Here is a 71,365-nt window from a genome sequence, read left to right as displayed (position 1 = left end):
GCAGGCATCATCCAGCTCTGCTCAGGACAGTCCTGTGAGGGCCTGGAAATTGGCAGGGGACACACTGTGCCCTGTGCTGACAAAACCCTCCAAAAATCCATCTGCCAAGCTGACAAGTCTCTGCTAAACTACACGAGCTGAGAATTTTTAAAACACATTTATAACTTGGCTATGTCTTCTGGCATCGGGGTGACCTACCCCCCTGTTTTGCCAAATTTCAAGTTCTTGCTCAAATAAACAGTTGCCTAATCTTGCCCTGGAAACCGTAGAATCATTTTTACTGAAACTGCTTTCCCCTTTCCTCCTCCCAAAAGAAAATGGAAGGGGAAAGAATCAGCCTGAGGCCGTCTTGGCAAAAGACATTTCAGCCTGGATGAGTAACATCTAACAAACTTAGCAGCAATTGAAAGCAGGAGCTTGTAACAAGAACTGTCAGGTGGGGTTAATTTCAAGCACTGCTACCAACTCTATCTGCAATGTACATCACCCAGAAAAGGAGGGAAGTGCATAAATGGTAAAAATCATTTTACGTAACCTGAAGAGCTGGATGCGTGCCTTGGAGTGCCTGTTTCTCATCCTCCTTCATCTATCGTTAGCTTCCCTTCATTGCTTCTCACAGCCCTGCTCTTCCTCCTTTGCAGCTCCTGCCATCTGGAGCAGTGCTCCTGTATTCTCCTACCAGCTCTATAATGTCAGCTTTGGGTGACATTTGTATCTGAGATCTCTTGTCTTTTGCTCTTTTCTCCCTATTCTGCCAATATTCATCTCTGGAAAGATGAGAAGGTTTGCTCAACTCAGCTGAGAACATTTGGGGTTCATTTTTAAAAAGGGTTATGAAAAAGAGGCAAATACACAAATCTGTGTAACATTTATGATACTGTACTTCATTGGGCAATTTATTTAAAGCTACTTTCAGATCATGAACCATTATTTAAGGGAGGAAAGCAAAAAATCAGTGAGGAAGACATGGATGTCTTAGAGTAGCTCAATTTTAAAGAGGCACTTTTAGTAAAATCTAGTTTCTTCCCAAAATCAGAAATATTAATAGATGCTTCATTTCCCTCCCTGCCTATTTTGTAATGTTTTTTTTTAAACTCCTGATGCTGAGAAAAATCTGCATGTGAGAAGCAAGGAAGAAATATTGACTTAAAATTTTGCACATGAATGAGCTTCAGTTAAAGGCAATTAAAAAACTTGATAGTTTATAACACCCATCTACCAACACTGTTTGAATCTCCTTTATATCACCTTCAGATATAAGCTTAAAAATAAGATAGTAGATACTAGTGGCATATTTAGGAGATTTGTTGCTCACCAATGACATGGGATAAACTACCTACGGGACAACTTGGTTAGCCAGCTCTACTTTGGATTCACAGAGGGTCAAAAGTCTGCGCAGTCAGTTTAGAAAGGATTCAGCTATTTCACAGCTGCAAATCCATGAAACAAGTTTGTTATCTAATCTGATATCTAGCATAACACAGGCTGTGGGGCTTCCCTGGACTGATGTTTACTCAGACCATAATCTTCATGAAAAAGCAATACCCAGGCACTATTTTATGGTAGCTCTAGGTACTTCTCACACTGAGCCCCTAGATATGAGCCCCCAGTTTTTGCACCTATAATGCTCTCAGGTTAACTGTGGGTGTAATTTGAGTTACCCAAATCTTGGCACCTGCTTAATGGTGTTGAATCCCTGTGATGTGGAGTTACCCAGCTGCTGAGTAACACCAATAGTTTAATCGTGGTCATTGCAGTGGACATCTCTGTTGGGCTGAGAACTGTTCCACCAGCTGCAACCAGCCTATTATATTTCAGCAGCACGCTCCTTTACATTATTTGCTGTTAACCTAGTCTACAGTCTACACTAATCAATTCAAGTACCTGGGTTTTCTGTGAGTGCAAACCTCTTTTCCCACTTGCTTAGAGCAAAGGGAGCACACTGCATTGAGGAGGCAATTGCCTTTGCACAGCTGCTGAATCCTGCTGTGAAGATGTTTGCAGACATTGTCAGAAAGGAGACCAAGACAGAAAATCAGAACTGTAGGAAATCCAGTTTTCTTTATTTATGGGTTCTATGACTTCAACCTCTATTTACATGCTCTACCCTTCTGCTGTCTTCCTTTGCTGTCTTCTGGAAAAGGTGCATGGTAGGTGGCACCATGGATTAGAGGGATGTGTCAGGGTGTGGCATGGCGTGATGTGATGCATGTGGGGTGTGGGGACCTGCTGGCTCAGTCTTGTCCTGTTTCCTTTCCATGTTTGTTTTCTGTTACCCAATTATGGGATGGTGTTTGTGAGAAACAAGCTCAGAATGAGAACGTTAATTGCTTATTGGTGCCTCCAGGGGAGGATCAGAGCGTTGGGGTGGGGGACAGGGTGAGAAGATGGTTGGTCACAAGGCAGGGAAGAGGCAGGGAAATGGTGAGTGCTGTTAAGTCAGACAGGTTGAGGTCTCTAGGCTGCACTTCCATAGAAGTTCAGATGGGAAATAAAACACATTGCTACAGCTCAGAACAGAACTGCAGTAGGTGAGAGAGCCTGAGTGTTTGAGACAGCCACATGGCAAGAGAGGTGAGACCTGACTCATATGCTCTAAGGTCTTTTTAAAGCCTTTGTACTCCTAGTATAAAAATCAAGGCACACTTTGCTTTCCCTAAGTCCTTGTCACAGCTGGGTGAGCTGGAACAATAATTTCATTGTATTCAAATGCATCTGTGCTCCATTCCTATCTTTTCCTATTTCTGTGAGGTACCAGGACAGCTGTGAGACAGCACAATCTCTCCTTTAATCAACCTTGCTCCAAGGGAGGCCTGGGAACTGCAAGGTCACAGATGCTGGCCTGTGAAACTGCTGAATGAACCTGGCAGCAGCAGCTCTGTTTACACAGAAAGCTGGTACACAAACAGCTGGGCAGTGCACAGTGAGGGAAGAAGAATGCAGGCCCTCTGCTCCAGCCAGAACCAAGATCAAGTGTGCTTTCTAAACAAGCTCTATAATAGATCTCACAGATGTTGAGAACCAGATGTTTAAGGATCTTTCTATTCCAAATGGGGGTTGGACCCTGTGTTAGGCACCCACCTCCCCTGTGGAACATTTAGGAGGACTCAAATGATCCAGATGATCCAAAATGCCAACAGGTAAAGCTAGAGTTGGGAAGCTTCTTGGAATGAACCAGCAAGAAGTTCTAGGGACACACATTTGTTAAAATACTGCCTTTCTGGGATTTCATTGCCTTGCTTTACTTAAGTCCATAGCTTAGAGGCTTCCCTTCAGCCCAGGCATCTTTGCAACTTATTATTTGTTTTAGAAGAGAGAAGGTGGTTGAGGTTGTTGTGATAGGGAATATTGCGCAGGATTTAACACCCTGATTGCCCATTCCTGCTGATTTAGAGTAGTTTCAGTGTCCTGCTGTGTTCAGGTCTCCAGCCCCGTGAGTTGTGCAGTGCCCAGGAGCAAGGGAGGAGTGGTGCTCTTGTGGCTGCACTTGTGCACCATCAGCTGAGAGGGTGAGCCAGCCCTGGCTCCTGGGCCATCGTGCTGAGCCCCCCTGGCCTGGTAGCCTGCTGCACATCTCAGGTACCCAGAGGGCCTGTTGTGAATTCCCTCCTTACTCTGAAGCACTGAGTACAACCAACTTGTCTGCATTGTAGATAACTTGCGATAATGCCACGATTTGCCAATCTTTCTATAGATGGTTCGACTATCAAGCAGCCAAGGATTATAGAGTGCTGAGGCTGAAGACCTCATGCCATGTCTGGTGTGGTACACTGGCAGATAGGTAGGAGATGGATTTTCTTCCACCAAACTACTTAACATGCAAAATACTAGTGAGAGTCCTTCTTACTTTCTTTAGGCACGTGACTAGTTGTCTTTGGCTGCATTATTTTGGATTCAAGTATTTTGATGTCATATAAAGAAAGAGCTGAGAAATCTACAGCCAGACCTGACTGAGCAGTTCACTTGACCCTCAGAGCTGTGTCAGCGGGACAAAGGAGAAGTACATGACACAGATCAGCAAGAACTACAACTTGTACACTTGTACAATCTCTGAAGGGGATTTTTTTTCCTCCTTCATTCAAAGCTGAGAGGACCTGAGGCGTCAGCTCAAATGCTTCTATTTTAAGCAGGCTGTGTGTGATAAGCAAGCAGCAAACGTGCTGTTAAATGTGGAATTTGCAGAAAGGGTGTGTGTAGTATGCCCTGGAGCTGCTGCCAGGAGAGATCTCTTGGCTACAGCAGTTCGGTCAGCTACCCCAAAGGATCCTCACCAGTCACCCAAGTGATACTCTTTCTTGGAAGCTTTGCCACTCCTTGTCTCTCGCATCAACTTGAAGATCCTCTCTTGGAAAGGAGCCATCTCTGCTTTCCACCAGCTTGCTGTGGGGGGACACAGGCCAGCGTAGGGGTCCTGCTTCCAGAGTGCCCTGTGCTTTTACTTTCTCCCTGGCTAATGTCAGCCAAAGGCAAGTGCCCCAGAAACAGACAGCATGTGCATTTGTGGAGTAGCACAAAGGGCTCTCTGGGGTGTAATGTAATCCAAAGAACAGATCCGTAACAGATAAGTCACAGGGCACAGAGCTGCCAAAGCTTCAGGCAGAAGTGTGCCAGTCAAGCGCATAGAATATAGGTGGGAGGGTGAGAACAGTTTTACTTAATTCAACAAACTATCTTATCTGGTGCCAGGGGAAAGCAGTTCTTACAGCTGCTACATGTCTTCATATGTCTTCATATATCTTCTGTGAACAGCATTAAAAGCTATGCAAGGTCAGCCACCCACAACAATTACTGTCCAAAAGTCCAGAGAACAGTCAAGGTGTAAGAAACACACTGAAACACTACATTAAGCAGTGTTTTTTTCCTGTGATTTAAAGAACCCACTCATTTACCTGCCAGGGCACTTATTTCAAGGGAGAAACAAAATTGGCAGAAAACACTGAGAAGTGTCTGAACAATATCTGAGCTGTTTCTGAAGCAACTGAAATTCTGAATTAAAAGTTATAGATTATAGTGTTTGCTTTCTATTGTGGTCATATTTATTACAGATATTATGTTTGTATTTGCAAATCTAAGGTTTTCTGGGGAGACTTTCCAGATTCTGGGATCTGCAGATGCAGTGTAACAGAAATGCCTGATTTGGTGAAGAGATGTGTGAGAACTTCCTGAGATATTTGTCAGTAAGAACAGTACGGATGAGGTTGCTAAGGGCTCCTGCTCCGAGGTGGGACTATTGCCTGCGAGGACACCCATGCATACATGAAATGAATATTTTTCCCTTATTTGTCCACCCGGTGGTGCTAAAACACCACCAGCCCCATTTTAGCATTTCCTCACTGGCGTGTCAGGGAGAAGTTCTGTGCTCTCTGCAATGTTCAAGTCACCCCTTTAAAAAACTACCTCTGCAAATCTGAGGGTCAAGAAACCAAATTAGCTCCTTGGGGCTCTGCTTTGTACCCTGTTGCTACATTTCCAATGGAATAGAGATAAGACTTGTCATCCCTAATTATATAGGATGAGATTACCAAATCCATGATCTTTTTTTCTAATGTTGATCATAATTTAATTAATTTGGGATTCTGTGTTAATTTAGAGAAAAAGTGAATGAAGCATGGTTACTACTTTTGTTTTCAAAAAGAATTGACTGAGAAGAATTGACTCTGTTAGGCAAATTAGGGGGGACTGTCATAGTAAAATATTTTCTTTATCTGTTAACCGACTGATGAAAAAAAAAAAAAAAAAAGAAGTGAAAACTCTCAAAGTTTAGTCTGTGATACCCAGTTCTCTTCAGGTTCAATTTCTTTTAAACTAACATGTAGCTGAGCTGAATCTCGGCATTCAGCAGAAAGCTCGCTCTGTAGAGTGGCATACTATGAGAAGGACTGGCTTTAGAACAGCCAGGAATGTTTTCTAGCCATGATTTTCAGATTAAACGCTCAAAAAGTGGCAAGTGGCTGAGTATGACTGAAGTGGAGGATTTTCTGAAGTTACAGTCATTGAGGAAAAACCTTTATTGCATGTGATGTGACTACAGAAGGTGGGCTTAGATTGGATATTAGGAAGAAATGCTTTCCAGTGAGTGTGGTGAGACACTGTATCAGGTTGTCCAGAAAAGTTGTGGATGATCCATCCCTGGAAGTGTTCAAAGCTGGGTTAGTGGTTGTTTGAGCAATCTGGTCTAGTGGAAGGTGTCCCTCCCCATGGCAGTGGGGCTGAAACTAAGTGATTTTTAAGATCTCATCCAGCCTTAGCCTTCCTATAATTCTACGAATTCTTGTGACAGATCTCTGTTTTGAAAAGTGCAAGAGTACCTCTAAACTCTGGTATGGTGAAAAAATTTCAGGTGTCCTCAGCACTTGGCACAAGTGCTGAGTTAAATGGTAGTTAAATCCTTGCAGATAATGCTGTACTTTGTTCTTCCTCTTTATATAAATTTTTACCTCATTAACTTCCTGTGACCAGAAGCAGCCTTGGAGGTTCATTGCCTAAGTGACCTGCTGATTTGCACGGACCTCTTAATCAAATTCTGTGTGAAGAGCCCAAGAACCATCTCCTGCTCCAGGAATGTGGCCACGTGGCAGGGACATGACCTGCCCTGGTTGTCCTTTGAACTGGATACCACACTGATGCATGTGGGTGACACTGAGTCACACAGTGTCTGTACTCTGCCCAGGCTGGATCTCTTCCAGTTCATGGGCTGCCCAGGAAACAGAAATTTACCTGAATCCTGGGTTCTCCTGTGATGCAAGTCAACAAGGTCCTGTAAGTTCTCTTTCAGGGACAGAGATGGCTGTTTGCAGCTGCCTTTGGGGGGAAGGAAGATGGGGGAAGCACGGCCCTGTGGGCTCTGCAATGGCTGGGTGCATGGTGGGGAATGTCAAGGGGGAGGTGAGACAGTCTGCCTGTGCTGCTTCCCTCTCTTCTCAACAGCCTTCCATTGAGCTGTGTGGTCTGCAGCACTTAGGATGACTGTAGCTACCCCAAGGAACCTCAGGGTTGGACTTTGCCTGCTGAATACACCTCTGTGGGAATAGCAGATGTTCACCATAGAAACGCTCCAGCAGCAGTGATGTGCATCGCTCCTCTGAGTCCTTGGCTCCAGGAACTGTAGAGATCCATATTCAATCCATGAACTCTCACATCCCTTCAGACTCAAAAACAATTCCCACAACTTTTGAGGGTGATGCTATCAAATATCCTGCCCTCTGGAAAGTTCATTTCCCAGAAACCAATCTGAAATCTCACTGAGTATTCCACTGAAGCCTCTTTGGCAATAAAATACCACTCTTACACTGCATGATAGGTCATATTCTGGAAAACACAGCCCTTGGTGGAAGCAGACAGATAATTTTGATTATCTTGACTACTTGTTTGTGAAATCTGGCCCTGTGCCACACTTTGTATGTCAAACGTTTCTATGTGCCTGAACCCGCCTGTGGACTGCTCAGCTTTCCAAAATTCTGATGTGTGAAATGCACTCCTGCACTCTTCTGCAGGACCACCTTCCCGATGAGCTGTTCATCCCTATGCCCTCTCCTCCCTCTGGCTGCCCCAGCTGCAGTCACCACCTGCATTTTATTTTACCTGCTGAACATACAGAATGAGGATGAGGTGGCACAACTGCTGCTAATGCAGCTGCCATGGCTGGTGACTACCTGGATTTCCATGTTCAGACGTGGCAGTGGGAGCAGTGGGAACAGTGCCCTTACTGGGCAGGGACAATTAGTCCAATCCAAGAGAAGGTACTTGCTGCTCAGAAAAGGCTTTTTGGGACCAGTGCATGTGGCTATCCAGCCTAGGCCTCCTGGGCTGGCATTTTATGAGCTGAGGCCTGCCAAAGGACACCCACAGATAGTGTCCTCCTAGGAATATGCTATTGCCATAGCTCATTATATGTAATTGCACCAGTAAAACAACGATCCTTTCCTGATTAGCTTCTAAAAAACCACACTCTAAAACAGAGCTTTAAAAAAGAAACCAAAAAAACTAACTCTTACTCTGGGCAGGGCAGGACTCTGATGTCCTGCCCCAAAAAGCAAGAGTTTTAGTTTTGTTTTTCTGCAGTTTTTAATCAAATTCTCTCCCTGATGGAACAAAAGTGAAAAATGGACAGAAACAAAATAAAAAAGCATCTGAAGAGCTGCTGTGTTTACTCATAATTTCCTGCTATAGAGTTTCTTGTATTTTCTGTGGTTCCTAGAAATGGCAGCAGACTACAGGTCTGGTTCATGAGAACAAATGTTGGGTTCCTGCCTTTGTTACATAAACCATGCACTAAAAAACATCTATACCTGGAACAACCATGGACTCGTTTATAATTTTCCCTTGTCCTCTGATTTTAGCTATGTTCACTTCCTAACAATGTTACAAAAATGCATGACCTTGGAACAACCTCCCTAGTACATTACCATTCTCATCTCCCTAGTAATCACCAGAAAGAAAAACACACTTTGGATGATGCATGTAATTAATTTTTTAGGATTTAATACAAAAACACATCCTAAAGGCATGTCCTTCTTTCATTCAACTATAAAGACTGACCAGGACAGATATAAATATCTATTCTATAGCACTTACACATTTTACTAGATGATTCTCTCTTGGCAATTGCATCATTGTAACCTTTGTCCCTCTCTTTCCTGACATTCAGATCTGCACCCTTTTTTGGTGTTTCCCAAAGGTTTGTTGGTCAGCAGCTCTTTTTTGTTTTTGGAAGGAGTGCATGCCTGCCTTCTCTAGCTCACTGCAGTGCCTGCCACAGCGTTACGTTACAGAAGACAAACACACATCGCTTTACAGAGACTTGTCTTTTGTTCAACTATTTATTGAACAGAAAAAATTGGTTTACAATGAATTTTTTTTTTTTGCTTATTTTGGTCTATGAAAAAGCCATAGTCTTTCTCTCTGAGGCTGGGCAAGTACACTGTAGTGTGGGAGGCCTGACAACCTGCGAACAATGCAGCTGACAACTTGTCAGCTGAAGAGTACTTGTGTACAATAACTAAAGGGACAAAACAACGTTTGACAAACAGGATATTGTATAAATGCACTCATTTTCTGTGTGCAGGAGATTAGCACTGGGTAGGGAGGAGCTGACTGGAGGGGGAAAGAAATTTGAAAGGACAGAAACAAAAGAATAGTGCTCACAATCACAAAGTACATGTATTCCAGTCTACCAAGTCTTGGCCCACAGGTCTACATGTCGGGATGCAGGATTGAGTAGCTTCGTATGTACAAGCAATGTTTCACTTTAAAACACATACATTTTTTGATTACTCCACAGGAGCCAGCAGAAGGGAAATCACTGTGGTAACACTGAAGTATGCTGCATCTTTTATAGTGATTACTGCGTATTGAGAAACGCAGCCCCAGAAGCTGTAACCTCATGAACTGCCTAGGCATGAATACTATTATTGTTTCCAAGTAAGAAGAACAGAATCACAAAAAACAGAAACTCCTACGGTCCTGGGCCAATGCCAAACTGTTGTATATACTTTCAAAGGAAGATAACCTGCTTCATTTTGGGAATGTTCTCACAGTAGCTTATTTTGTGCTTGTAACTGTGTGGCCAAGTGAAAGAGACAGTGTTCTGGAGACCTACAGAATGTGTTTGACAAAGTTCAGACACAAACCGTGTTCTTAGTTAGATATACATTGAAAACTGTATTAGGAAGAACTTTGAGACAGGATAAAAGCTAGTTTTCTTTAAAATCAAACTAAGGAAGTCATAAGGAAGTGGCAAGAGGCCAGTATCAAGCCTCAAGACACTGGTACTTTATTCAGACCCTTGCATTTGTACTTCTCAGTGTGCAGGTGGTGCTAGAAATTATGTTGTGTGCCTAAAGCTTCAACAAATTTGATATTGAGACTTCTTGTATGTCGGCCCTTAGATGGTAATTTAATCCCCACTATTCCAGGGCCTGAAGGGAGCACAGTACCTTGTGTCTCAGAACTGTTGGTCTAGTCTGTTTTAAATAAGTACTTTATTCTCAGAGCAGGATAAAATCTATCTCACATCAACTTACTACATTAATGTTTCTTAAAGTAGAGATTTAAAGTCTCAGAGGCTGGGGCTTAATTTTCCAGATGCTGCACAAGAACATTTCATAAGGTTTTTCTTTCTGTTCAAAACATGTTCTTATTGTCTTGCGTGTTAGGAATGAGGTGCTTTGTTTCTTGAATCTTGCACAACGGAAGGATGGGAGAATCTTACCTCTGCCCTTCTCACATTCTTTGATCTCAGTGATCTTTAGGACAGTGCTTTTTCAGCAGGAAAAGGTCTTCCTCTGCTGAAGTAATTCAGCAGAGAAACAAGGGAACCTTTGCTTCTCCAGGGCTACTGTACCCTCTGTCTCAGCAGCACTGTAGGGTAATGAACACAGCATCTAACTCTTGTTTTCCAGGCCAGCTGTGCTCACTGCCACTCTGAATTCCTGACCCAAGAATGTTTCAATTTGCATGCAGACTTCTTTTTCCCCCAAAAATCTTTGTTCATACGGACTGGAGTGACCTTTGGGATTATCACAGTTAGTAACATTGGACTTCAGATAATAGGCCCAGATTATTGTACTAGAGGCTGAGATGGTTTTCATTACATAAAGAGATTAGCTGATACCAGGGATGTCTGGTACTGGCTGGTACTGGGATAGATGGATTTGAGGTCAGTGCAGCCACTAAATTAATCTAAATTGATCTAAATTAAGCCCTTTTAGCATATTCTTTGTTTTCTGAGTCTGAGGTGGTCCCTCTAAGTACCCCGGGAACAGAGAAATTTTTCTATCTAGTCCTCTAAAAAAATCCAAGTGAGTACTCAGTATGACATCTCGTGTCATTTTAGCCTGATTTTGGTATCTCATTTATGCAATCTTTTTTTTTTTTTTCTTTTTTTTTATAATAATGTATCTGTCTGTCCACTCCACCACAATAACTTTTCAATTCTTTGAACAATTTAACATCAAATCTGTCAAAATTTGACAGCACACCCCAGCTTCTAGAAACCCAGTCTTCTAACCTTGTCATAAATAGCCACTTATATTCACTCAATTGGCACTTGTTCCTCATCTGAATCCCCTCCCTGTTACGTGTATCTAGTGGGTACTGGTATGTAAATTAATAACCATTTGTAGCTATTAGCCAAAAATTTCTAGCTTAACCCCTTATCAAAGATGCATCACTCTTTTTCTGTTTTCACTATGTTTTTTCTCTAATATGTTCTCATGAAAATATTACAATTTAATGTCTAAAATAAATTATTTTTTCAGTCATCCATGCTACATTAATTTATTTATTCCTGTAAGTCCTAAGAAGTGAAAGTGAAAGTATTTTCAGTACAACTATGATTCCTCTAATTTCTCTTATGTCCTTAAGAAAAACAGTACTGTGCAGCAGAATATAAAAATGGAAAGCTTCAGTTTTAGTACCAGGATTAACCCAAAAAGCCCCCACTCCTGTCATTTAACCCTGTGTCAGCTACAACTGCTTGTGCCATCGCTGTCCACAGAGAGCTGATTTATGGCTTGTTCAGTTTGCATACAGGGGCTTGGGGTTTTTTGGTTTTACTGTAAATCACAAATCAGTTCCCCATGAGCTGCACTGGGAACTCAGGCAGGCATAGAGATCAGATTTCTAATTTTGCTTACAGAATTGGGGGCTTATTTTGCATGTTGCAACAGAAGGCTTATCTCCTCTTTGTATGTGGGTTTGTGGGAGTTAGTGTGCTCCCATGTGCTTTTGTACCATTTGAAATGGTGATGTAAATACTTTGGGAAACTTCATCTTGTATTTGTAGCCTCTGAATGGATGCTTTAATTTCTGAGGTATTTGGCCTTTTAAACAGAACTCTTTGTCGAGGCAATCACCCATTTTCTAGGTAAAGTGTGATGGAATCTCATTTAGTATGATTTACAAATCACTTGTATCTTCTTGAACACAGCAGCAGTTGCAGTAGAAAACCTTCAGTATAACCTTAAGGAAATTAAACAGTGCCATATTTGATTGTCTTTCAGTTGAAGGAGTGTTGACATAAAAGAATTCCCCAAGAACATGAATAGCAACAGCTGGTTCAACTAAAATGAAAATGAAACACCTCTGGGAAAGTTCTAAGATCTGCAGAGAGATAATGGGGAATAAATGAGGGAAATCAGATCTAGAGACATTTTCTTACTCTGACAGCAGGAAGTAACTTGGAGTCAAAGCAGACAACCTGCTGTTTAGAAAAACAACTCCTTTGGAAAAAAACAGAAATGTGGGGCTCTGAATTGACACAATTTGAAGCAGTTGAATAGAAGCCTTTTTATTTCCCTGATATATAAGTGGTCCTCTTTCCACCTGATTGTGATTGATTTTAGTCAAGTCATCTCTGCTTTGGCATTCTTCACGTTCCTATCTCCTGCTGAATGCATATTTGTTATACCACCAGGAGAACAAAATGGTTTTCCTAGAAGCAAACAGTAAAACTTAGAAAAGCAAGCAGATTCTCCAATCTGAAAAGAAAATTGAACTCAACATCTACCAAGATCTTCTTGCAACTCATTTCAATTATTTTTTATCTTCCAAGTAAATATTAATGAGAGTTTCTGACTGATTTAAAAGCCTCAGCTTATTCAGTGTGGCTTTGATATGTTCTTGAGACTACCTATGGCTTATGGGAGAACTTATCTGAGCACTAAATGTGAGAAAGCCCACAACTGATTTAGGTAAACCTAAACTTTTGTACTCATGATCCTTTACGTAGGAGGATGTGAAAAAGAAAACTCTTGTCTGTGTGCAAAGGGAATGGAAACTTTGCAGACTGTGAATGTACTGACCTTCAGAAAGGGAGCAGCAGGATTTTTTTTTTCCTTGAACATTTAGAGTTATCACAATGAGTCATGAATACCCTTAATATCTAGATATTGTATTTGTCCCTTGTGTCATTTGAATTTTTTTTTTGCTTTATGCTGAAATGTAATTGAAAAAGTTTCATAGAAAAAAAGTAATCATTATTGCTGGTGTAGATGTAAGTGCCTTTGTCACCGAAACTGTGGGAAAACCAGAAACTCTACAACAGCATCTTTTCAGTATTAGAGAATCAAGGCATTACTTTATTCTGGCCAGGATGTGCAACAGAAATTATTTCATCTGCCACAAGCCCAGGTTGTGAAAATAATTCACATGGTTCTTTACCACACTTTTCACATACTTATATATAAAAGCCCCAAAGAAATTCCTGTTAATTTGTCTTAAATTACACAACTCTTAGTATTAGATCTCCTATTGGTTATTGATCCCTTTGCCTTTGATGCTAATCTGGTCCTCATTCTTTGGTTCTCTTATTGATCTGTTCCCAGACCAGGTATCCCCGGCTACACCAATGAGTAATGTTCCTTAATGTTCTGTTATCTCCTGTGCATCTTCTGGCCACTCCAAATCTGTGGATGTTAAGATCATCAGGCATCTCCCGGTGAAGAGAGGTTTTGAAGAGAAATTTCAATTCCTCTACCCCTGGGCAAAGGTAAACAAACCTGTGACTAAATTAAAAAAAAATAATAAAAAAAATTTTAAAGTTACTGTTTTCAGTCAAAACGAAGTGAGCAGTTGAACCCACACAGATTATCATAACATAGTTTATCTGCTCTCATGTTTGCAGGATGTCAGAACTACTCTGCTCTTGGGACTTGGCTTCATTTGTAAATTGAATAGATAATGCAACTTCATCTACAGCTGGTATTTTTTGCCTCAAGTTTGCTTTTCCAAAGTTTTCCTTAATATTTTATTTTTCTTATTTCTCTCATCATTATCTTTCCCTTATATCCTGAAGGAGTTGAGGAATTATTTCTAAAGCTTTCTGTGGAACCCTAATAAATCATGTTAGGTCAGTTTATATGATGAAACCTACTCCTTACTGCTGGAATGGGGGTTGATGCTTGCAGTGAAGCCAACACTACCGAGCTCAGAATAAGCAGGTCATGTTCCATGGAGGCATTCAATACCTTTGGAAAGCTGAAAAATGTGGGCCCTACCCAGTGGTAACAGGTTTTATTTTTTTAATACAGGCTTTACAGGGCAGTTTAGATTTGTGGGAGAGTGGATACAGGAGTCAGTAGCAATGGAAAGGCAAATAATAATGTGTGTTTTCTCCATCTCTCCTCTTCATAGATGCTTAGAGGTGTTTTACAGAGGCACCATTAAAGCCAGATTCTTTAATATTGTGGAAGATGGCAAACCGGAGAATGCATCAGAGAAGGATGACAGCATGGGGAGACTGACATCAAGCAGGGCTTTCAGAGAAGGCTTCTGGACTCGCAGTAGCATCAAGTAGTTCAAGGGCTGGCTGTACTACTTGGTGTGATAATGCACTCATGCTGCCAGGTCACTGTCTTCCACCTCCAGAAATTTGCTCTCTCACATTTGCTATTTCAGTCAATACTACCATGAGGTTTATTTTCATAAACCCTGGTAATGTGGCAGCAGCACTTTGACCTCTGTGGTTTCCTTTGGTTGAGGACAGCCTTCATCTGAACGCTGTCCTCTTCCCCCCTCTGCAGAGTCTGCAAAGCAGAGGGCCTTGTTTCACCCACCCACTCACTGGATTTTAGGTCAAGACTGATCTTGGAAGGTTGCTGTAGTTGGTGAAAGGACTGGAATAAGGAATAGTCCTAGTGATATGCCACAGCCTGAGAACCAAAGCCAAAGCATGCATTTAGCTTGGGTAGGGTTTAAGGACCTAGGTTTGCTGCCCTCTTACTCTGCCTCCGGAGAGTTACCCTGGCCCCAGGCTGAAGCCAGACAAAGAACGCTAATGATAATGCACTGTTCCTCAGGAATTTCAGTCCTGAGAAGAACCCTTTAGTTACATTCTTACTTAATGTCCTTTGGCTAAAGGACAATCCATCATTGCAGCTAAGTGGGGAAAGTTCCCTCTTCCCTCTTTCTCTGAAAAGTGAAGAAATTACTGGGAATGGGGGCTGCTACTATACTGAATGAGGCGAAGCAAGCAGAAAGTGCCTGACAGCTCAGGGCAGCTACACCTCTTTTTCTCCTATCACAGGCATTTTAGCCTGCTTTTTATTTTCTCCCCCTCCCTTCCTCCATTGCGACATGAGGCCGCCAAGCACAAAGGGAGAACCTGAAACTGCTTGCTTTGAGGCCTGGGAGGGGAGGAAATAGCAGTTTATATAGCCAGATTAGCAGGAGGCCAAGGGTACGGAGGGCAAGGGCAGATAGTAGCTGGATGTGGAGTAGCATAAGGGAGAGAGGGAGGGAGGAGAGTTAAGGAGGAGGACTGGGTTAACTAGTTTTGGGAGAATGTACAGTAAAACGTCAAGAACCTGTTATAACAGATATATTAACTTCATATATATAACTTCAGATCTATAACTTCATCTGGGGAGTCCTGCTTGAAGTCCCGAAACTGGAGATAACTAGTCAAGGTAAATCTTTAAGCGCTTGCAATTAAAGCCACACATAAATACAGAGCTCAGTTCCTTGCGTGACACTGAACAGTTCCCTATGTCAAACAAAACCACACCTCAGCACTCTTCACAATAAGGTATTTGGACAGCTGGATCCATTTTTTAACCTTCTCTCCCCTGTGTCAGCAGCTTCCTCAAAATAATGTATCAGGGATCTGACAACCATTTTAAACTTTAAAAGGAAGTTTTTAACTTTCTTTTCTGCAACTGCTGCAATGCAAATGTTTCTCTATCATATGACGTTAAGTAATGTTAGAGTAGAAGCTGTGCTGTACTAGATGCTGCTGCCGCAGTTCAAATTTAATAGCATTGTTATATATAACAAATGTCATCACATATGGCAGGAAATTTTAAAGTTTTAGAAAATATATGAATGAGTCTCTTGCAAGAAACTCATCTTACTGGAACTCTGATACAGAAAATTACCCACTAGTGTCATAATGCTGTTACACTTCCTTATTTTTACTCTTCAGTTCTGGGTTGTGTAAACACCCTTCTACCAATTTGTCATCACAAAACGGGGCTTTTTAAAATCTCTTGTCTGCTATTTGTTCATAGGAAATGCCAGACCGTGACTCTGCTGGGACATTTTGAGCTTTTGGCCTCAAAATGTCCCAGCATTCTGGTAGGTGCTGTGGAAGATTTTCAGATTTCGACATGCAGAGATACCGTCTTAAACCCCTCCAGTGGAAATTTATGGTCTTATTTTTTCTTCCTCTTGGTCTTCCCCAGCGCTTTCAAGCGACCAAAGTCCTTCACCGGTCACGTTGTGCCCCCTCCTGCAGGCAGCAGAGCCGCCTAAATTAGGAAATGCGGCCGAGCAACTGTGTTTTACGCTGTGTCAGGGAGCAAGGGTGAAACCGCGGGGTTTGCGGCGAGCGCGGTGCCGGCACCGACGGGCCCGCCTGCCCAGCGCGGGGTCCGCGGGCCCGGGCCGCCCCTCCGCCCGCTCCCCTTCCCGGCTGCTCAGCAGCCCCGAGCCCGCGGGCTGGAAATCCCCGCCCGGGAGGCACTCTCGGGTTTCCCCCACCCGAGGAAGTGGACAGAGGAAAGTACCCAATGTCCCGCTGACGGCAGGGCTGCCCTCCCCCGCAGCGCAGCGCTCGGAGAGGCGGAGCGCCCGCCCGGCGGAGCCGATGCCCGGCGCCCGGAGCCCCTCAGGCCGCGCGAGGGCGCTCGCGGGCCCGGAAAAGGGCGGCGCTGCGCCCGCCCCGTCAGGCGCCGCCTGCGCCCGGCCCGGCCCGGGCGCGACCGGGCGAGCCGGGCCGGAGTTTCCGCGGCGGGGCGGTGCCGGTGGGGTTCTCTTCCCCCGCGCCCTGGCAGGCCTCGCATATAGGCTGGGCCTTGCTGGGGGCCGCTGCGGAGGCCCTCTCGAAGGCGGTGAGTACGGGGGGGTGCTGCGGGTAGAAGCGGCTGGGAGGGGGCGGGGGGCGCCTGTGCTCTGGCCCGGTCTGGCGGCGGGGGCTGACGGAGCTCTGCGGCCCCCGGCGCTGGAGGAGAGCGCGGCTGCCCCGCTGGAACCCTCTCGGGAGCGGGGCTGGGGCCCCCGAGGAGAGGGAGCGGAGAGCGAGGCCCGCGGGGGGAGCGGAACGTGGGGCTGGGGCTGCCGGGGCTGGGGCCGCGCTCAGGCCCATGCCGGGTCTGGTGCTCAGGATCTGGGGCCTCAGCTCAGGGGGATGTTTCTGCAGTGCTGTGTCATCATGACTGAGTTGTTCCTGGAAAAAAACCTTTTGCAAATCGATTCTCCAGACCAGACAACTAAATATATAATTTTATATTTATTCATAGGTACATATATAAAAACACTTTGAACTTTGTGTTTGTCATTACCTGAATTTTTGGGGAAGTTCAGTTTTGCCGATGTCCTTGCTTCAAATATAATTGGGTTTACCTGAATAAGCAAATACTGTACTCTTTAAGTCAGTGTTATAAAACTGTCTTCATTATCTGGGAATCTTCAAACTTAAACCAATTTAAATGGATGCAGCTTCTTTAGTACAGAATCATACCTTTTGTTATACAGCTTGTGATTAAATAGCGTGATTAATCCATCTGCCGGAAAATTCTGCTTGTGGGTTAAACAGTTTTGCATATGCATCAATAACAGGGAAATGAAGTGTGTGAAATCCACTCCGTATCACGGTGTGTGTGAAGTTGACTTCCTGAAACTTTCTAGCTGACATTGGACAAGCAAAGGAACAGACATTAGACTTAGGGCTGTGCAGCCTGGAGAAGAGAAGGTTTCATGAAGACCTCATAGCAACCTGCCAGTATCTGAAGGGGGTCTGCCGGGAAGCTAGAGAGGAACTTTGTCAGGAACTGTAGTGACAGGACAAGCAATAATGGGTACAAACTGAAAGAGAGGAAATTGATGTTAGATATTAGGAAGGAATTCTTTACTGTGAGGGTGGTGAGACACTGGAACAGCTTGCCCAGAGAGGTTGTGGACACCCCAATTGTGGCAATGTTCATGGCCAGGTTGGATGTGGTTCTGAGCAACCTGGTCTACTGGAAGGTGTCCCTACCCTTGGCAAGGGGGGGTGGGACTAGATGATTTAATTCTCTTCCAACTCTTAACATTCTATCAATGCAAAAAGCTTATGCTTTTTCAGTTTATGTAATTGCTGTTTGCATAGACATTTCATGCACCTCATCTTGTGTATTTTAAAACACTGTTTTTCTTCCTTATAGGTTTTATTCTGCCACAAAAAATTGAATGATTGAAACTACAAATACTTAAAATTTCTTCTTGAGGACAGTCAGTACCAATATGGAGGCGTAGACACCTTAGAAGGGACTTCAGTCTTACCTCTGGGAGGTAGTTCTGTGCAGAAATAAAGAAACTAAGGCATCAAATACTTTTTTTTTTTAAATCTGAGAGTTCTGTTTGATTCTGTATGCCATAAACATGGCATACAGAAAAAACTTTATTCACCAGCATAAAGCATCAGAATGTCTCAACACAAGGCAATTAATTTATGTTAAATTTGATAGCTCTGTATTTGTAACTAAGGCACCAGGTTAAAACTGAAGTGCTCTGTTAGTTTGGTGCTAACTTGTAGACAAGCCTGGGGCTATCCCAGGTTTCTTAATAAAGAGAGTTCATCCTTGTCTGAGACAGTGTATAGGATTTGTTTCTCTAATAGCTGAATATTCTATACATGTGAAGTTGAATATAAACAAACTTATTCAGTCCTAACAACTTGATACAACAATATGCAGAACTTGAGAGGGTTTTTTTGGAGTCCAGTGGTAGCAAATATACAAGATCAGTTCAGTAACGTCAGTTCAGGGTCTCTATTTTTTGTGTGCCCTTTGAACTTGATAAACCCTTCTTTTCAGCCTCCTAGTGAGTTTTACAAACTAAAATCTTTGTCTGTGTATAAGCTACATATTTATCAGCTGTCTAGGGTGAAATCGTGGCTTAAATAGCTTAACATATGTTCTGCATAAGAGCAGTGTGTTAGTTGCTGCCCAGTTTAGTTTCTTTATTGACAAAGGATTTTGATAAACCCATTTGAGGTTTTTCCTCTTTTGATCCCACCTCCCCGAGCCTGACAAATTGTTACTGCTCTCCCCGATATACAGAACAAGTAAAGCATATGATGCTTATATGAATTGATGGAAACTGCTTTTCAACATGCTTTCTTCAATTGTTAAAATGGGATGGAGAAGCTTTTTTGGTGAAAGCAGTTGCTAAACTGAGGTACGAGAACTTCCCAAATGTCTAAAGGCTGTTAAATCATGAGGTCAGTTCTATTTGTATGCACATTTGAAGTTACACTTTAAAGTATTTATTGCTTTTGTACAGGCGCGGGTTGTTCCAAATTGCCTTTAATGCACACAACTACCTCCCCGAGGAAGACTTGTCCCATTTTTCCCAAAACTGTTCATTATGAACATAGTGGAAGATAGTCCTTTCTTGGCCAGCATCATGAGGCAGAGTGCTCTGTGTGATGAACTGAAGTATGACCTGTCCTGTGAACTCTACAGAATGTCAACGTTCTCTACCTTCCCTATGAACACACCGGTGTCAGAGCGGAGCCTTGCCCGGGCTGGGTTTTATTACACGGGTGTGCAAGATAAAGTTAAGTGCTTCAGTTGTGGCTTAACGTTGGATAACTGGCAGCCAGGGGATAATGCTATGGAAAAACATAAGCAGATGTATCCTAGCTGCAGTTTTGTTCAAAGAATGCTTTCAGTTAGTAACCTTGGATTGTCGTCTCGTTCTGCCTTTTCACCCTCACTTGCAAGCAGTCTCTCACCGTCTCTACCTTCCGTAGCACTTTCTCCAAGTTTGGAACAGGTTGGATATTTCAGTGGCTCGTTTTCGAGTTTTCCTCAAGACCCAGTAACTACCAGGGCAGTTGAAGACCTTCCATTCGTGACCCCCAAGCTTCACAATCCTTCTATGAGGACAGAAGATGCTAGGCTACGCACTTTTCACTCATGGCCACTGACGTTTCTCTCACCCACTGATCTGGCAAAGGCTGGACTTTATTACTTGGGGACAGCAGACAAAGTTGCTTGTTTTACCTGTGGTGGTCAGCTGTGTAATTGGGAACCAAAAGATAATGCTATGTCAGAGCATCGGAGACACTACCCCAACTGCCCTTTTGTGGAAAACCTTATCCGAGACCAGCAGAGTTTCAATGTTTCAAATGTGACCATGCAAACCCATGAAGCACGTGTTAAAACATTCGTAAACTGGCCAACCAGAATTCCTGTTCAGCCTGAACAGCTTGCAGATGCTGGCTTTTACTATGTAGGTAAGAAACACAGACTTCTCCGGTGTCATACGTACTGCTATGTCAACATTTACTTTCAAGTAAGTTGTGACAATATTTGCTAGATAATTTGCCTTGTTTTTTTTTTTTTTAAGGTCGCAATGATGATGTGAAGTGTTTTTGCTGTGATGGTGGGTTAAGGTGCTGGGAGTCTGGAGATGATCCATGGATTGAGCATGCAAAGTGGTTTCCAAGGTAACTTGCAAAATCTTTATCGTAATTTGTTCATATTCCTAAATGTTCTAATTTTGGCAGATATGTACTGCACTTAATAGTTTTGTTCAACTTTATTTGATGTAATTCGCTCTTTCATTTGGATGTATTGCACGTATGTCTAAAAGCTCTCAAGTGTGTAGGTGGGTGTAGTTAAAACATTTCTTCATTAATCATGGCATATAATGCTTTCCCCCTCATTAAAAGCTGTGTGCATCCCCAGATCACCAACAGCAAATGAGACTGCATTGTTAATGAGCATACTTTTCTCTATAAGAGAAGCAGTCTGTAAACTGATCGTGGGGAGCAAAGGCTGCTGAGAAATGAAGTAGAAGGAATATTTAACTCATTGGTTCTGGTTTTGTGCCCATGCTGAATGTTCTTGAACTAGTTATTGTGCTTGTGAGGTTTAGTTTCCTATATGTGGAAGGGCTTGTGAAGAAGGTTTCAGTGGCACTTTAGTACATCTCTACTGGTAAAAGGACAGAAATAACTTTTTAATGTCACTTATAATTAAATGGCAGTTTCATACCTAATTGCTATCCATGCCTGTGGAAATCACCAACCTCCATTACAGAAATAGCTGCACTTAATTTCAGGAAAGCTAATCATAGTTCTCATTGTAGATCTCCAGCTAGGCTTTCATGAACAATTTATCAGCTACTGCTGGATTGTATGATGTATGTAGGGTTAAATGTCACTGTTGTTTCTTACTGTGTTAAGCCTGTCAGTAAATGTACATAAGAGATAAACCTGTGTTAGTGAAGCAGATCTGGCTTTGATAATGGTATTATATTCTGTTAAATTCTTTTGAGTAGGAGATTAGAATGGGGAGATGCAAGATAGAAACAGTTTATCACTCCACTTTGTAGTGATTCTGACACAGTATTGTTTCTCATGACATGCCATTTTGATTACAACTGGTAGCAGAATGTGAAGCTGCTAATGTAATGCAGTGTAAATACATTTATATACATAAGCCACCTGACAGCTGGATGTCATGGAAAAACTTTAAGTGTCACTGGACACTAGGCTGCACCAAGCTTCCAATTAAGAGTACTCTTTCTCTTCTGAAGGAGGAGAAATGTATTTAACTTACACTGAATGTAAACCTGTTCATTCTTTTATTTTTTTTTCCTTTGGCAAGTAGAAAGCGTGATTTAATACACTTTTATCCATGTTTCAGGTGTGAGTATCTGCTTCGTGTAAAAGGAAGAGAGTTTGTAAGTCAAATTCAGGCCAGATTCCCCCATCTCCTTGAACAGGTAAACTTTTACTGTCCTGCAACTTTGTTTTTCCCTTGTTGAACAGTACTGTGCTCTTTTTTTGAGTTCAGTCCATTCTTCTGCCTCGTTTCTATGTATGTTTCTCCTGGGTTTCTAGTATCATAAATGCTTTTCATGAGCAAATAAAGAAACTAGTGCTGAACCATGGCTAGTCTTGGACTAGTGGAGTTTAACCTCTACAGACTACTTATGGAGAGTCCCTATGAGGCAGTGAGGTTCTTTATGTTAGCAGAGGGAAATTCTGATTATACACTGAATAATGCAGATCAGTAATTATTATTTCAGAAATCAGTCATGGACAACGTGATTTATTTCTATTTGTAATTCTTACGGCAAGAGTAACCAGACTCCTCTTCATGAAAGTGGTCAGCACCAGCTTTGTGTTGATAATACAGTTGTACCTATTTGCAGACTCGTGTAACTGCAGGTGAAATATTTAATGGGTAGAAAGCTTAGCAGGATTGGTGATGAACAATATGTTAGAAAGATACATAGAGGGAAGAGCATTACTTCAATACTAACATAGTTTTCTTGTATTCTGCAGCTCTTGTCAACCTCTGATCCACCTGTAGATGAAAACCTTGATCCTCCAAGTATGTATATTAAAGCATGTTTTTAAACTTCCTCAGCATTTTGAAGTTATTGCAAACTTCATGATTGCTAAGCAAGTTAGCTTTGGATAGCCAATTCTTACATTTGTTTCCTAAAAGTTTAATCATTCTGATGTTGTGTTGACAAACTCCAAGGAAACACCTCTAAGAGATCTTGTTTTTCATTTTCCTTATTTTCATGCTAGCACCTCATATTGAAATTTTTGGGTTTGCACACTTGGTTGCTGTGTTTTTTTCATTTCAGTGTTGGGTTAAGTAAAACAAGTGTTTGGCTTGGTGGGACAGTTGCTAGAGGGTGTCATGACTGTGCAGTTACGCAGTTCCATCTCTAGGCACGGAGCTAGGTAAATGCTCTGAGCTGAGCAACAGTAGTTAAGGAGGAAGATAGGACAAGCTGATACAGTGAATTATCACTATTTCCAGACTGGACTCTAGTTATAGTGGAAAAACCCACTCACCCTCTGGAAGTTTATGCTTAGTCCCTGCTGGCTGAGGACAATGAGTCAGAATCCCATGTGTCTGGTGTTTACTGAATTAAATGCAAATTACTGATCAAAAGCTGGAATAGAGCAATTGTTTGTGCTATAAACTCTGACTTCCCTCCCCCACTCCTGGCATACCCCCAGGCCATTTTTCAAGGCTGAAATTAGAAATAACTAAGTATAAAAAAAGCTGCTAGGCACAATGGAATTCTCAGTGGTTTCTCTGGATTAACCTAGGTTTTAACAAAGGCCTGACATAGATTGATGTTTATCTTGGATTCAATCCATGGCTGAGTGACTGGCTTCCATTTTAAAACTACTTAAACAAAATTCTCTTTAAACAATTGAAACTTTACTGCTCGGTGTTCATGTGTGTAGGTAATGTTGATGTGCCTGACTTCTGGGGTTGTATGGGTATTTTTTTCTTTATATTATAAATGAGGATTTCCCTTTTTGATTAGTTATTCGTTTTGAACCTGGAGAGAGCCATTCAGAAGATGCAATCATGATGAATACGCCTGTGGTTAAAGCTGCCTTGGAGATGGGATTCAGTAGAAGGCTAATAAAGCAAACAGTGCAAAGTAAAATCTTGGCCAGTGGAGAAAACTACAAGACTGTTAATGATCTTGTGTCTGATCTACTCATGGCTGAAGATGAGAAGATTGAGGAAGAGAAAGAAAAGCAGTTGGAAGAAGTGGCATCGGGTAGGCATCAGGCATAAATAAAAGTGAAACCTGAAGCAGTTAGTAATATGTATAGTTTTTATATTTGTTTTTATGCACTAAGTGATTTAGTTTAATTGCTTTTAGGATCAGTTTCTCTAAAAGCATTGTCAGGATATCTGTATGGAACCAGCAGTCTGAGAATTGTTTCATTCCCTTTTAGGAGAATGGTTCAGAGAATAGCAGAGGCCAAGGGTTCAGAATCACCTCATCCATCCAAAGCCCTTTTTTTTTTCATTTGTGTGTCTTGATATTGCTGTTAATGAAACACTTGGTACACTCTACTAATTTTTATCCAAATTTGCCTACTCTTTAAGCTGCTTGAATCAGTAAGCCACCATATCCACCTCCTAGAGGGGGCCATAAACTTCTACAAATTCAGATTCTGTAAGATGGCCAAAGATTGCTTTTCTATCTAACTTAGCCCATGTATGCCAGCAATTTGTTATTTGATATGTCTTTAAAATTTCTTGTTGCTTCAATGCTGTGAGAGTTTTGAAGCCTGAAGAAGTCCTTCTGATTTTGAGTCTATGAATCATAATGAAACTTCTCAATTATAAATGTAATTAAGGCTGCTTCTTTCTTAGTTGCATTTCTGTCAAAAAACCATAGATGGATTCAGCATTTAGTCCTACTGGAAATTTTTTGTTCTTGTTTGTGGTAGAGTATTAAAATAGTCTCCAGCATCTGGTTGTGCTGTACTTCTGGTTTTCTTGTACATAATTGTGTTGGACACTTCTTAGAAGAGCTTTCATTTATCTGCAGCCTAGCATTGACAAAAGTTAACCTCTGGCATGTTGATGAGTTAACACTGGTGTTAGTTTTTTCTTTGCAGGAAGTTTCCTTTGTGAGCAGGCTTTGGCTCAGCAGCTGCTTGTATGTGGTTTCCTTAAGTCTGTTCATTATGTGAATACCACTAAAATTTGCTGAGGGATTTATTAATGATGTGTAATAAGCAAACGTTGCAAGTGAAGAATGTATTAATTATTGTTAAACAGAAGTGCAACTTGGAGTATTGTATTCCTAATTCTCTTACCTAATTCCTCCTTACATTGCAGATGATTTGTACTTGATCCAGAAGAATCGAATGGCTTTATTCCAACGTTTAACATGTGTACTCCCAATCCTTGGGAGTTTACTATCAGCTAAAGTGATAACAGAACTTGAGCATGATGTTATTAAACAGAAGACTCAGATACCATTGCAGGCAAGGGAACTGATAGATACAATTTTAGTGAAAGGAAATGAAGCAGCCAGCATCTTCAGGAACTGTCTACGAGATTGTGATCCTGTGCTCTACAAAGATTTATTTGGTATGTCTATCTGGTTTCCTTTTGTTTTTAAAGAATATCCTTTTATAGAAGTTTATCAGTACTCTCAGAGCAGTCTAAAGAAAAAGAAACAAACAGATGCTGTTTGAACATAGATTACTTAAATGATAAGGATTCTTTTTCTTTTATTCTAGTGGAGAAGACCATCAAGTATGTTCCCACAGAGGATGTTTCAGGTATCTTTAATTCTACCTTCTTAGCTTAGAGACTGTTGTAGAACAAGCAGCTAACACAAAAAAAATACTTTGGTTAAGAAATAGGTTTGGTGCTTTTCCATCTCTGATTCTGCTTTAGTAATATGGACTGAAAAAGTTAACCAAAAGTTAAGTGCATATGCATACTTGCAAGTAGGTCGATCAGCTTTAAGCTGTACCCTGTGCCTTGCTCATGCTTTTGCATATCACAGGATGTAGAGCTTTCTGTAGCTCAACAATTCAAGTAGCACATGCTGGACTTGATCCTGATACAAGCATTCAGGCATTTGGTAAAGACTGGAGAATGAATAGCATTAGCATTTCAGAACAGGTATCATCTCTGCTTTTCCAAGAGTGGATTCTAGATGTCCTGAGATCCAGCTTGACCAACAGCTGTGTAGATAAAAACTTGACAGACATGAGATTGAGCTTGCTCTGGTCCTGCAGTTTAATCTGTTAATAAACTGCAGGAAAGTGCACAAGCCTGGATATAGCTCACTTCCACCAGTCAGGCTGTGTTTGTTTTTGATATCCAACCAAGAAAGTATAGCATTTCCTAAAATGTAAACACTGGTTGGCCTCCAACCCTGACCTGTGCGTCATCTTACAGAAGTGGAAAGTACAGACTAGTTCCTTGCAGGCCACCTTCTGAGCTCTGAAAAATGTTCACTGCCATCTATATTTAGTCAATACAGGTAGGGAAGTACAAGGTGAAAAGTGGCATGGCTACACTTCAAATAAATACATTTTGATATATTCACATGTATTCAGGCTGACAAAAAATTACCTATTTTTTCCAGGTTTACCTATGGAAGAACAATTAAGAAGATTGCAAGAGGAAAGAACATGTAAAGTTTGCATGGACAAAGAAGTTTCTATTGTTTTTATTCCATGTGGTCACTTAGTGGTGTGCAAAGAATGTGCCCCATCTCTTAGGAAATGCCCTATTTGCAGGGGGACAATAAAGGGTACAGTCCGGACATTTCTTTCATAAAGAGGGAAATTTGAAAAATGTCTTTGTTCCTGCTGTCCTCCAACTGCTGAAGCTTAAGACAGCAGTATCTTAAGAATGGAAAACTGTGGTACAAAAGAGGATTAATCAACTACCTAATGAAGTTTTGTGATAGTAAAGTATATCCTCAGTATGATGTGTCTATGATTATGTATAGAAGGCCTTCGCTGCCAAAGATTTTCTGTTCATAAAACTAACTCAATATTAGGGTGAGGTTTTTGTGGCGTTCCTTTCTGAGTAGGGAGTTTCACTAGTGTCACTTTTATTCAAAGAAGTTTTTGGTTAAGTTCCTAAAATGGAGCTTGGCATAACTGTTCTCATGAGTTTCCTCTATGTGGATGTGAGGAAATATACTAAGATTGCTGTTATTAATAGTTAATGTTAATTAACTTCAGCTACATCAGTTTTGGCGTTCTTCTTGACTTAAAGAGAAAAGAGGCTAACTGTTGCAGGAACAGCAGGACTTTTAAAGTTTTTTCATGTCTTGATACTTGTGTAATATATATTACTAATAGTTTATATGAAGACTGAAATAAAATATTTCTACTTCTCAAAGTTGGGCTTGTTTACTCTGTCACCATTGTTGACTTTTCTCTGTAGACTGCAGTGATTAGAATGCTGTCTTTTCCTGACAAAAATTTGGGGTTGTTTGCCTGAAAAAGTACAATAAAATTTAATTCCATTTGTCTTTATTTAATTTTTGAACAGGTAAATGAACTTCTTTGCTGTTTGGTGATTTCCTCTTTATTTAAAAACAAACAGTAGCCTCCCCTCTCCAAACCCCAATAGCATCTGATACTGACTTCTGGTTTGATCTTTCAAATGACAGAAATCCTGGTCCTTGTGACCCTGAAGATGAGATAAAGAGTATCTATGCAGTCTATGCTAGAGATTAAATGTAAAAGCTACTTTTCTGTGTTTGGAACTTTGCAGGGATTGTGCAGTTAAATAATAGGATCTCCCAGGCACCTCTGATGTCTTGGATTTTGTTTTGTAAGCTGATATTTTGGAAGCTCCTATTCGTTTACTGGTTGACTCATTACCCTTTCCAGCTTTGTATCCCTAGACTTGCATGGTGGATATCTACAAAGAGAGGTGCTCATAGGTAGTTTGCAAGGATCTCATGTCATGGAGGAATACTGCCAGGTTAATGGCATCAGGTCCTGCAGGAGTCAGTTTGTCTGGCTCTCATTTAAAGTCAGTTATCTTCAGCCCGCAGTCGCCCACACTTAGAGCCTGAGTGTGGATAATAACATAGTCTTCAGTCCAGACTTGGATTCTTTACCTGTAGGTTGGCTTGCTGTAATTCTTTCAAATGCAGACTTTTGTCCAACTTTATTACATGTACATATCTTCCCTTTGTTTTTTTTACTAAAAATGTAAATGTTTCAAACCTAGCATGTAGTTTTAAATAGCTTTGATTAATGCACTTTTCAGGTTTTGAAATGCCTCTGAAAGCTCTTTTGTCTTGTGTAGCAACTTAAAAAGTTGTCAAAGGTTGTGAAAGCTTCTTAAGTAAGAAAGCTCAGGACTTGACATTTCATTAATTTGTTCCAGGCAAGAAATTAGTAATATTAGAACCAAGTGTACTTTCTACAGATGAAGATGAACCTGCATGGGGAGCTGGCGAGGTCAGGCTCACCTGAAGAGTGTGGAATTGCTAGTAGGTATGCCTTGTTTCTGAGCAGGGAAGAGGATAGGAAAAAAATATACTAGCAGGCAGACTTTTTAAACAATGCAATTAACTACATCAAAATCAGAGGAGAGGATATACAGGGCTTTAAGAAGTGTTCAGTGTCATTTGTGATGCCCGTGTGTACCTCCCTCAGGACCTGCAACATACCAGTCAGCCCATCACTGAATATTTTGAATATCCCTTCAAACAGCAGCTTCAAACAGCACTGGCTCTTTGCACTTGGTTTTCACTTCTGCTTTGAGAAGTGGAAGAACTTAATCTAGAAACTGGTGGGTAAAACTGTGACCTAGTTTTGGCAGGAAGGCTGATGTAGGTTATGACTGCTACACCCTGCTATAATGACTGGGTGCCCTGATAGATAATGCTGTGCATGTGAGCACTTATGTTCTCCTTAGGACTGTTCCAAGAAAGCTGTAGTCAGGCTTGTCGATAGCACATTGCAAACATCCCCGGCAAAGGGTTAAACCGTGGGTAACACTCTAGTGTTTCATAGGGAGAGGGTCAAGTGACTTCTGTCACTTGTGAACCAGCTGACCGTGCTCAGACTTCATTCTGCATCCACTTCCTTTGAATTTTCCAGAGCTCTGACTGGGTTGAACAATAAATAGGCCCCTACCCACAGCATCCTGTGCAGCTCTGCTGGCTGAGCAGCTCAAGTTCTTGGACATCAGTGTTTCAGCCCCATGGCTTGTCATGAGCTCAGGGCGAGTGTTTGCAAGGCTTTGAGGGTGTGGAGGATGCGAACTTCAGTATCATTGGAGTTTAGGCTTGTGGGATGCAGACAGAAGGCAGTATTCCCCACTGTTTTGTATTCCCAGCTGCTGCAAAAGCACCATTTCTTTGCTGAAGTTTACCTCATCTGCAATGGATCTAGCCTGAAGCAGTTGTGGTTTCTGATAGTGGTGTGAGATATTGCAAGATACAGAAGCTCTCCAAGTAGCTGCATGTTTTGTGAAGCCAGTGCCATGCAGCTTTATTCTAATTAGCACTGTCCTGATTTTTTTTTTTTTTGAGTAGCTTTTTTTCACTGAATGCACATCTCTCTTCTGTTTGCTTTTAAGCATTAACCACGAAGCCTAGTGTTCTTCAAATTGAAGGCATCATGTAGTTCTAGTGCCCACAAGTGATCAGACTGCCACCAATCACACTAGAGCACTGCTCTTACATGCTAAAATGAATTGCTATGCAGGAAACACCTAGGAACCCCATTAGCATGATATAAAAAAAAACTTTATATTGCTGCTTTTTGTGCCTGAGAGTTAGTGGTTGTGTAGTATCTCCATAGTATCATACTTTCAGAATTTGATTTTTTGCTATGTTCCTCACAAGACACCAGAAGAAAGGCACATGAAAATTATAAATAGTGCATTCATCTGCCTTGAATTCTGCCTTGTGGCAGTTGTAATCTAGTGAGGCTGAGATGTGCAGTGTTGTGGTTAATGCTGCAGAGGGACTGAACTTGAAATTCAGTTCTCTCCATATCCCACCTCAGGTATGTGAATTCAGGCAGGAGATGTATTCTGGACAGGGAAGGTACTCTGTTCTGCTGAATTACTTCAAGTGTAACTGTTGTCACTCTTGCTCTAGAGGTTACTGTTGCACAGTCAACTTCCCTGAGACAACTAAATCCCCAGTCCTGTATTTCTGTTTCTAATGGAACATGTGATCACAGTGTTTACTGACGCTCTAGCCCAGCTTCCTTGCTGGGGCCCTTCAAGCACAAGAGTCTGGGGTATTGCATATATCCTGTGTTTGGAGTACACCAGTATTCCCAGCTGGAGCACAAACGTTTTCTGAAAATACAGCAGCTGTGAGGACCACCAGCTGGGACTCCTTCAGTGCTGTCTAGAAAATGTGTTTACTTTCTCCACAGGCCCATCCTCATTCCCTCTGTTTCCGTATCACAGCTAAATTCTTAACCTCTTGAGTTCTCTGGGCAATTTCCAGCCTCTCATGCCCTTCCACTTCACTTTTGGTAATACTGTCACATTGTTATTTACGTATTTTTCAACAAAGCATGTTAAGAATGCTATGTAACTCTTCAGGGCAAAAATAGAGTGGCACGAGTATGTAAGAGCTCTGAATAAAGAAGAAAGTATGAAATATTTACAAAAGGATAATGTTCAAGTTACTGAATATTACCACAGCATCGTGATCTTGCTTTAACAGTATGGGGTGGGGTTTTTTTGTTTTTTTTTTTTTAAATAAAAACACAGGTATAACAGTGCAGCATTTCCAAAGTGCTTTGAAGCCACAACAAACAGATACAGATACAGAGCCCCATCAAACCAATTAAGCTGGAAGTGCTACAATTTGGTAGTGGAATACAGGCTAAAGGAGAGCTGCATAAAAAGGAAAAACATGTGGGATGAAGGCAGAATACTGCAGCGCTGAGATGTGACTGTAAGGTTGATCTTGATGTGTTTGAAGGGCAAAAGTTAACATTTATAAAAGCTAACCTAGGCTGGCCATGTTCTATGGTCAGTGACTGACTCTCCCAGCCTGTGGTATTAGATAAAAACACTTTAACATGAATATGAAGGGTAAAATGTCTGCATAGGGGCTGCATGGAAGAGCTTTAATAATGAATCGAATGCTGGTGATGGGTTTAAAACACGACCCTGCAAATGCAGCTCCTTGATGTGTCACCAGAGGGGCTCCTAAGGCAGACAGAATTTGGAACTGCATTGTTCAGCCACCAGCACTGTAAGAAACACACAGTGAGGGGATGGACTACAAACACTTGAGTCATCTTTACAAGTATTAGTAAACTTAGTTAAGGAAGGGCTGAATGACCATAGCATCAGCTTCCTTTATAAATTAGTAACAAATCCGGGCTTTCACTTTCTGTTGGAAAGCAAAGATAAGGTAAAATTTATCAATTGCACTGCCCTTTGTCTAGATTCTAAACACCTAGAAGGAGGTCTGGTTTTATGTTTGCACTGACACTTCTGAAGTCTTAAGCACATACTTGTGCTTTACTGTAGTAATGAGATCACAGAATTAATTAGAAATTATTGAACTAGGCAAAAATGAACTAGGTCTGGTATCCTAGCATTTAAAAATATACACAGTGAGTGCTTCTTATCAAATGGCTATGACTGTGAAAAGGAGTGAGGGAATTACAAAACTGGCTAATAAATTAAAAAATCAACTGAAATTAATGTCATAACTCCAAAGATTTAATTTTATTTGTCTGTACAGCAGAGGTGAGACAATCCCAGTAATTGAGTTGCACTTAACTAGCTTAATTTTTACGAAGGAATTACAGTTCTATGAAAGAATTGTTTCCATAATTCTTCAAGTCAAATCCAGGAAAATTCCACCAAACAATACAATTAAGAAAAAATACAAAAGTTACTCCAAATCACTCTCTCTCCCTGTGACCCTCAAACACAGTAAAAAATTTAAACAGCCCTGTTACCTCCTTTTCAGGTGAGTAGCTATAAAATGACTCATTAGCCATGGTTTGCTGGAGTTGGCTCTGCCTTGGAAACAGTTTTACTATTCCATATGAAAAAGGAAAAAAAACCCAAAGGGGCACTTTAACACTGCATGTCAGAATAAACAATTGCTTAAGAAAATAATCTGTTCCAGAGTAGTTACATTTTCCTTGATGAGTTCCCCAGCCCCCAACTGAGCTGTGTGCAGTTCCCACTGTGACTTTCCTCACCTGTCACCATCTCCCTTGTGCCCAGCAGGAGGGACTGGTGCCAGCAGTAACCAGGACAGTCAAACCCCACCACACCCTCTTCCATGGGGACAGGTCTACAAGTGAAGCCTGAGCAAGACTGAACAATCATTCAGTGACTTAAAGAGATGCAGTCCTGTGATTCCTGATATTTGCTCTAGTTTTCCTTACAGCAGTGTTAGTCAGCAGATTTACCTGAGTGGACCTGCAGAAGAGACATGGGAACAGCACCAACCATCCTGCACATGACCCACATGCAATGTGTGTTCAGAGATGCCCCAGTGCCATCAGCTGGGCCTTTGACCACACAAAGAGTTCTGTACATCTGTGCAGCACGATCAGGTTCTGAAAACAGCTGTAAAAATGCACTTTATAGTCTGCTAAAATGCTGTCTTATAGGTTTTCCCTTCACTATATAACTTTGAACAATAATCAAATGCTGCTAAAACACTGCAGACAGCTTTGTAATGATAAAAACCAAGAGTCAAATGATTGCTACCTTCAGTTTAAAAGCCAATTTTAGAATTTCTTTATATTTATAATGACAAAATTACTTTTCTTCATTTTTATTAAATCTTCAATTGTACAAGCTTCATTAGGACATTCGAGAAAAAATAAGCTTTTAGAGAAAAGGGTTATGGTTGGATACTTCCATTCTGTCCATGTTTCCTGCAGCTACTCTCCTTATACAGCCTATTAAGGAAAGCATCTGCAGCTCACTGGCAAGCTAATGACTGACATTTAGAGTACTTATTATCACCTTCTATACAGTTATCTAACCACACCTCCTTTGAAGCCTATTAAAAATTAACTGAGCTATTCAAAACTCAAAATTTCTAAACTAAGGTCACATCAAACTTCAAAATAAATACAATTTAATATGAAATTTTAGAAAAAACTCCCTGAACTTACTTAGAATTTCATTGATGCAATTACCAGTGCTAGTAACTAGCTATTTCAGAGAGCTGTGTGTGTACCTTAAAATGACTCAGTAGGTGGTTTTCTCTAAATCTGGTTACAAAAACTGGAAAAAGAAAATACTGTCTACAAAGTGCTGAGCTCCTCTTACAAGAGCCAATGTAAAAAATCAGGATGCTTAAAAAGCTTCTGCACATTTTGCATAACACCTAAGACAGGTTTAGAGACTGTGATCATCTTTATGAAAGAAACTCTTTCAGAAGTTACAACAGCTGTGACAGGGTGGGTTTCCAACACTGTCTTCTCTGAAGTCTTCTTTAAATGATAGCATCATGTTCATCACTGTAACAGAAACACAGTAATTAATGCTCTGCACTACAAGCAACAGTCAACACGAGAAAGAGCCACCCAGCTGCTGCTGAGAAGGTTATTTTGTGAGCAGAGGATGCCTTGCTAGGAAGGAGTAAGGACACATTGATCTGGGAGTTACAGTCCTCTCTGAGCCAAGCCTGAAGATAGCTGAACAGTTTTATTAACACTCCTCCAGCTTCCCTAACAATTTGTCTTTCATACATCATTCACGTATTCTTACATCAGCTGTTGCTCAGGCCTGTTTATCCTCTATCTCACCAGGAGTAACATCAATTAATCAAAGCCACTGTACAAGCTCAGCAGCAGGTTCTCTTCATTTTGAAGACTGTTGATGTAAATTTTACAATACCTATTTACAAACACTACTTTGGGTAAAGGTGCAGCAGGGACTGGCTTCATTCCATGACCACTAATGAGGAGTTAAGATGGAGAGAAAAAAAGGCCTGAACACCAGTATCCCAACAGGTCTTATGACCTCACCTCACTTAAAACTTCTTGGCTGTGATGGATGACACTGAAGAGGAAAACAAAAGCAACTTAGTTCTTAAATTAAATGTGGGCAAGTCCTGAAGCGTGGAGTAGAACTGAGCATAAATAGCAAGCGTGATGGTACAATTTTGATTAGAATTCACTATAAATTAACGGCAAGGGGGAAGAAAACACCTAAGAATGAATAGACAAAAAGAGTCTAAGAGAAAGAAATCTTGAAAACTGCAGAAAGTTTCAATGAAATGTTAACTATTCATGGACTAGCTAAATGACAAGGATCCTTTTAAAAAAAATAAAATTATTCTATCTAATAGATCAGAGAAAAAAAACCCAGAGGAGAGAGGCATAATACTAATGGCAAATGGCAGAAGTGGTGAATGACAAAACATCAGAGTTAAATCTCTTATTGATATTAATATAACGTACATTAAACAAATGTTCCGGAGCTCATTCTGCCCATTTGGGTTTCCTTTTCCCCCCAAGAAAGTTATAAATGGCCAAGGGACAATCCCTTGGGAACTTACATGGTTCTGTACTGAATGCCTCTTCTAGAGTGGTAAGTTTTGCAACCAATGTAGAGAATGACCAGGACTCCAAGAGTCAGTACAATGCCACCTACAAAACTGCCCACATCAAATCTGGAGGTTTTGACTATGACAGCCTCTGATTTTGATGTGGCTGAAAAGAAGAAAACAAAATGCACATTTTACAGAGCTTGCAAAATTGTGTTTTGAGGGACTACTCTACATCCTGTCCTCACCACTGATTTATCACCTGAAGACCCAATTAGACAAATTTAACCAAGATCAACTAACAAGACACAAGCCAAGCACACTGAAACCAAGCGCTCTGGTTTTAAGTGTCCTGTTCTGGTGACATAGGTCCACCTGCTTGCTGTCTCTCAACGACTGACTGCTCCTTCTCTCCATCTCCCTTTTTCCCCCTGCCTTTTATCTCCCCTGCCCCCCTCCTTCTACACATGGAGCTCCTGCCTTTCTTAGGCCAGTTCTAGTGTTTTTCAAACCCTCCATAAGCCAATTTAATTCACTAAGCTGGCCTGAAATAAACCCAAGCATAAAAGGAAGTTGCTTTCAGTCAGATGAACATACTGACTCATCCTGCAAGAGGGGACCAACAGCCACCAAGTCTGTCAGTGTAGTTATGTGGTGGGAGCAGAACACCTGGTAGCAATGAGCTGTTGGGATTGCTTTACCTTGTCTCATGGAATTCTACCCTCACAGTCCCAAGTGAGATCACCTCTGCAGCCTGACACAAACACTGACACAGCCAACATGATCTCAGATAATCCATAGCTGTTTTGCTGCTAGAACTGGTTACATCTGCTACAAACTCCCACCTAAAGACCCAGTCTGTGCCCAATTCTATTTGTACTTGCTACATGCAGAGTGTTTCTTCTGGTGACACCTTCACCTACCCAATGATGCTTCACTGATATGTAAGCATTCCTGATGTGTTTAAAAGTGCAAGCATGAAGTGATGGGAACACAGCCAAGTGCAAGGAAATACTGAATTCTGCACTCACTGTTTTTGTATTACTGGGTACAGTTAAACTGTATTTGACAACTTTTACATAAAGGGTGACTCGTGTACAGTCACGCTCTATTCTCTGTTAGGGTAACATTCATCACATTGCTAACAGAGCTCAGTCTTTTTACCAAGCCAGTAAACATATTTTGAGATACAGGTCAGCTGTGAAAAAGGAAGCATTAGAGATGAGTTCAAATAAACTGCAGAAAGGAGAGCTGAACACAGAAGTTGTATTCAAAATGTTCAAAATCAAGGGTTTCTCCCTCACATTGCTGATCTCCTTGCTGGTGGCTGCTGGATAAGACTACTTGCACTTTTTTTCTTTTCCTTAAATCTGTCAGGTCTCTCAGGTTAAAGTGAGTCCTAAGTAAGCGGAGTGCTCAGAGCAACATTATTGTATCCAGCTTAGTGATGAACTCCCACTTTAGTCTTCTTTTTCAGCATGCAAATATTTTCTTCTCTTTTTTTACACTCCTGTAAAACTAACTGTTCTGCAACCAATGTGAACATGCATCCAAGCCTTTATGAGCTTTCTGAACTGCGAACTCACCTGTTACAGAAGTGGAGGAAGTCTTAGAAGTGGTCACCCCTGTAATATTGCCTTGTGGTGATGTGACTGGTGCAGCTGTGGTGGGCGTTGCTGTCTGGCTGGCTTTGGTGGGCTGAGTTGTCATGATCACAGCTGTGGTGGTGGTGGTGTTGGGCTGACTGGTACTGGTCAGATGAATAGTACTGGTGGATACACCTGGGAAATTTTTGTGATACCACGCAGAAAAATTAATGAAAATAAACAGTTGTACCTGCATTGAGTAAGACCACGTTTATCATGCCCAAATAGAACATCAGAGTAACAACAAAAATGCCACTGCATGCCATCCAGACTTGCATACAGACTTTCCTCTGGGAAGACCTAGGCTCTGATTTCTGGGCCTCAAGGTCATGAATTCTTTAAAGGAAAGGCTATAAAGAAAACCTGGATAATACATGATGACTTTTAGGTGAGTCAGGTTTGTTTTTTTTTTTTCGTAACAACCCAATTCCACATTATCATACCTAATTTACAATATGTTAAAATGCAATAAAATTCTGGATCAGGAGTTACTTTCTATTTGAAGTGTCTACTTTTTCAGACAACAAAGCTTTTCTGATAAGAACAGGGTTTGCATGAAAACACCATCCCCCCAACTTTAGTAATGATTTGATCTTTCATTTGTTTTTGAACAAAACACCAGCATTACTAGGGTTCCATGTACATTAAAAACTTACCACAGAGAATTCTGTATTTATGTGGTAAGGACAAAACATGATTAAATTTCAACTACTGTAAATGTATGCTTAAGTAATTTATTTAGTCTTGCCAAGGTTAAAACAAAGGCTGGAATGCTTTTTCTCAAGTTTCATTGACGTAGTGTCTTTTACTTTACTTTTACCTAACACTTCCCTTTCCCTCCTCAGAAAACACTAATGAACTGCTTAGAATAAAAATACCATGATACAAAACTCAAGAATAATAGAAATTGCTTTTTATAGCAAAATCCTTAGAACTTTCATGGAAGGCAGCCAGCTAACAATGACTGTAAAACAATAATTTATTTTTCTAAGAAGGAACTAACAAGAAACATGAGTCTGTTATGCAACTAACATTTCTCTAAGCAGACAATAGGATGCAAATAGCTTTTATGTATGAAAGAATTCTAGAAAGAGCTCCTTTGCAGCTGTCTACTTCTGTACTATTTCTATAGCTTCACACAAACTGGGCTCATTTGAGACACCTCAAAAGCTTTTCAATACGGAATTTCAAATATCTAATTATGTCCATGTTTTCTTGAAATTGTCTAAAATTAGAGTAATTGAAGGATAGTTTCATTTCAGTTACAAAGTAACCTTGATACCAAATTTCTGCCTTTTTTTAAACTGCACTTAAAATGCTTCTGTAGAATAAAATTTGTGTTGTGTAAAACATGAGGAACTACATACAAAACTGTCTTTGCTAAGATTTAACTATCACAGTTTCCAGTACTGATATAAGCATCAAAAACTTCAAAAAACTCATCAATATAGCAATGTAAACATGCAGAAAGGAACTAGCCTACACAACACTTCTGAGACATTTAGCATTAGAACTACTGAAATACCAAAATACAGACTCCTTTGTAAATGCCATTTGTTTTCCTGCTCTTTAATGTTATAACTGTATTGTGCCATAAAACCAGAAAACCCTTTGAAATGAGCATTCATTGAGGTGGAACAATTGGAACACTATATTAATTTGCTTACCTTGTTATGAAAATTCAGTTCCTCTATGAAGCATGTGTAAAATACATCAGATAAAATTCAGGGCACATTTTAATACTGACAGGTAAAACTCCCCAAAGATACAATGATCCATAGATACCAAATGGTTCCTCATTGTAGAAAGCAAGCAAGGAAATGTCTACATGGAACCCATCTACAGTTACATGACATGAAACCACACCTGGTAAGTACATTCCTAACATAAGTGATACCAAAGAAGGACAAATCTCTATACAAGTGTCAAGCAGTTTTCTGTGGGTTGTTTTTGAGCCGAGATTTCAGAGTGCCAAAGGGCCTTCTGTTTCTGAGTAATACAATGGCTAACTGTTAGATGTGTCACATTTTAAAATGATGTTACACAAAGCTGGTACTTTGTCTATGGGTATTAAATTACCCTACAGAAAACCTGAGTCATGAGGAAAAAAATCCAAACATCTATGAGGAATTTCAGTACATTTGCACATTACTTTTCCCCCTCTCTCTTTTGGTAGCAATCCTTTTTTTACTTAATCAAGATCATAGCCCTTGGTGATGTAACTTTAACAGTAAAATCTGTGTAATCTCTAGACCTATCTTTCATGGTGTATTTAACATCAGTCTTTTCAAAACATCATTAGGAGGCTATCTGAGGCAGCTGGAGAATTTGGGGAGCTGACATGAATCAGGCACTAATCTGTTCTTCTCCATCTTTGGAAAATCTTACCCGTATTATTTTACAAACAGAGTGAAGATGAAAGAATATTTGCTAGCAACATCTGTCCTTTTATCTTCTATTTCCCTAATTACTTTCCCCCAGAAGACCAGCTGGGCTTCATCGAACACTACACTAAACAAACCCTGACTGCCTGTGTTAATTTTTATTATTTAAAAAGGATGCATGTCAGTAATATATTTCAGGTTTATGATGCTTTGTTTTTAAAAGAGACAAGCAAGCATTTTACATAGTTTGCTACCTGTGTTTAAGCATTAAATAGCTATGCTATAATCATCAATTTAGAAAAAAAATTATATAGCATATAGATAAGAATCTTTAGCAGCACGTGCTATTACTCAGTGTTCTAACTCAACAAGAATGAACACAAAACTCAAATTGTGTAAGCACTGTGCTAACATGCAAGATTATTATGGAATGCCCTTTCTAAAAGAAGTACTTTCTCTTGCATGGAAAATGATTGAATGAAACACTTTTGCTTCCTTCACGAAGAGCTCCCTTCCTCCCCCTCAAAAAAATGGCAGAGACTTTAAGTGAAATTAAGTATATATATATATAATATATAAAATATATGAAAATATATGAAATTAAGTATATATATATATAGTATATATACCCCCTAGGTCTTTACTATGAAGAGATTGGGACAGATAATCAAAATACGTGAACATTGTATTAAAATCTATGACACTTCTAATAGGAAAAAAAAAAAAAAAGATGAAAGGATGGGAATCAGCAAACCTTGCAAAGCAAGGCACAGCTATCTGTTAGGTTTATCCTATGCCTAACAGTAAAGGGCTCAGGCCTCTTTTTACTGTTATTATCCAAAACTAGTAAAATTCGGATCTCTCCAAGAAACCTGCAAGGGCTGGAGCAGAAGTCAGAAGGAGCACAGGATGGGTGAAACACTGTGGCTTCACACACTTAGGGGATGGCCATAAGGCAACAAGGAGATTACAGAAATCTCTGGGCTTTCCAAGTTAGACATGCTTGAACTGCTACACTGCAGGCAATGGAAGAAGACAGCGCACCACTTGCTTGCTATCAGAAGGAAGGTCTTCACAAAGGTGGGGATATTTTTTCTTCCAGTGAGCATTTTATACTTAAATGAAAAAAAAACAAGCAACTTCTGACTGCAGTAGCTCAGAGCTTATCTGGAAATTACAGAGACAGAATATAAGAGTTGTACTGGAAGTAAAATTACATAGCTGGGACTTTATGATCAGCCTAAAACTCCACAAATACACAAAGCATCTTAAGTAGACACAACATTTCTGCCCTGCTTTCACATGGCTCTTAGCACAAAGGGGCCCCAGTTTCTAGAACTAGCTTCTCTCGAACAACTGCATGACGTTAACTCTTATACAGTCCCGACTAATGCAGTGAAACCTACCCGTGCAAGTTCTTCCAGAACATGAATGTTTTAACTTCCTCATTTAACTTATTTATTTACAATTGTTTTGACAGGTTCTGAAGGAAATATGGTACTGCTAGAACAATGAAAATACATCCATGACAAATTGTTCCACTTAGTTGATACTGGTTTAAATGGCACTATTTTGTGCTATGAGCTCTCTAAGGATTATTTTCTATGTATTAGGTGCCATGAGGTTGTAGTGAGGTGAGGGTCGGTCTTTTCTGCCATGTGTCAAATGAAAGGACAAGAAGAAATGGCCTCAAGTTGTGCCACGGGATATTAGAAAAACAAATTCACTGAAAGAGTGGTTAGGCATTGGAATAAGTTGCCTAGGGAGGTGGTGGAGTCACCTTCCCTGGAAGTGTCCAAGAGAAGCCTGGATGTGGCATGTGGGGATAAGGTTTAGGGGTGATTATGGTGGTTCTACACTGATGGCTAGACAGATGATCTTGAAGTTCTCCTCCAACCCTGCTGATACTGTGATTCTATGAGTCTTATGTAAAAGGAAATGGAGTCCTACTCTTGAAACTCAAGCTCCCAGGATTTCATTATACCCTAAATCTGTTTACTGTGAAATAACATTAAATAGGTATGCACTGTTTGCATAACAACCTATTCACCTTTACTTCATGAAAATGGAAGAAGTTTACTTAAAGATGAAGAGTAAACATTAAAAAAACCCAACTTCTTGTAATTCTTCCTCACAGTTAAATTTTGATCCCTATGTTTAAATGGCATCACAAATGCAATTACTGATGAAGTATGGTAAATTTGAAAAACAGTATAGCTTCTTTTCAGTTTTAGATGTTGCTTCCTTAAAATGGTAACAGCCATAAGCAGCCTTAAAATAGTAACAGCTGTCTCAAATACCCACTTCTGATGGCCTATTCTTTAGAATTTGGTATGATCAGGGTTAAGTTTGGAACTAACTTCTAGGTTCACAGTAATGAACAGATACATACCTCCTGTAGATGCTGCTGTAGATTGTGTGGATGATGAAGTGGATGAACTGCTATTGTCTTCAAGAAAAAAACAAAACAAGAAAATTAGTATTTTTCATTTTAACATACTATAATTAAGGTACTCACAACACAATACTGTCCTCAGGGTATTTGTGCCTGGGGACTATAGTTGGGAATACAGCAGAGAATAGCTCATCCCAAAGCAGATGGTTTTTATCCCTCTGCAAAATATTTCTAGATCTCAGTGCAGCATAGTTAACACTGTATGCACAGCAGTGTCCAAATGGTCTGCATCTGATCCTTTACACATCCTCTGTTTGTCATCTTTTACTTCTATCTCCTGTTTTATTCTGTTTGCTGTAAAATAACCATACTGTCACTGACTTTCTTAACCTACTTACGCACTGGGGGGTGGGGGGAGGAGCAGTTTAGTATTTTTATTCCTCTATTTCAGTTCCATCTTCTGTCCCTTGACCTTTCCCTTCATTTTGTTGCATCTCTGTTGCAAACTGGGATGATACTGGGAATATACTGTAGTCAAGTAGGGGCAGACAGATACTCTGAAAAACATCTTCCTGCATACTTATGTTCTCTAACAAAAAGGGTCCTAAGAAAGCACCTTTTCCCAGACATAAAATGCAGCCTAGTCTTACTGGTTTTGCCTTTCTCTCCCTTGTTTCACTTCTCCTGTTCCAGTTCTCTTTCTTGTCCTCATGGTCCTCTTTCCTATTTCTAGGTTTCTCAGGCACCTTCCCAGTCACTTCTGTCCTCATTGCTGCATCCCTCTTCTGTGTTTCTCACAGATTAAGCATCCCTTCCTCCTGGCAAAGATCTGGGCTGTTTTTGGGAGTGTCACTGCCCATACCTTCTTCCCTTCATTCTGCACTGTTGTGAATGCCCATTCTATGATCATTCTTTTCTCTGAAGTAAGTAATCTTTTACAGCAACATCCCACACTGGCAGGGTTATGTGCCTTGCAGCACTGTGCTGCTTTTAGCATGGTTGAAAAACAAAGCACATAACCTCAAGAGATTAAGAGGAGAGCAACAGAGCTACTGCAATAAAGAAGCAGACCTCTACCTACTTCCTTTCAATGGATCTGCTGTTCTTACCACTGGGAAAGTCTAGTCTAAAACCCTTTGCAATTGCATTCATGTTATGAGCAAGGTCAGGTTAAGAACAAATTTACATCTTCATACCAAAAAAAATGGTAGGGGGTAAAAATAACAGAGGTAATTACTTTGCTATTTCTTTGGTATAATCACAGCCAAGTAGCCCCCTACACTGTGTACTGCACACTCAACCCTTATACTGACATAACTGGACATTAAGTTGCAGATTTAAATGCCTTTGAGAAAGGGTGTATGATAGTACAATTACAAACACATTCTTTCTTGCATATGTTGACTTTTATCCCACACAGGCCCAATACTGTAACCAGAACACATCTTCAGTTTTCCAACAGGTTTTAAGCACCTACTTCTGCAGTCCTGGGATAGCTCTGGATGTAGACTGCGTGTTCCTACAGGTAAAAAGAAGCCACATCTACTGCCTGGAATTTGGGTGTGAGTCAGTATTGCAACACAAGACTCACAAGAGTGAGTTAATGAGCAGAGTACTGTTGGCCAACAAATGAGATGACTGAAGTAGTAGAGGGCAAAAATTACTCAAATGAAAAAATGCCTTGCCTTTATCTGAATATCACTGAATTCTAATCTAGCAGACTTCTTGGCTTGCCTTTTAACTGTAAATTGATGTTGATAGGTGTTTCTAGTTCTATACACAGTATTTTCCCATTTTATTTCTCCTCTCTCTATTGCTCTGGGGTTCCCAAGGATATGGGAAAACTGAATTGTGTTTTACCATTTCCCTTAAATATCTTTATTTGTACCGGAATAGATGTGACAATCACAGTACCTCCCTTCTGCCCTACAGCTGCCCACAATTCAATAAAATAAAATAAAGGGAAAATTATTACAAGACAGTTTATAGTACAGAAAATAATACATACTGCTTTTCTTGATGTTACTGAGGAACAGCAACAGAAATACCAAAAGTATTACCTGCCAACCCATTGCTTGGAATTGGAGTCGTGCTGTTCACGTCTTCGTTTCCTACATTAAAGAACACAGGAATAATAAGATAGTTTTAGGTGGAAGAAAAAAGGTATAGCATCTGCCATTTGCTTTGGGAATTTAAATGACTACTTTACCATGGACAGGAGTCAGTCATAATGATGATATAAAAACATGTTAGCACAACAGCCTGCTCTGAGCACAATAAAAATGACACCATTTATACTACCCAACCTCCAAATGAACTGCAACTCCTTCCATCCTGTATATCATGATATACAATGAGTTATTTTGCCATTTGTATTTGCAAACTTCACCACTTTAAGACCTTGACTAAGGTTTTGTAAGCTCAAAGAAAAAGAAAAGCCCTATTTCTATGATACTCTATGATACTTTGGTCTTGATATTGCAGGATGTATATCATCATCCCTGCAATATCAAGACTAAAGGCAACACTGCAAGGTATGTTACACTGCTTAATTAGGGAGCTTAGGGAAAACAAACAAACAAAGGATGGAACACGGCGAAACTAAACTTCCCCAGAGAGAACCAAATCCTGCAAAAAAACTGTTCTACATGACAGCAAGTTCCCCCACACTAAACAATGATCTGATTGGGAAAGCTAAGCCACCACAAAACTGACATTATGTCCCTCTTCAACAGCACACAATGTTTTTTTCTGCAGAGAAATTTTTTACCCAGCAAAAAGGGCTTTGTATATAACCCGCTGAAAGAGAGGGGCAGGAAATAGAAGCGGAAGTAAAGGCAGGACTGTATTAGTTTAGTTCAGATCAGCTTGGACTGCACACCTTGAAAGATATCGAGGACTTTATCCAGCTTAAAAGATGCTTATTTTTCTTCCCTTCCTAAACAAATCCAAATCTGAATAACATGCACTGGCTCCAGAATACAAATACTCCTTAAATGGGGTTTGGCATAAACATATGCCACATTGGAATACATGGCAGTGAATGGGATGAGGGAGATAAAAGAACACCTCAAAATGATACTATTCCCAAAGTGTTCTCTAGCCTGAGACTGTCTTTGAATTTGAAGCTGCATGTATCATTGCAGTGGCAAACAGGAGACTTCAAAAGGAGGCAGAAAGGACGCCTGGGTTAAGCACAGCAAAAAGCACCACAGCTTTTATGCAGTCATGGCTCTGACAAGTAGAACCTCTCATCCCAGACCACAGGCTTCACAGCTCAACTGTCCCAAAGCAAAACAGGGAGGGGTTCTGGCCTTCTCCAGGAAACAGAAGTGCAAGGGTTAGAAATCCACACTGACCCAGGTGTAGACACACATGGGTTGGTACAGGAAGGAAGAGAGGAGAGAGCTGGCAGCCAGCTGCAGCATCCTGTGCACAAGCAGAGCTCTTGGGGCCACAGCATCAGCTGCAACATTGGGCCTACGAACCTTAAGCAGAGCAACTCTGTGCTGAGGTCTCCCTGTGACCCAGAAGAGAGGGGACGGAAAGAAAGGATCTCTTGTTCCCATTTTTCATGATTAAACAGAACCAACACAAGGATATACCCAAACTAAAACTGCATCAGAACACCACAAACCGGAAAAGGACAGGGATGAGGGATCAACATGATTTTTGTCTGACAACCCTGTTTTGCTCTGTTTAAGCTCAGGCACAGATACAGCAGAAAAACCACAGAACCGTGGCTGGCTGGGGTGTATCTGAAGGCAAGTGTGCTTCCTGTGAAAGCCCCTGTCAGAGTCCGGCATTTCAAGTGCTTTCAGGGCCTCTTGTGGTTTTGTTGCTCTAGTGCGTCAAAAGTTGTGAATTGGACAATTTGGATATGCAAACTTTCAAAAGGGCAAAATCAGTTCAGTTATTCCAGTTTTATATCTGGAATGGGGCTTTCTGAAGTAGCAGACACTGAAGACTTGTGCCTGTGTGTTAAACAAATACATACAGGGTGAGTGATAGGGATAGCTCTGAGACTTGCTAAAAATGAAAAGGACAGGATGTTAAATGGACTTGATTTTGCCAGGTCCTGCAAAAATCAACACAGTGGATAACATTCATGTTTGCAATCTGTAGTCTCCAGCTCAGACACATACCAAATTACTGTTCTCCATAGCTGAACCCTGGTAGTAGAAACCTACACAAATTAATGGCAGTAGTCATTCAACTGCCTGCATGTGACCAAGGTCAATTTGCTCACTCCAACCTTCACACAGAAGACAAACTCATTTGGAAGGACTCACACAGTTTGTCTAGTGTAGCTAAACTTTATGCTGCAGGAAATGTTGGTATATAAACTCATTTTTACTAAGCACAGCTTTACATATTCATTTTCGGGACATGTCAAAAGATATATATAAAATCCTCTCTGGCCCTTTTTCTTTTCAAGTTTAATGCATAGCAGGCGCAGAGGGGAGTTTTATGCCCAAGTCATTCTGCTGTTGTTGGTTTAAAAGCCCAAAAGTACAGAAGCACTGACAATGTGCAGTCCATTAGAAAGATCACACACTTGCTCAGTAATCTCTAAGAAATCCAGATGAGGAAGAGCTGAGGTGCTGGAATGGTTAAAGCAGAGACATTAGAGCAATATGAATCTAACCTCTTCTAAGAGAAGATGATACAGAAAATCAAAATATCATGCCTGTTTACAGGCCTGGAGGCTGCTGCTGCTGCTGGTTTTTTACTATGAGTAGTTCTGTATACAATCAAGCCCTTGGAAGATGTCACTAGCTATCTTTTCTCAACACAGCAGGAAGGGGGTGAAGGCCACTTCCTGACAGGGAAAGGGGATTCTCCTTACTCAGGTACCAGGAAGCCAGATGGATTTTACATAACAGTGGGAAAGATTTTTTATAAACCATATTATTTTGGTGATGTTTCTTCCACTGACTTGTCTGACACATAGAAATAAACTGTCCAGCAGAGTAAAAGAGCAGCATTATATTGAAATAGCCAGCCTGCACAAAAATATTAACCAGAGTGAAGACACATCTAATGCCACTTTCACTTCTTGCATATAAATATTTGATGGGGTTCACACTTCCTCCTGTAGTGTTGATTAGATAATCACAAACTTCTGCTGAAATCAACACAAATCTCAGCAGTACTTTCTGGAAGTTTCTAAGTGGACAGAGGAAAAAAAAAAAAAAGCTATTTCAACAGATACATTAAACTGAGCCTTAAAAGGGCACAATTTCTTTCATCATATGACAACTGAGCCCCAGACAACCAATTCACATACAGAGGAAGCACTACATTTGAGTTTCAGGAGTTAGATGAGATGAACCCTGCTCCAGGAGACAGCAGTGACTGTACTCTGAGTTAAATCACCACATGCACTCAGGAAGCAGCACGACAGAAGACAGATCAGTGCAATCTTATACCACATGAAATGAAAATGAAAATATTGTTATTAAATGGAGGCCGTAGGATTTTAGCAAAGCAATAAATAGGTTACCTGTAAACACCTTTTAAAGATAATTTGCCCTTGTTCTTGGAAGGGCAATTATAAAGCTGTTTACGTTCCTCATTCTCTTTTTGTAAAAATCAATTTATATTATAACTTCACCAGATTAAACAACAGCATATAAACACTGCTGGACTGAGATTCCTCAGCAGTATTTAGAGCAGGTTAATCCAAGTACCCATCGTCTTTTGGCTTCTTTATTTTGGAAAATGGTGTGGCACCGTATGAGACACTTCAGCCTTCTGAAAAGGCAATTCCAGAAGATCAGACCTGTATGTTTCTCGGTCTATTTCAGTGTCTGTCAACGCTGGTCCCCTGACTGTGGTCCTGAGCCCGGGCACAAGGCTGTGCGTTTGCTAGAACCGACCACTACAAAGAGCCCCGCTGCGAGCACCTGACAGAAACGCGACAAAGCACAGCGGCTGTCCCCTCCGCACCGCCACCGTGAGCCGGAGCTCCGAGCACAGCCCCAGAGAGCAGCATCCCGAAGGGGAAAGGAGCGGCCCTTCCCAGCCCGGCCCCGCCGGAGGCTCCCCCGTGTCCCCCGGCCGGCCCCGGGACCGCTCCGGGCCTTCCCCCGGGGCGGAGCCGAGACTGGGCCGCGCCCGCGCATCCCTGCGGGCGTACGCACCCCCAACCCAGACACTCCTCGGGGGGTTCCTGGCATTGTGGTTTCTACTCAGCAAACATCCCGAATATTAACCCCTCCTCTCCGTTTCTGATACAGCTCCCGGACACGCCGGCCGTGCGACCCCGGCTCCCCCTCGGAGCTGTCCCGCTGCCGCGCCCCGGGGCGCTTGGGGGCAGCCAGGGCGCAGCCCCGGCCCCGCTCCGGCCGCCAGCGGCGGGACGAGGCCTGGATCAGCCCAGCGGAATGCGGCGGCAGCCGCCAGGCAGAGCGGCTACGAGGGGCGGAGGGGCGCAGGGCCCCCCGTCCACCCGCCCCAGCTCGGCTGGGCCCGGCCCGGCCCGTCCCCCCGCGGGCGCTACTCACGGGAGCCGCGGGCCAGCAGCAGCAGCAGCCACAGAGCGCAGGATGCGCGGCCGAGGAGCCGCATGGCCACGGAGGAACCGGCCGAGCTCGCCGGGCGCGGTCTGCGCGCTGCCGGGCCAGGGGCGGGCCAGGGCGGGGCCGCGGGGCGGGGAGCAGGCCGGGGATGGACCCGGCGAGGTGGGATCTTCTCTCTTTTTTTTCCTCCTCCCAGCGTTTTCCGGCAGGCTGAGCGGCCAAGCGCTGCGGTGCCCGTAAGGGGAGGCTAGCACGCGGAGAGATGTGAGTGCTTCACCAGGTGCTGCAGAGGTGACACCCGAGTGGCGCTCTGGAGGTCTGTGAGCACCTGTGGGAACAGGGCCGAGCTCCAGGAGCGCCGCCTGACAACAGCGCTCACGGCTGGTGATGTCAGGCTGTTTCCCAAATACCCTTCGACATCTGCGAGAAGAGCCTCAACTGCGAGGATTTATCTTCCTTGTTAATCATATCCACCGAGCCAGCACCTGGATTCACCGCGCACGCCTTCCCGAGGTGCCGGCTGCTGGAGGCTCTAAAGTCACCAGCACTAATGCCGTGGAGGCATCCTGAAATTTCCCGATATACTTGGAAAATTGTGAAACCGACTGCAAAGGCTATAGGGAAAAGTGAGAGGGAATAACCCTTTCAGTTCTTTCAAATTTTTCCTGAGTACTCATAACATAAAAGTGGTGTTGGGAATTTGTTTTTCAAAGGGAATTTGTTAATATGTTCTTAAGAGTGAAAACAACTGGAAAAACATTTATCAGAGGAAATAACTATTTTTAATGTGGATAGTTAAGGATCAGCAGCAAAGCCCCAGGAGAATAGTTAGTGTGTACTACTACATTTATGTTCACTGCAGCACAACGGTGTTCCCATGTTAAGCCACATATCTGAGCCAGAGAGGCTGAAGTGTCCCACCTGAGAGCCCACAAACAACTTGTGAAGCTGTACTTGGGTACTGTGTGAAACCTAACTCACTTCCCTACAGGCAGACACGCATTTACTCTGTAATTCTCAGCAAGCGAGTGGTGAATTAAAATGGTGAATAAATATTTAATCGTTTTATAATTCTAGCCTAATTAGGTCCCTCAGTCTGCATTCATTGAAAATAGCTGCATGTGTTATACTTCCAGCATTCTCTTAGGCCTTTGCTCTGCAGAGCTTCCTGTGAGGTTTTCATGACTAAGGTACCCAAGGATCAGTATGCACCTTTTTACTGTGAATTTTCTGAGGTGATCCTCCAAAGCTTTTCTTTATGATGGCTATAGGACTAGTATCTTCAGCTAGCCTAATTCCAGAAAAGCTTAGAACTACTAGTAATACATATGTTACTAGGCACAAGGGCCTCTGGTTGTTACAGAGGCAAAACTTATAGTGAGGAAAACAAAGGTATTTTATTAAACTAACATTTAGAGGATATATATCTATGTATAAGATATATCTGTATCTAACATATCTAAGTCTTTCAGCTCTTGCACAAGTCAAGTGAACATTAGGCTTAACCAGACTGGAAACAATTTATTTGGGAACATCCTAATTAACATTGCTTAACTTGTGTACCTACAGGAAAAGAGTAGTTAAGATAGATGGAACAAAGAGCAGTCATGGGGTTGTGGGAGATAGACATGAATCTAACCTAGAAGTGATGAGTTAGCAGACACTGAGGCACATTGCACAATTGCACAGGCTCTTTGCTGTGTAAAGGCAGAGGTGCTGGAAGTTCTTGTGTTGATTGCTTTGGTGTGGTCTTGTTTCATTTTGGTGTTTGTTGCTCTGTGGAAGATGAATTTCTGGCAATGTATTGGAGTAGCTGGAAGTTGTTCCTACCCTGAGAAGGAAACATCCTGGGAAAATTTGGTAGGAGTAATCATGCACTTTTGTACATGGTGTAAATAATGATTTCCTATATAGATTCCCACATAAAGATAAGATGAGAGGACTCTTTTGCCCCCCAGTGTTGTATGATATCCAGTGGCAGGGAGCAGCAAGAATGGCTACTGAAGATAACCACAGGAGCACACCTGGTGCAGTTCCACAGGACCTGAGCAGGGCAGGGTGGCGGTAGTGACAGGGTCCACCAGCAGCCCCAGTCAAGGTGATGAGCCTGATCCTGGGAGACCAGTTGGGAAGGAACAGCAGGAGATGGCTTAAAAACAAGGCTATGTCTAATGTCATTCCAGGGGACATGATACAAGGCTACCACCTTTGTCAGTCTGGAGTTCCTTTAGCAAAATTGGTCCCAAAATCAGGGTAGCTGGGGACAAGCACAGCTGTGCTGCAGCTCAGGCTGGGACTGAAGGCTCGGGCAAGAGGTGAAATAGAGTTGCTGGGTGAATGAGCATAGGCATGTGCATGGAGGTCACAGGTGAGGTTGGCCAGGGCTTGTTATTACCAGTTTAGGCTTGCCAGAGCACTCAGAGCCCTGGCAGGAGCTGCCTTGAAGGCAGTTCTTTCAGAGGTGAAATCTGGCCTCTTAGAGGAATGTCCTTGATTGGTAAGAGTTGTTCTTATGTTGTTGAGGTAGATGTGTAACTGCTAGGACATTCACACAAGGATTACAAATTAAAGCCTCACAACAGAATAATCAAAAACCTGAGCACCCTAAACATAAACATCTCAGATCCATTTTATCCATCAGACGTTAAAATGGCTTTGGGAAGATGGCGAAGGTGAAACAAAATAGGTCCAGCATAGAGTTAACTCACAAGGATGATCAATGAAAAACCAGAAACACCCAGCTTGAAGAAGAAAAACTGTTTTTATTCACATGTGAAACTTGGTCCTCAGGAAAGACCTACAAAGGGAAACCTGGGAACCTGAAGTACCAATTCCAGTCGGTGTTCAAAACTGTGGACCCAGTATTTGATCAGTAAAAAGTTTTATGAGCACTGTAGTTTTCTGTACATCTCATCAGGCAGTAACCCATTGTTGTACCATGGAAATTCACTTCTATAATCTGTCATCTCTCCTAGCTGACATGCTTGATGGGCTTACTCTCTTTAAGGATCATTAATTTAGGTTACAGCCAGAGCAGTCATTCCCAGCCTGTACTTAGCTTAATGTCTGCTCTGTACAGATCCCACTTTTAAACTGGTTTTTATTCTCCATCCCAAAATGCCTTATTCCAAACATAATAGATCACACCTTGCTTCACACCCCATGTAATTTTTATATTCTTAGATGTCAGAGTTAGACTGCTAGCTTACAGCAAAGTATTTCAATCAGGAAAGGACAGGAACATGCAACATGTTTTGCTGAAATATGAGCAAGGGCAGCTTTAATCCTTGCTTCTTGGCAATGCAAAGTTAACACTTGAGCTTTGTAGAAGGAGAGATAAGAACACAGCTTGACTCAAAGTGTCAATCTCCTTAATCCATACCATTAGCAAATCTGTGTTTCTTCAATTTTTTTTTTTAAAGTAAGGAATTAAGTTCTAAATTATATTGACACAACCAGGATTAGTCATATTTTTTTAAGAATCAGTGCCCACATGAAACATCAGCACCTTACAGTGCCCATTGCTAAAACTATCCTGACTTGCCAATCTATTGGTTTGCCTTTGCATTATTGCAATTTCATCAGCTCTAAAGAGCCTGAGCCCTAATTCTGACCTTTGCCAGTCATGCATGACCTCTGCTGTTGCAAGGAGTATTTAGCACTCTTTTATATGTACTGGAGCTAAGGCTGGCTTGTGCTCACTGACTTTTTTTAATTTTTGGTTTTTTCTCTTGGGTTTGGGAAGGAGGAGGATCCTAGTGCTCCTCTTGTTTCCATTACTCATTCATCCACTACTGTTATGAACATATTGCTGTGTGAAGTTTTGTGAAAAAAGTGTTCCAGAGACACTAATCTGATCTCATTGCAAATCTACTAGAAAATTAATAGTACATCAAGGCCATTTACCAAGAAAAAAGAATTAAAATCAAAAATTAGACAGAAAATGGTTTCAAATAGGGACTAGAAGAGCCTGCAGAAGACAATTCAGTAAAAATTGTGCTTCCTTTATATTTCTGTTTCTAGTATATTCTGGAAAAACATACTTGTCCTTTTTTCCCCAGCTGAATATTGTGTTGATATTGGTGAGGATTTCTACTTTTCTACTTTTCTACTTTTCTTGAGCAAACACACAGGTTGAGGAAGCAGTAGATATAATAAGAAAACTTAGCAGTTATTATTATTATAAAAACTAATAACGAACTAATATTAAATGATGATGTTATTTAAAAAGAAGTGGGACAAGCAGCTTTTGCTGATCTTGTCAGAGTCCAGAGGAGCTGAATAATACAAATGGGTGCACTGCACTGATAGGATAGCCAGGTAAGCTCTTTGCTTTGGGACGGGTGCTCTTTGTTGAATATGATGAAGTCTTCCTGCTACTGCTTCTGGCCTCTATTTGCACTGATCCACATAACAAAAATCCTGAACCCAGTCTAATTAGGTCTGGTGCAATTGTTAAGCTTACTATGAGCTGTAGTATGTGTCTTCTCACAGGTTGGCATGCCCTTGCAGCTAAAAAGGCAAAAAGCTATTTCAGAGTGTGGTTTGGAAACATGACTAATATTTATCTGACAGATCTTTTTGCAACAGTCCTTCTAGGTTTGATCTATTTTCTCAACACCTTGAGTGACATGTAGGTGTCACACTTGGCTTTGAAGAACATGACTTTTATTCACTTATTTTCTGTGCATTGACATTTCTGGGAGAGGTGTGCCTTGAACACATTCACAGTGTGAGTCTGTGAGTCTCCTCCAGGCAGTATTCTCTTCCTATGCATTAGTTGCATTGTATTATCTGATTAGCAGTCACTTTTATTCAAATATTTCTGTTATTATTTTTATTCAAATAAAAATCACAGAAAGATGACAAATAAGATTCAACTAAGCTGGAATTAAAAGGGTTCTGTGCCAGCTGTCATGATATAATCTACTGCATAGACCCTTGAATCATAAAAAATTGTCTTACATGCTATGTCAAAACTTAGATTGTACCATGACTTTGGGAAGTTGCCAATATATTTTTATAAGATATTGGTATTGTCTTGTTGTCATTGACTTAGATTTATGAGTTTCTCAAAATTGGAAGAGGGTTAAAATATATATAATTAAATATTGGAGGAAAACTGTTCAACTGTTTAATAAAGTCTGCCCTGGATTTCATGCACTATATGGTAATATTACAATTAATAAATCCAGAATAGCAGGCTGTATTAATTCAGAGCCTAGCAGTATGTGGCTGCATTGGAAGGAAGGCAGCATTGAGCATTCTATTTCAACTAAAAGGCTGCCAAATTTTATTCCTTTTTTTTCCCTAATTTTTTGATTTTATTGTTATTGAGTATCCTGAAATAAGATGGAATTTCTAACAGATTTCATATATTTTCTTATTTGTTCTTATTTATGTTGAGGAAAAACAGTTGAGAAAATGAATCAGTCCTGAGGTATGAAACACAGACCAAACTCTTTCTGAAAGCAAGGAATACTCTTTGTGATTTAGCAGCAAAAAAATCTTTAAATTATGTCTGTCACAGAGTTCCATGCTTTTAGTATTGATGGTCTTAAAATGCTTTCATTTAACTGATCCTTTTTCCAGATAGTATTTATGACTGATGTCTTTTAAGCAAAGACTGCAGATATGTCTGCTGTTGCTATGAAAATGCATGTGAACTAGGTCACTGCTGCAATATACTGGAATGTGAGTCTTCATTTTGTAGATGTTTTAGATTCCAGAGGATTCCACTTCTGTTTCTGCTCAAAAAATCTACCTTAATAGTAAAATGAAATATTTATACTGGAGTTAGTACAATCAGGTGGTCATTTTGTTTGGCAGATAATTCACCTTTAGGGGAATTAACAGCTTGTGAACTGCAAACTCGTCTGGGGTTTTGATGCCCTGAGCACCATGACATTGGTACACATGGACCAATACTGTAACAATGACACAAAGTAGCTGGAAAGCACATTCTCCTGAACCAGTGAGGGTGAAACATCAGACTTTGGTCCTGAACTGAAAAAATGTGCTGCAGGACTCAAGAGGGAAAAGCCAGCATCACAAGAAACTGTTTGCCATCAGTAACACTTGTTACTTTGAGGCAGTGGTATTTTCCAAATATCTGAACTTCTCACTGTGATTGCCTGTACATCCATCTTCTCTTAATCTCACTTTTTCATTTAAGTATTTTGCTGACACAAATTCCTGGGAATCCTCTGAGGTTAAATGACAACAGTCCTTTTTGGCACCTAATGGGGGGCTCTAAGGGTTTGAGATAACGACAGACAGACTTCATTGGAATGTGCAAGATTGAATTCATAGCTGTTCTTGCTATTTATCTATTCATTGACAGGCCCCTGTGCTTGCTTGCCTGACTGTATACGAGAGCCCAGTGCTCATTCATGGCTGTATTTGACTTTTGCTGCTTGCTCTAGTGTTGTGCTGCTTATCATCTGACTCTACTGTGCTGGGAACAGTTTGACAACAGCAAGGGAAACACATCTGGGCTGGCAGATGGCCTGAGCATCGCTGCTGTCTGTATTGGTGTGCTGGACAGGCTGGAACTCCAGTGGGAACTCGAACTGAAGGGACTGTGACCTGTGGATGAATCCACTCAAGAGCAGGATACCTCAAAACACCTGTGGCCATGGCCAAATCCCCAGCAGAACATACCTCACAAAGTGTCTATGGTGGTGGTTATGGAAGGGATTGTGGCCTACCTGATGCAGGTACACTTCTAAACATCTGTGGCTGCGGATGATGCACATCAGCTTGCAAATGCACAGTTTATATCATCTGATACTGAATTTGAAGTAATTACAAAAATGTTACTTTTTCCTGTGCTTTATAGATGTAGCCTAGAAATGACTTACCAACAGGGAACAATGTAACTTTCACAGTTTGTACCTCTAGCACAAATTACCAGATGATGTTTCTTCTTCAACTCTTTAAATTACTGCTTGAAATAAAAAATGCCTTCAGGCACTTAAGGCTTGATTTATGAAACTTCTGTTTATTTTTATGCAGGTTCTTTGCATCGTTTGATTGGCAAAAACAAACTTTGATCTCATGAGTGATAAATGGGATAGACTGAAGATGTGAACAAACTGTGCTATTCTCAGAATGGATGAGTGGATTGCACTGCAATATATTTTATTCAAAGAGATACAGTGCCAACATTTTGCATGTGAAGTACAGAAGCTACAGGTGCCTGGAGGAATGCCAGTCAGATTGACAAAAATACTCTAGACATGGGATCCTTTTATCAACAATGTGTTTGGTCTGATCAGGCATTTCCAGGGCATTCACACTGAAATTCTTGCTCGGTGATTTCTGATTGTTAAATAAACTAGTACCAAGGTACTACTTCTAGAATATAATTAATTTGTGGGAAAGGGGTGAATATAATTTTTCACTGCTTCCTCTTCTGTAATAACAAGGAGGCCAAACAAACAGAGCTGTGGGCCCATCGCTTTAGCTACCATATAAACATGATGAAAGCACAGCTAACAACTGAAAGATTTACAACAATAATTAGAGACAAGAGATAGCAGGGTAATAAAAATTTCAGGATGACAGCATGCAAAGGTTAGGATTAGTGTTTTAAGTGATAGGTATGCTGGATTCCTAAACACCCTTTTTGTTGGAACCCAGTGTTAAATTAGAATATGAAGATGGACAGTGTAATGAGGGATGGAATTTGCATGGGCTTTTCTAAAGGTTATATGAGAGAACATGGAAAAATGATTGAGCTGACCTGGCAAGCAGCTTAGATCTGCATAGCTGGCAGACGTGTTCAAATAGGTAGTCTCATTCCTCACTTTACATACAGGCATTGTGTACAGAGCATCTCATATCCACATTTCTGTGCCGTAGACATCATACTGTGGGAGCAAGTAGCTCAGTGGAAAGTGCTGACCATTAGTTATCCATCCTCTTGATGATGATTTGCAATGTGTATGAACTCTGAGCTGTAGGAACTATGGAAATAGCCTGACAGTGATATGATACAAACATTCTGCTTCATAACCATAGCAAACATGAGTAAGATAAGTGATTTTTTCCTTGATTGTATTTCTTATGATCATAAAGTATTCTACTCACTGCTAAATTAAAATCATATATTTTTGCATCAGGACTAGATGACCACCTAATAGTTTGGAAAATTATGTCAAGGAGAAGTCTTAGTGTTTTAGTTTTATTTGCAAAGTTAAGGCACACTTAAAAGAATATTGTGCCAATACTAGACCAGTGCCAGTATTTTGTCTTCTGCTCAAAACATTACATAACTTTTCACTCCCAGGAGGTAAAAGCTTAAATCTTTTTATGCAAAGAATCAATCCTCATTCCTATTTCTGGCAATGAAGGTAGGAATGAAGAAAATAACATAACCAGAGGGAAAAGTTAAAACAATTCTTCAGCTCATTATGATTCTTTCCCATCTCTTCTACTGCTCTTTCCATCCATATTTGGAACCTCCAGAAATTATTAAAATAATTTTGAAGCAAAAATGTCTCTACTAAGACAAAATCTACTAAATTACCAACAACAGCACCATTATTATATACTTTTCCACTTCAAAGCAATGTCAGCCCATACTGCATATTCCCCCAAATATTCAAAAACAGAGGAGAATTGGAAGCATTAAAGTAACAACTAGGAAGTCTCTTAGTGTATTTTCCAATGTTTTTCCCTTTCATCTTTAACTGCTGTGAGTTGTTATAACCATCATGAGAATGAAAGGCTCTGCTAGGCATAAATACTATGATCATAATGAGAGTGATTCCCTCCAAGGAAAGATGAGACAGTACTGATTCAGGCTGTTCCTGATCCTATGTCCAATCCCAAATGACAAGAACCTTGTTTTTGATCTTTCTCAAGTCTCATTTTTGTAATGAAAAAACTGTTTTTATATTGGGGAGCCATTCACTTCAGAGTACTGTTTGAACTTGGAGTGAACTAATTGCCAAAAATAATATGCAATCAGGATCCTTGACACTGTCCTGTAATTGAAAATAAAAAGATATTTAACATTAGAGATTAAATTTTACCTTCAGAATTTTTGCACAAACAGCTATTAATGGAGTGGTATTCCCATGCTCTTGGCATTCCTGTGAGAATGCTTACTCATACTGTATTTTGTAGCTCATGCCTGAACTGTGTCGATTGGTGTTGAATGCAAACTGGTTTTTTGGCACCACCTTACTTTGCTCCCTGATATCTCTGCTTTGAGGCTGGAATTCATCTAGAGAAAGCCCACAGTAGTACCACAGATCCCTTTCAGCCTCATTAGGCCTTTAGAACAGGATGGTGTGCCTTGGCGGTGCGACAGAGATTCTGAAAAGAGCTTGAAATCTTGGTAGATAAGGAGATTGACACGATCTTCTAATGTGAGACAGTCACTAAAATGTTAGATGGAATTCTTAACCAGCACTAGAAAAGGTGCTTCCTTTTCTTTATAGTATGTCTTGCAGTGTTAGCACAACTGGGTAAATTTAGATGGTATTCAGCAAATTATTTGATATTCAGCAAAACAATGAGCCACTGTTTGCCACCATACCCTCATGTGTAGTAGCTGTTAGACTACATAAATATATCTAAACCTTCCAAATTTCATTCATGAATTCGGGTCATCACTGTCACTGAATACCTTGTGTTAATGAATTCCACAACTGAATTGCTTGCTATGTAAAAATGTACATCCTTCTTCATTTAAAATCTTACACAAAATTTAATTGGGGGTATGTTGCTTTTTGAGATGCAAGAAATGCTGACTCTCACTGCATACAGTACAGCAGCTCTGTCAGATCATTTCATGTGGCCAAGTAGACAACTTCTAAAGTTTTCTGTTTTCCTCATATATATAGACTTCCATATTTTTCTGGTATATACCTGAGCAGACTGCTGCTTCTCTCTATGATTTTTGTGTTACTGTCTACAAACTTTATTATTTTTTAGGTCTGACAGAAAACAGTAACAATTTTCACCCCCTAATAATTTTCCTCAGCCTTCTCCAACAAACAGTGATTAACTGTAGCTCTCTGGCTTGTGGTGGCTCCTGCTGTAAAAATAGCCGAAACAGATAATATTTTCTCTAGTCTTTTGCTAACATTTTTACTCTAATAGATGAACCCAAAATGATTGCATTGACCTCAGTGGAGCTACTTCATGCTGGCATTACTGAAACTGAAAACACCATAATGGTGCCATTAAGAGCATCCTGTTTGAGGCAGGTTTCGTTGAAGAAAATATAATGTTGCAAAACAAAAAAGAAAAAGGCATCTTCAAATGCTTTAAATTTAAATATTAAGGATTTGGGATTTATTTTGAAGTTAACACTGTGAAGGAAAAGTCAAGAGGACATTACTGGGATAGGGCATACTTACACTATTGCAGCAGGACTTTTGCATCACATATCTGTGAACTTTTTATGTGTGACAGCTTCAATATGCATTACTAAGGCTGCTGATAGCATTAATTTTATTTTCTGACATCTTATTCCTTCTGACATCTTATTCCCTTGTTAATACCAGGTATAGCAGCTATTGATTTTGCCCTCTCAGAATATCACTCTGTGTTGCTGGAGTGGGTTCAGGGTACCTAAATGACTGGGTACGTCCCCATCATAGTAGAGGAGTAGAGCTTATCCTTTACATGTGCATGGTCAAAGAACCCATCAGAAACGTTAACACATTTGAGAATTCATTTGCTGCTTGTTGTACTATCTGGAACAGCAAAGGTGCATTTAAATATACTTTTATTTAAAAGAATAGTAGTAAAAGCAAATAAAAATTCAAGTCCTCAACAAACCAAAATATGTTGTGGTTACCAATTCCTTCTTTGATATGGAAAAGGAGGGACAAGATGCTATTTGAGTAACATAAGTGCCGAATCTTAGATGTGTTTTAGAGAGATCATGTGAGAACTGACACAGAAGGCAGTGGGATAAAGGGAAGGAGGAAGAGGCAGCAGCAGGTTTACTGCATTTGCTGCTGTCGCTGATTTCCCCAGCCATGGTCTGTACGGCAGTACCTGCCCAGCGGTGCTCGCAGGCAAGACACGCTTCACACCGGGCCGCAGCTCCAGCGCAGTTTGCGCGCTGTGCCGCTAGATGGAGACAAACACTGCCCAGTTCACACCAGCCCAGCGGGGCACGGCTGCCAATGGCAGCGAGAGGTCCCGCATGGGAAGGGAAGCGCAGGAGGAGCTCAGCGAGAACTAAAATGCTGCTGGCAGCCTCATCAGTGGTATCTTTGCCGCCTCTGAGGACAAAATTCCTGGCTTCTGCTTTATTTCACTTCCTGTGGAGATGGTAACTTGACACTGCTGCCTGTCTTGAGATGTATCCTTCAAGACACAAGGGTGCCTCACTGCCATCCGTGGTGGCCCTACTCTGGGCCAGTCACCTCGTGGTCACAGGAAGCTGTCTCCCAGATGTGTCCCATCGTCAGGACAGTAATCCTAGGAAGACACATCTGGGCTTAATCCCATGAGTCTCAGTTCATAAGGATATTAATGATACACTAGAAAATTAATCTGCTACTTTCAGGCGAGTATTTGTTTTTCTGGCTTCATTTGTCACAGTGCCTCCTCCAGCACTGTGCATGAATTGTTCCATGTGGCCTTAGGAGTGCTTTTTTCTGCAGTGTCTTTCCTCTGATAAAGCCTGTCTTCTATTGTCAAAAACAGGGTCTGGACTCTTGATGGATGTTAAAAAGGCAAGTAGCCAAACTCTTTATTTGATAACTCCAAAAATACCAACAGGAATTGGAACCCAGGCTAGCCTGAAATCCCTCAATTGATAACCCCACAAGGAGAACACCCAAACACAGCTGTGCAAGAGCTTAAATACGGCCCGATCCCCAGGGGCGGGTACAACCAGGGTCCAATGGGAGATATCGGGAGGAGGAGAGAGGGGAGGTGGGTACACTCTCAAGGGCCAATGAGGATACAATGGAGGCGGGAATGTAACATAACCACCAATAAAGTATCGAGGCAGGAATGGTAGACATGGAAGGGTCTGGAAGAAGAGGTGGGGTTTACAATGATGGATAGGGGGTAGGGGCAGGGTTAAGGTGATTGATAAAGAATGTTCAGGAGAGCTAGGCGGGGTCTACATAATAGACAGCTGGGGTCAAAACCAACACAGTTAATGGGGAGAACAAGAACATACCAACAAAACCAACAATTACAATCATCCAAATCCTAGTTTAACCCTATATAAAAGAGTTCATTTAAAACACTTATAACACTATGGCTGTTTTCTTTTTACGGAGCATTAGCAAGTGACTTGAGCTTGATAAAGAGCCTGGTGTGTCTATGTTTTGTGCTTTGTTCCCTGTGGGGACTTTGGCTAAGGGAACAGGGTACTTTCTGTCAACATTGCATCTTTCCAGGACCCCCCAGGTCAACCCAAGTTGATCAAGCATCCACATGGACCACAGATTCCTTCTTCATAGCCATTAATACAGATTGGATCTGACCCTCCAATCTGGGGCTTCAAGTTTTTTCTCATAGATCAAGACACCTGTGCCCTCAGAGTAATATTCACTGAGCACCAGCTATTTCATCTTTGAGCTTTGTGTGGAAGAAGTGTCTGGTAATGGATGGGAGCATTTTCAAAGTAACGATGAAATCGCATTGATGCTCTGGTTGTTGCACAGCAGCCTCTACACCAAGTAGACTTTTGAGCTTCTCATGCCACCCACCAGTGTGGGGCATAAGAGGGCTGGAAGGAGAAGGCTGGAAGGCTGGGGGGGCATAAGAAGCTGGAAGGAGACACAGCAGGGACCCAAACTGGCCAGAGGGATATTCCATACCACAAGATGTTCTATCAGTACATAACCTAGAGGGAAAGCTGGCCAGAGGCTTCTGCTTGGGCATTGGTCTGTGGGTGGTGAGCAATTGCACTGTGCATAATTTGCTTTGTATTGTCCTCTCCTCCTCGTTCTTGTTCTTGTTCTTGATCTCGTTGTTGTTGTTGTTCTTCTCTTTTCTTCTACTTTCTTCTTATGTTTGTTATTTATTGTTTATTTGTTTGTTATTTCCCCTTCCTTTTCTGTCTAACTGAACTGTCTTTGTCTCCACCCATGTATTTTACCTTTTTTTCCCTGCATTTCTCCCATCCTACGGTGGGGAGTGAGGGGGTGCCAGGTGAGTGTGGAGTTTGGTTACCTGTTGGGTTAAACAGTGTCAGTCTTTTTTGGCATCCAACACGAGGCAGGAAGGGTTGAGATAAAAACAAATCTGACCAGAGTATGTTAAACCAAATTGTTATAAGTATCCACTGTGTTAGTTTAATAGTCACTGGTCACAATGTTGATTTATTTGCTCTCAGAGTCGTTGTGTGTTCTCTGAGTTGCGTTGTGTAAGCACCATGTTCTCTTTTGTGCTGTGTCATCTCTGGGGGCTGGGTTAAGGTTGTTCCTTGTACTGGGCAACACTGGTTTAGGAGACGGTGAAGATGCTGGCCGTGACACTGGTCTGATGTTCGTGCTATGCATCTCCGGGGGCAGGGAGCCATCTGTCCGAAACTATTAATAAACACACCTTCTACCTTGATAATTTTGAAGATTTTGAATATTCTTGGGAGAATCACTGTGGATGATGAGGTTTTATGTTTATTTTTTGTTTGTTTTTTTTGTTTTGTTTGTTTGTTTGTTTGTTTTTAATTAGAAAATAGCCAAGAAAGTTTGAATATCACAGAGGACAATGGCAATCCCAGTCCACTACTTCTCAAACCTGCTTCTCTGGAAAGCCAGGGAGGATATGATGATGAAAAGTTTTTCCCTTTGGGAAAACTTCCCAAAGGGAAAATGCTGAAGGAAGCATGATGGAGATGTGCTCTATGTGTGAGCCTTATGGGAAGCACACTGATTCTGAGGAGTCAATGCTGTGAAGTGGCAGGACATGCATGGGAATTGAAAGCAAGCCAGGAACAGGGTTTGTTCTTGAATCAGTAAATGCACAGGATCTCTTTAGGCACCTATAAACCTATTCACAAAGATACTTGTCTGACTGTCTAACATGCATGCAGGAGTAACCTAATCCCTCAGTGAAATGCCAGAAAAAAAAAAAGATAACAGAGTATACTTTTTTATTGTATTTTATTTTATTGTATTTTATTTTTAATATTTTGTTAGGCGAAACTGTGTAAGGTGCAAATAAATTGATATAAATATTCAGGGAGAGAAAGTGCGGCCCAGGAGTTTACCATCTTAATTAGCCAGAGGATTAAAATTGTTTTGGACCACCAAAATAACGAGATGTGAATTCTTTGATCTTCATTAAGCACTTTCTTCAACTGTTTGGTGACTTCTTCCCTGTGGAAAAGAAGCACAAAACATAAAGACCCTACTGAAAACTGACAATGCAGACAACTATGTTTTATTCCAAGTGCTCCTCTAGCATGACCTGAGTCAGGCAGAACCCAAAGAAAAGCAAACTTGAAAAATTTTGTCCTGTGGTGTCAATTCTAGTTATGTTCCCTTGTTGCTGAGGAGTTTCTGACTTGACTGAACTTGGTAAGTGGCATAGTACCTCTCCTTTCCTGCCAGTAGCACCACTTCTCATTTGAAGTGCAAGGGCCACAGGATTTGCTTGGCAGAATGCAGGTGTGTGGGAGGACAGAGCACCAGGCCGTGCACTGCTGCTTTGTCACCTCTTGGATGCAGTGGGAAGAGCTACAGAGTGGAATGGACAGAGTATGCAGAAGTTTGCTTTTCCCAAGTTCATTCACTTTCTGTTTTTGTTGGTTGTTTTTTTTTGGTAATATGATGAGGCTCTTGCAATCAGGGAGAGTGAAACCTGTACCCCAGTAGGTTTTGTCTTGAAAATCAAATTTCACCATGAGTTTACCGTATAACTTCTGAATTCCTTGTCTGTCATCTGCCGGAAGTTTGAAGGTTTCTGGGTTCCGATATGAGTAGATAGGGTACATCAGAGCTCCACGGACATTTGAATGATCAAGTCCCAAAGAATGGCCAAATTCATGAGCAGCAACGAGGAACAAATTGGTATCTGCAACGTAGAAGCACATAAATGTATGTTAAAGGTATAGCATTTATATTTGAAATACAATTAATTTAAATAGCAGGAAAATTCGTATATTTCAATTCATCTTGGAAGAAAACCCCTGGGTTTTGATCCATTATTGTTGTGTTTTTTTACAAAACTGTAAAATTTTATGAAAAACACTGATTCCTTGCATATGCATCTAGAGACTCTGAGTCTCCTTTGGATTCTGCTTTTGGTCAATCTCATTCCTAGAAGCAAGTCAATTTACCTTTTCACAATTTATATAGAATTCAGGGGCTCATAGTCCTTGTTTTGCCTGCAAAAAGTGTTTTAAAATATGGACAGAGCAGGCGTTATGTAGCTATTCATGGTAATGAGGTACAAGCACTTAAAAAGGTAGTTGAAAAAATAGAAATGTTAGTACTGAAGAAGTAGTGAAGGATGACAAGTAATTGAAAGAGTAATTGTGCTCTTCCAGCATGTACAATATTTGCCTTTCCCTTTCATATATACATATGTGAGCTTTACCTTTATTGACATCTGACCATTTTTCATCATTATCGAAATGAGCATCTCCACCAAGCCCTTCTCCGGGACCAAACGCATGGGCCAGCGTGCCACCTTTTCCATCAAAAGGAGCTCCATCACCATGCGCTGCATTTGAAATAAATCAGTGTCATCAGATGAGATCAGTTGTCATATTTAAATTCAGAAACTGAAGCACAGTGTTGGTTTGTGCTAGTTTTGTTGCTTGACAATCCTTAAAAAAATTCTTACAATGGCAGCAAGGTTGTGAAAATGAGAAGTGAGGCTCAGGGAAACACTCTCCAAATTCATGACTGAAGTTCAAATCTTGTATTTGATAGTTCAGTCTGCTGCATGTTTCAGAAAGAGCTGAATATTTTTTTCCTGAGCTTTTGTCAGAAGTGTGGTTCTGAGGCAGCACTAAGGAATTATTTCAAAATAAATACTTAATGCTTGACAACATTGTTGTTACATCTGAATGTTTGTGATATTGAAAAATGCTGGGCTATATTAGTTGCAGACATTCTCACTTGCTCTGATTTTAGTGTGGAATGGTGATTTCAGATAGATAACCATGTTTCTGAAGAGATAAATTAATTTATTCCCAGCCTTGAGGTATGGTCTATTATCTGCTTCTGTCATAATGCAGGTGGCATATTACTGTTTCCTACCTCGAATGCAAGAGCTGGATCAGAGTTGTACCAACTTTGAAATTTTCCCTCTCCCTTGTAGTAAGTCTCTGACTTTATTGAGGAGTAGCTGGGAAATCAAGGAATGTGTCCTTTCCCCTAGACCATGTGGATGGCCCTGAGGGCACGACTCACATGGGCAGAAGAGACCTAATCCTAGTGTGTGACATGGGATTAAAAAAAATTCCAGCTTGCAGGATAATTTCTAACTTTGACTGGGACATTAGGTCACCCCTTTATGGCACCATAATGTTCTTCCCATCAGTGGCACACAGGCTCTGGACATTTTGGTGTTCATGTGCAGTCATCTGCTTGCAAGCCAGGTGTGTGATCTTCACTTACAGTCAATGAAGCTCTAGTAAATATTGTCAATGGATCTAGAGAGCAAGATAACCTTAAGGTAGGCATTTAGGTTGTCTAAGGTGAGCCAGTTCGTGCCTTACCAGGCACAAGTTAAAGGCAGGGCCACATCCATAGACTATTCCAGATCATAGGCAGACTTCCGAAGTGCCTTCTGCTCACCCCCATTTGCCATGCTTTGGCTGTAATCTTGAGGTGCAACATACTATTCCTTCTAGAAACAAATCAGCCAGAAGACACCTTCAATGGACAAACAAAACCACCCCAGCTGCCAAAGGGTTTTTATTCTGGGAACCAGACTAGATCTAGGCCTAAGTAAACCTGCCTTAACCTGCTTGAATCCAGCCTGTGGCGGCTGGATCTTCAGAACCTGCTGATTTGTTCTACAGAGATCTTCCCAATAGTTAGCACTTTTTATCAAGGCAAAAAGAGCCTTGAACATCTAAATTTAAGTGTCTCATTCTGGACCTGAATTCTCCATTTCAAAGCTCTGAATCTGAAAGGATTTTTCTAATGGTTTTATACTAGTAAAACTGAATCATAACATACAAATTTGTTGACATGATATAAAGAACATAAAATTTATACAGACTTTGATTTAATTCCAAACTCTTTGTTCTTTCTTAAAGCTATGGCTATAAAAATGCATGTTTTGAGTAAAATATGGACCATTATATTTTAAAAATGATAGGTATTCTCACCACGACGTGCAAATCTAATCTCAATGTCTGCCTGTCTCCCGTAGACTCTTTGGAAGTGCAGTGGAGTCACATCACTCCATACCATCAAAGCCCTTTTAATTGCATCATCCACGTTCTTTCTGGGTATATCAGATGTATAACTGAGAATCCTGTCAGCAAAGAAAAACAGGTTAATATCATTTAGGCTGTGAAGGAAACCCATCTAGTTAAATACAAATCAATCCCTTTCCCCATAAAACCTGATATCTCGCTTACTTGTAAGTTAAATGTGTCTTTTTCCATTTTGGAGTTCCAGGCAATGTTTGGTATTCTGATATATCAGGCAAACCACATCTGGGCAGTTTCATTATTTCTTCTGTTTCTGTGTCTAATTTTCCAGTTACAGTCAGGTGGAAAAACTTCTGCATTTCTTTAATCCTTTCTTCTATGCTTAGGTTTTGTGTTTTTGAAAACACTGGAAAGAATTTATCAAGATATCCCTGGAAGAAGAGAGAGAAAATAAAACTTAATACATATATCTTTTATCATATATCTTTTGGTTAATTGCTTTTCATGTTTGGTTGAATTGTTTCAATTGATCCTGCATCATCCATATCTATTTTCAGTTGCATCATTCCATTTCAGTTCTCTCAGTAGTATAGATCAGCATATATAAAAAGAATTGTAACAGCAATGAAACATTATATGTAAGAAATTCTTTTAAGTTACCACAGTCTACTGATCATTCAAATCTATAGCCTTCTAACACAGTACACATAAAATTTTTGATGTATTTTTAAAATTATATGCTCCCCTTTATTTACCAGTTGGAACTTGGTCTCTTTTTTAAGTTAGTCTTAGGAGGTTTAAGCTACTTAGCAAGTTTAAACTTGCTGTTTTATATCACATATGCAAAAACTGTTGTTGTAATGGAAGACAAGGATAATATAAACAGCTAGGAAAGGAATGTAGAAACTGAATCAAAAATCAGATTATTCATAATTTAGTTGTGTTCCCCCCATGCAACATACCTTTACTTTCTCAAGGTCTATGCTGCTCCACGATTCTGGTCTCAGCTGTGCTGGAAAAGCAAGAGTCTCAGGTAGGAAGATAACAACACAAAGCAGGAGGTAATGCATGGTGCCCATCTTGATAAGGAGCCTTGCTGCAGCAGAAAGGGTTTGACTTTCTGTCTCCCAAGACCTGAGCTAAAAACGCTTATATAGATCCTGATAACCCCAAGCAGCAATTACACGTGACTCACTTTTTGGTGTTGTTAGTGTAATGTCATCACTGCTCTAAGAAGTAAATGAAGGCATGTTAAACAAATCTTTCCTGTAACTTCCCTGTTGATGTCACGTCACAGCTAGCAGCCAGCTTTGTCTCGCTCTTTTCATATTATTCCAGTAGTGAAACCACAGGGTCATAGGGAAGTTCTCTTTCTGTAACTTTATCGGTACAGTTACTGTGTAATCACTTCTCACTGCGCTTTTCCCATGTTCCTTATGCACAAAGGCATTTTGCAAGAGCCCCTTGGCTGCCTGCCTGTATCAGTGGATGTGGAGGCAGAGAGGAGATGGGTGCGAGCACTGTCCCACTGAAACCACTGCCATTATTACTTAGTGAGCACAAACAGCACTGCCCAGTTCAGTAAACTTTCAGAGATTTCTACAGTTTTTGCAGAGATCAGGAGACAGCTCTTTGAAAGCACCCTCTAGAACAACAGGACAGGAGGGCATTGGGTGCCTTTGTCCCTTTTCTACCAAATGGGATGGCCTTTCAGAAGAATCTCTTTACATTTGAGAACTAGATACAGAATATAGCTTACAAGAGTAGGTGAAAGCTCTCAGGGAAAAGAGAGGAGCTTTCCCTAGCAAATATGGAGCTGTCTTAGATCTCCTGCTGTACCAATGCAATCTGAGAGAGCTGCATGAAGCACTGACAGAGCAGGGCACCTGTAACCTTCCTGGCCCCGACACCAACATTGGTCCCAGCGTCACTCCACTAAATTACACTGGATAGTTTTTGAGGCCTGGAAAAGCAGTCCACAGGTTGGTTTATGATTTTTATCTAAGGTGCACAGTTTTGTTACCATATTACCTCTAATCTGAAAGGAAAGGTGCAAAATTAGGAAAAAATGGTTAATGTTTCTCACACTAGGAGAGCTCTTATGGCCATAGCTGAATGTGTATGGAAATGTTTGTGGGTTATTATCTTGTATCCAATGTACTTCTGACTGATATGATCAGAAAGAGTTTAATTTCAGAGAAAGATGATCTGTACCTCACACAGCTGAGTTATGCAGGGGAGGAGTACAGTACATAGCAATGTCTGAAAGAGTTGTTAAAGGAATGATGCTGTCATCTACTATTGAAAACAGCCTAGATACCAACATGTGATCACTTCTATGTCTAAATGTTAAGGCTTGATTAAAAAAAATCCAGACATTTTATTGCTAGAAGTAGGTTCACCATTTTCTCCCTCAGCAGCTGCCTTTATGTCTGACTGTGGTAGTAAAGTTGGATCTGGACCAGGGGCTGGGTTGCAGGAGATGAGGACGTGTTTAAAACACTTTGAACTCCATGACTCCAGTGTGTGGGACTGGTTATTTCCTCACAGACACAAGAGGAATTTGAAGGGATTCAGAGCTTATGGAGTGTTGAGCTACTTACGTATATCTTTAACTGGGCTATGAGCAAAACTAAAAAGGAGAGTTTAAACACAAGAGCCTGATGAAAAAGCACAAGCTATATGCTGTATTTCATTTTCTGCTGTGAGCTTGCCAACTCTGATCTTTATTTTTTTTTTTTTCCAAAAAAAGTGAGACGTTTTTTGAAGAACTTTAGGCTTGAATGGAAAAATAAAAAAAAAATCACTGAAAAGAATTTTCCTTTCTTTGGGCTCAAAATCAGCCTGAATCAATCAAATTCGAATAAGATCAATATAAGAACAGATTCTGTTTCTTTAGATTTAACTGTGTGAATTTTGAAGACTTTATTCCTTTGTCTTGATCTTGGATAATAAAATATATTATGGGTTAGGAAAAATATTTTCCTGTACAAAAATTGTAGTCTTGTGACTTGTATTCAGCAAAAAACCTTTGTCTATGTTGAGAGCATGACCTGTGTAGACAAAGATCAAGGAGATCAGAAGTAACACTGTAGAAACATTTAATAATAGAAGTTGCTGTAGACACATGGTGAAGATGAAAGTATTCCATGATGTAAATTCCATTAAGAAGACTTAAAACATTGCCATGGAAAAGTTTATACTGTGACATTTTTGAGGAGAGTAACCCTGCTGTGATCAAGAATGCTTCATGAAACTATGTCCTATGTGGAACTCATTGACAGACACCAGAACTTTTCAGTTCTAGAGAAAAATAATTCAGTAAAAAAGTAATACCAGAGTCTCCTTTGAGAATGACTAGGATGAAAAAGTGAAGTAAAAATGCATGATTCAGTAGTGAATGATCTCTGTCTTGGTCATTTGACTCAGGCAGAATGCTCAGCTGAATTCTGCCCAATCTGAAAGCAGACAACAGAGTTCATGCAAGTCAGGAACTGCTCAAATATCTTTGTGAGAGTTTTGGATCTATCTGGGATAGATTAAATTTATTAATAGCACTATGTATGGTGCTCTACACCCATGCTCTAAGTAGTGGTGAAGAGTGTTCCTACAATGTGAAGACTTCCTCTGCTCCCACTTAGCTCTCACACTGTGTGGAAGAGGCTGGGTGGAAAACTGGCTGGGAAAGGACACATCCAGGACAATTCACCTGAATTCTCCAAAGGAATATTCCATATGATGTAATGTCGTGTTCAACAGTAAAACTGGGCTAGCAGGAGAAGGAGATGGACTGAGGGTTCCGAGGTGGTTATTGCCTGGAGACTGGTTGGACATCAATCTCTTTGCAGCAGGTGGTGAGCCTGTGCAACACTTCCCTCCAGCTCCTCCCCATCCTTTCGTTTATTAAACTGTCTGCACTTCCTAATCTCTTCCACTGTGCATGGGAAGTGAGTAAGTGGCTGTACAGGTAATTAGATGTTGGCTGTTTTCTACCCACTATGGTGAATATCAAGCAAAAAAGTATTGCCAAAAATTCCTGAGAAATGTTTCGTTTGGGTCACTTGTGAATTATGCAATATTGTATTTAAAGTTCTACCAAACAGGACAGACCTGTTTTCTTAGGATCTGCAAGACACATGACTGGTTTTGTTCTGTTATTTGGTTATTCAATTTGACTACTAAAAATAAAATTAAAACACACAAATATCTTTGTGGAATAAAATGTTTTGGTTTTTGCATTGCAATTTTTGAAGCTAAGTCCCACGAGGCACAGTCTGATTCAGAACCTTCCTAGCTTCTGCAGTCCATTTCCATGGATTTTACCCCTGAGGGGGCCCTCCTCAAAGGAGTACCTTGGCACCTGTGATACAAAGCTACTTATCATTTTTGCAGGCTGAGTGACGGTAAAACCCTCCAGTCATTCCTGCCTGGGCACCAGGGTTATGCCAGGGCCCCTCGGCTTTGCGTCAGCTCGTCTCAGGAGAAAGACAAGCCAGCTCTTCTCTCCTGTTTGGCTGGATCAATCTGCACTGAGCTATTTCTCAGCAAGATCCCACTGCTCTAGGGAAGGAAAGGCCCGAGGAAGGGATTAGATGTTCAGATTTAGCACAAACAATGGGATGACAACTAGCACATCTATGTCACTAATAATTAAGCAATCAAACTTAACGCATCTCAACTTGTGGATTTACCATCTTCTCACAGTGTCTAGAATTGCCTTGTTTTGTTTCTCTAATTACTTCGTATTTACAATTGTTTAATTGGGACATCTGGTGGGAAAAGATGCAAATATAGAGATAAGTTTTTACAATAATAATCTTGAGCAACACCGCACGGGAAGTGGCTTTCCTGTAAGTGTTACCTGCCCGTGTGACCTTCAGACATGCTCAGTTCTTTGAATTGTCTCGTCCTTTGGTCAATGATAAGGAGACTCTTTCCTCCCCCTAACAGACATGTGGATCTCTCAAAAATGTCTACCTAATAATTGAATTTACTCCATTTAAATAGAAGTCATGACCTTTAGTTGTATACAGTCTTTCTGTCTTCCAGGAGCAATGCACAGGACATGGGGAAGGGCAGAGGGCCAGAGGTCAGTCCATTACTTTTCACTGCAGTGTGATTCAAAACCTTGTTGGGTAGGAAAAGTTCCATAACCTCCTATAGTCAGCTTTCATTTGTGAATTCACTTTTTGTAGTTGGCTGCCCACGTCCATTTGTATGTCTGTCTCAACACTTTAAATGTCTTTAAATGACTGAAGCAAGATATAAACTGGAACACTGCATACACCTTGTCTTGGCAAAACCATAGAACTTCATGTAGGAACCCCTTAACTTCACATTTGCACTAAGGCAACCTCAGACTGCCTGTAATCCTGCAGCAGAACCCTGTGAATGAGCTGCAGAGTCCCACCTAAAACAGACTGAGCGTGTAAGGACAGGCAGAGAAGCCGTGACAGCATAGGAAGCATGCTGGACTCGGTCTGCTCACACTGACTGTAACCCAAACTGAGGAGCAGTCAATGTCTGAAGCTCCTCCTGACCCATCCTGATGATCTGCAAGGGTCTGTACTTGCTGGGACACCATGGTGAATTTGAGTTTTGGTGATTATGGAGAATAGGGTTTGAAAGACAGGATAGACACTGCAGGATGTGGCTTCTGCTGAGCCTCATTGACTTGTATAAGTCTTTGGAAAAAGTGCTGGGAGTATAAATGACATCAACCAAAATTTTGCATTTAGCCTGATTTGAAAAATCCAACTTCTGTACAAAAATTCAATGGCCCTGAAATACCAAAGACTAGATACTAGATTTCATTGTAAATTGACATGCAGTAAAGCAATTCCAGAGGAATTACAGGCTTACCTCCGTGGTGTTATGTTCTAGCATAGAAGGTGTGAGATTGGATTTGGATGTAGTCAATATAACATCAGTGCGTAAGCTTGATTTATCTCATGTGTATTAGAGCTGAGATTTGGCCATGAGGATTGTAAAAGACTGCAACCAGATGTATGTGAACACAGGCAGAAACATTTGTACACCTTTTCCCTGGAAGTTTTTGGGTTTCATCATGTTATTGTCGCTATTCAAATGATTCCTGATTCCCAGGCACTGATTCATGTCTGGAAGCTGTTTGCTGCTCAGGCAGGTACTCCAGGTATGGGACAGGCCCTTTTCTATTGTCCTGTCTGGTTTCCAGAAACTGAGTAAAAAGAAAATAGCATCACTTTTTTGGAAAATCTGGTTTACCACTGAGGTTCTCTTTCACCAAAAATTTCCTTCCTTCATCAGAGTTGCAGCCTCTCTGTCCCACAAAACAAGTTACGCTGAGTTTTCCAATATGGTGGATTTTGACTTTGCCACCATTAGAATGCAATCCAACCATTAAAAGTACACAACCAAATAAGGACTGTTCACACTGGGATGGTGAGGAGTGAGTCACAAAGAAGGCCTTGCTGACTTAAGAAAACTTTTTCAGACAGCAGCTCACTAGCCTGAGTGGTTGCTTAACCAAACCCCATTTGAGTAAACTGAAGTCTCTGGCTGTACTAAGGAGTTAAGTGGCTGTAGAGGGTGAAATAGTGAATGCTGATGCCTGGGTGCCCAAGTGGGAAGGGAGCATCCCAGAGCAGTCCAGTTCTGGTCCAGCAGGCTGAACATCCTCAGTGGAATGCTCAGCACCATCTGAAAGGGACACAGTTGACTCATGCCCAGCTGATCCTGGTGTGAACACAAGTGCAACAAATGCAGATGATTATGATGCCTTAAGTTTTAGCTTTCATATTTTTCAGATTCTGTGCTGTCTAGGTGTGCAGTTTTGAGCTTCATATGAAGTGTTAGTGATCTCTCTTCACAGAGTAGGTAGACAAAACAATTCCTTTTCTAGCTCGATACCAAGGACAATTGTTACAAGTTTCAGCCCCAAAAGCATAAACAACAGAGGACTGAAGAGAGAAAACAAGGAGGATGGGACTTCATAACCTGAAGCTCTAACTGGACAATTAACCCCCATATGCAGATGGACCAAAACGTATAAAAATGTGACACCTCGTGACCAGTCGCCCATTTTGTGACCATTTTAGGTCCATCTTAAGTGTAGCCTGGCCAGGCCCTTGTACTGCCCAAGGCGTATCCTTTAAAGCTTTTCAGTAAATACCTACTTTATTCTTAACTCTGTCTAGCCTCTGTTCTAGGTCAGCCTTCTCAAGGCTGGAAACACACACCTGGTCCAGCATGGAACACTCCTGGAGGCGCACCCAGCATCCTGGCCCTTTAAAATCTAGTTGACATCATTACATTTTCTCCAGAGGCAATTCTCACTGCCA

General features: G+C 41.0%; 3 protein-coding genes across 4 annotated transcripts; 1 reads left to right on the top strand and 2 right to left on the bottom strand.

The window, feature by feature from the left end:
* Positions 1-16,691: 16,691 nt before the first annotated feature.
* Positions 16,692-26,784, top strand: BIRC2 (baculoviral IAP repeat containing 2). Of its 2 annotated transcripts, XM_058843001.1 has the most exons (10): positions 16,692-16,829; positions 18,141-19,155; positions 19,261-20,218; positions 20,332-20,431; positions 21,636-21,714; positions 22,280-22,328; positions 23,290-23,532; positions 24,609-24,863; positions 25,016-25,057; positions 25,876-26,784. In XM_058843001.1, exons 3-10 carry the CDS (start codon positions 19,345-19,347, stop codon positions 26,067-26,069), a joined length of 1,836 nt encoding a protein of 611 aa, XP_058698984.1. In that variant the 5' UTR covers positions 16,692-16,829; positions 18,141-19,155; positions 19,261-19,344; the 3' UTR covers positions 26,070-26,784. The 2 variants fall into 2 exon arrangements, with proteins under 2 accessions (XP_058698984.1, XP_058698975.1); XM_058842992.1 differs by having other exon boundaries at positions 18,141-20,218.
* A 4,168-nt stretch (positions 26,785-30,952) lies between these two features.
* On the bottom strand, positions 30,953-46,960 carry TMEM123 (transmembrane protein 123). Its single transcript, XM_058829596.1, has 6 exons — positions 46,700-46,960; positions 42,251-42,301; positions 40,188-40,244; positions 35,352-35,546; positions 33,778-33,931; positions 30,953-32,734 (listed from the first exon to the last, which is right to left on the bottom strand). The coding sequence occupies exons 1-6, from the start codon at positions 46,761-46,763 to the stop codon at positions 32,710-32,712; spliced, it is 546 nt and encodes a 181-aa protein (XP_058685579.1). The 5' UTR covers positions 46,764-46,960; the 3' UTR covers positions 30,953-32,709.
* Positions 46,961-60,823: 13,863 nt separating this feature from the next.
* Positions 60,824-65,323, bottom strand: MMP7 (matrix metallopeptidase 7). Its single transcript, XM_058853350.1, has 6 exons — positions 65,006-65,323; positions 64,251-64,474; positions 63,996-64,144; positions 62,249-62,374; positions 61,562-61,723; positions 60,824-61,026 (listed from the first exon to the last, which is right to left on the bottom strand). The coding sequence occupies exons 1-6, from the start codon at positions 65,120-65,122 to the stop codon at positions 61,004-61,006; spliced, it is 801 nt and encodes a 266-aa protein (XP_058709333.1). The 5' UTR covers positions 65,123-65,323; the 3' UTR covers positions 60,824-61,003.
* Positions 65,324-71,365: the final 6,042 nt, after the last annotated feature.

The sequence above is a fragment of the Poecile atricapillus genome, chromosome 1 (assembly GCF_030490865.1).
Source record: "Poecile atricapillus isolate bPoeAtr1 chromosome 1, bPoeAtr1.hap1, whole genome shotgun sequence".
Taxonomy (NCBI): Eukaryota; Metazoa; Chordata; class Aves; order Passeriformes; family Paridae; genus Poecile; species Poecile atricapillus.
Note: the sequence above shows the minus strand (reverse complement) of the source record. Positions and strands in the feature narration are given on the sequence as shown.

Coding starts and splice junctions, on each gene's coding strand:
- TMEM123 (XM_058829596.1), bottom strand. CDS start 46,763: ATGCGGCTCCTCGGCCGCGCATCCTGCGCTCTGTGGCTGCTGCTGCTG. Junction 35,547..40,187: donor TACAGCAGCATCTACAGGAG/GTATGTATCTGT, acceptor AAAATTTCCCAG/GTGTATCCACCAGTACTATT. Junction 32,735..33,777: donor GGCATTCAGTACAGAACCAT/GTAAGTTCCCAA, acceptor TTTCTGTTACAG/TGATGAACATGATGCTATCA.
- BIRC2 (XM_058843001.1), top strand. CDS start 19,345: ATGAACATAGTGGAAGATAGTCCTTTCTTGGCCAGCATCATGAGGCAG. Junction 21,715..22,279: donor TCCCCCATCTCCTTGAACAG/GTAAACTTTTAC, acceptor TGTATTCTGCAG/CTCTTGTCAACCTCTGATCC. Junction 25,058..25,875: donor TCCCACAGAGGATGTTTCAG/GTATCTTTAATT, acceptor TATTTTTTCCAG/GTTTACCTATGGAAGAACAA.
- MMP7 (XM_058853350.1), bottom strand. CDS start 65,122: ATGGGCACCATGCATTACCTCCTGCTTTGTGTTGTTATCTTCCTACCT. Junction 64,475..65,005: donor TAGACCTTGAGAAAGTAAAG/GTATGTTGCATG, acceptor CTCTTCTTCCAG/GGATATCTTGATAAATTCTT. Junction 61,027..61,561: donor AGGAATTCAGAAGTTATACG/GTAAACTCATGG, acceptor TCTTTTCCACAG/GGAAGAAGTCACCAAACAGT.